We start from the raw sequence: 72,089 nt of genomic DNA on the forward strand, positions 1-72,089 counted from the left end.
CCCAAAATATTAGCCCAATTTCTGCGCGCGCTCACTTACTGTTCAGGAATTTTACTAATTGTTTGAAGGTTCTAGAGGACCTGTTAGACTCCTAATGGACAAACCATACAACATACTCCAGAGAACGGACGAGTGCCATAAGAAGAAAATAAGGTCAGCCTACAGCAATGGGCAGCTGCCTGCCCTTGGCTGGGAGGAGCCCTGGCCATGGCACCAGGGCTGCTGGGCAGCAGAAGCCTCCACAGCCCTGCAGGGAGCCTGGAGCACAGCTCTGCCTAACCATGCTCAGCCCTGGACAGATGCACATGAGTTCCCATCACAGGCTCGAGTGTGACAGTCCCAGGTGCATGCCTGTCATGCCAGCCACCAGGGAGGCTGAGGCAAGAGGAACGTTTGAGGTCAGCCTTGGCAACTTAGACCCCGAGGTAAAGGGGAAATACTTTTACAGGGGTCTCTGAGGGTGTAGCTCAGGTAGGTCACTTGCCTCACAGGCTCAAGGCCCTGGGTTCAATCCCCAGAACCCACGTACACACAAAAAGTGAACTTGGAATATTGTTTAAAATGATGGGTCAGGTACACACAAGGACTTCAATATGACCTCTCAGAGGAGCTCAATTTGAGATCAGACTGAACAAAAGACCACCTGGACCATTGACTCAGTGTCTGAAACCCTCTGTGAGCATGGGAAGCACTGCTGGCAAGACACCAGAGGGCCAAAGCACTTGTGCCCCCTGCAGGGGTGTCTCTTGTCTACCGCCAAAGACTGTTCCCCTCCTGGGGCAGCTGAGAGCAAGCTGGGCCTTGGAGCAAGGACTAGTGCTTTAGATATAGACTATGCAAGCAAGGGGCAATGTCTTTAATAAAACTAAAATTAAAAAGTCACATTGAAAAAATTTTAAAAAGAAGAAAATAAGGTCAAGTAGAGGAAGCCCATTTTCACAGGAAAAAATCCCCCAGTGAAAAGCATCAGAATAGATACCAAGAAAAATACCAACAAAAACAGTGTGCTCCCACTATGTATCTACTCAACATGCAAAAGTTAGAAAGCTAGATAATACAATCCTGGCCACAGGTAGAGCTATGCAGAAGAGCCACCTGGCAGTGCTTAGTCAAAGAAGTAAACATACACACTTTGACCTAGAAATTCCACCTGTGTGTAAACCAGGCGGTGCTTAAGCAGTTTCACAAGGGGACATGCACAGGGAAATTTATCCTCAGGTTCTTATAGAGTTGTCTGTGCTTACAGGGAGTTGATGGTTGTCAAGATGCCCACAGCTGCGAAAGTCAAAAGCTAAAAAAATAATAGATGCCAACCTGGATATATTAATAATCCCGTATCTATGATCACCTTCATAAGGTAGCTTCCCAACTTCTGTGTGGAAGTGTGTTTCTCCTTGGCCCTTACACTGTTGTGGAGACCACTAGGAGTTCAGCTTTGTGCAGGATCATCTGACCTGGACTTTTGGCAAGACCTGTACAGCCCTCACACATGCTCAGATGCTACAGGACTTTTCAGACCAGTCCAGACAACAGTAGGCATCCATTCATTGTCTGCACTCTACAGATTCCTAGATGCACGACATTCATTACCATCAAATGCAGAATTTTCATCAAAAACTAATATATATATATATATATATATATATATATATATATATATATATCATTCCAATCTGAATCAGGAAAATCAGAAATATCCCCAAATCCAAAGAGTGGATCCCCATTGTGATGCTACAAGTTGAAAATTCCACAGCTGACCTCATGGGATGGTTCACAGTCAAAAGACAGCTGCATGAAAAATATTACATGACCTTCCTGCTATGTGAAAGTGGCATGTGAAGTACACATGCATGTCTTCCTCAGACATGGGTTCATTTGCAAGACACCTTGTGCAATTGAAAATACTCCAAAAGGGGAGAAATCAGAACCATGTCTCCAAAGTATTTCAGCAGAGACCAACTCCATCTGTCTATCTATCTCTCAGTGAGTGTGTGTGCTCTTGTGTGTGTTTGTGTGTCTTTGTTTGTGTTTGTACCATCACAGCTGATACTTCATTGCCCCCATTGGAAAACTGACTCACATAATGCCATCTGCCAAACTCCTAAAAACCAAAGTTCTTGCTGACAGAATGAAACATTCCTTCCTGTTGGTTTGGATGTGTCCTTTAGGAATCACTGCTACATTTAGTATACTCAAATCATCACAGTAGATCAGGTAACAAAAACATATATATTTTAAAATAATAATATATTAATGGAAACAACAAATACAGGATAGAGTAACAACTGTGTTACTAAACAAGGTCAAGGACAATGGCAAACTATAGATTCAAACTTTGAAGAAAATAGTAATCAATGTAAATATTCCTGGGCTGCCTCAGCCCCGCCCAGGCACACAGCAACAGAATGGTTTTGCAAGCATCCTCAGGAGGGCTGGAGCCTTCTTTCCAGGACGAGAGGGAGGTTGAGGCTGGATCCTCCCATCATTCTTTTGGGAGAGGCTCCTTTTCCCCAGCACAAAGTTGGATTTTTTGTGAGGATTCTTGGCATAAAATACGTTGGCCTCTGCTGGAATCCTCAGCTCTGGGGAGAGAGGGGTGTACAAAAAGAAGGTGGCACTCAGGAGGTGCTCCCTAGGACACGCTAACACTGAGAGCCTGTGCCAGAAAAGGCCAGAGCCACACACCTGAGAGCTCTCCAATTCAGCACCAATACCAACAAAGACAGCCTCCACAGTCCTCCCTGAGGAAGAACTAGGCAGAGCACTTCAACAGACCTAATGTCTGTTCCTACCGAAGGCTTTGGACTCCAGAATATCTCAGGTCCTCTTGCATCTGCCAAAGCACACCACTAGGGTTTGCATCTGAAATCTCCCACAAAAGGCTCCTGTGCCGAAGATTCAGTCCCCACATGAGCCATCTTCATAGGTGGGTTTGGAGGGAAGCATTGGATGGTGAGTGCTCTGATGTCAACATGAAATTCTCATTCAAGATGAATACACTACTGGGGGGTGGGAGGGACTGGAAGAAAGGTTGAGCATGGTTGGAGTAAGACCTAAACAGGGTTGTGCCCTGGGCAACAGTACCTTGTTCCTGTTGGCTCCACTGAATCCTCATTCTCCAAGGAGAGGTCCTCCCTCTCCATCTTTCTCTCTCTCCCTCTCTGCCAGCCTCGTTCTCTCTCTCCCAGTCTATGCCTTTGTGGCAAGGGCTGAGGAGCTCTCCACTGCCACACACTAGAGCTTTATGGACAGCCTCAGTGCACAACCAAAGAGAAAGCTATGAAACCCAGAGAAAAAAGGCCTAGGATTCCTCCTCTGAGTTATTTTCCTCAAGTATGGCCACAGTGAGGACAGGCTGACCAGCACGGATACCACGTTAGAGCCATGCTTCTGCGTTGGTGGAGCCCGCCTCCATGTGAACCAGGCTTCTGAGAATGGAGGCCACATTCCAAATACTGCCCTACTGAGAACAATGGTTCCAAAGACCAGCAAAGGGACTGCTTCCCTCCAACATGGTGTATGGCCCAGTGGTGCCATGACCCCGAGTGGGGGAATACAACAGCCGCTTCTCCTTCCTCTGAACATGTGTTTCCTGTCGCCCTCCTCTAACCTAGAGCCTGTTCTCCATCCCTTCTGGGTTGGATGTGGAGATCTCTGCTATGAATTTCTTAGGCTACCAAGGCCCCAGACAGACTTCCTCTTCCATAGACTCTACTAACCTAACAGTAGGTTAAGATAGGAGACAAGTGATCCTAGAACTCATAGGGATGGTGGTCTTCAGGGTACATAGGCTGGGATAATGGCTGCTGTGGTGTTTGGCTCACAAAAACCAACCAACCAACCAACGAAAAAGCGCTGGCATTATTATCAGATGAGCTCTGTGGCTACGTGCTCAGGAAGCCCTCATCTGACTTTAGTTAGGGATCACAACCTGGCTATTGTGATCACTCCTTGCCTAGTGGACTCAGGTGCGTAAGACCATGGAATTTATGCAAAAACAGATGATTCAGGCTGTCTCCCAGGCTGTGTTTTCTTCCCAATTTCATCCTGTTACTGCTTGCTAGAATCCTGGCAATGCTCTGCCCAGGCAGTGGTTTTTTGGTCACACAGAAGGCTTTCAATAGTACTGCTTCAGTCCACAAAATGCCAGTTCCCTCTTTAGCCCATGCATTCCCATGTTCCTTTGAAACCACTCCTATCCCAGACCATGAAAACATACTGCTCCTGGAGAGAGGCTTTCCTCCTCACTCCTCAAAGATGTCAGCTTTGGATGCCTGTTCATGTCCAGGGGAGGGCACCTGGTGGGGAGCCGCAATATCCACCGGGGTATACCATTGGACCTCAAGACCTTCCACCAGCAGAAGTGCAGTTGGCTTTGTGCACGAACCCAACACACCTGTTGGAGTGTTCTTGGGGGTCAGAGACTACTCTTTGTTGCTAAGAGTTGACCTGAGTCCACATCCTGACCCTTGCTCTCTGCTATCTGATTGTCTCACTTACTCTGACGGCGAGAGATGATTTGGCCCAGCTCATAATCCTCTGGATTCTCCTCAGTAAGGAAGTGTAGGTCGAGGGCGCTGCGGATGACGACAGGAGCCCTATCGTGGCAGGTCACCTGGAGCAGCATGGGAGACAGGCCTTCAGGAAATGGGCCTTGAAGTGACTACTCAAGGACAGTGGGCAGGGGCATTCTGGAGGCACCTCCACTCTAAATACAAGGGCAACATCCATGACACTACTACCCGAGGCTGACCTCCTGCTCATCGTGTGGGCTCTTCCCACAGGCTACTAGCCCTATCCTTGTTCATAGGACTTCCTGGGCCTGCCATTGCTCTTTGTGGAGCTGCACTCCTCTCGGAGTGAAAGGACCCCACTACCTGCATACAGATGCAATCTCATCCCACAAGTTGGGAGGAATGGGACAATAGCCTCCAAGATCCCAGGTCTGCCCGAGGATGCAGGCGGCATTGGGAATGGCCTAGGCACAAAACCTAGAGGCTTTGGTCTGGATTGCCAGGGCCAAAAACAGACCCAGGAACATGACCACACACAGGAGAGCTGAAAGATAGCCACGAGAGCTCCTGGCCTCCAGAGGCTCAGTGCTGGCTGGGATGTAGGAGGGCACCTCATCCGGCAAGGGTGGTCATTGGGTTACCTGGACATTTAGTGTGCTTGCTCCACATCCATATCGACTCTGCAGAGAGACTCTCTCAGCTCCTTGTTCAAGGAACATGGAGAACCTCACACTGCTGTCCTCCTCCATAGACGTCAGCATCCCATACAAGGGAACCTGCAACCTAGTTCCTGTCCTATTCTCATCTGTCACCCATACCTGTCCCTGCCCTTCTGGACTGCATGCTGCCACCTGACACACAGACTCCCTCAGACATGGCAGTGGACAAGCTGCTGCACTCGCTCATCTCAGCTCCAGCCCTTCACACTGACCTCTCCCTTCTTGATTCCCATCTATCCTCCTGATCATCCAGAAGCTCCAAATTCAAGAGGGCATGAGTAGTCCATGGTATTGGACCAGTGTCTGCTCCCCACCCAGGTGTAAGCACCACGGGACACCCCTGCTCCCAGGCTTACCAGAACACTCTTGGCCATCTCTGGACTTTGTGTTTCTAAGTGGACACGAATTAAGCAGGTGTCTCCCACCTGCTTGTGGGAAAGCGGCCTGGAGGACTTGCAGGTTGATTCTGAGAACTGTGGGGGATGGAACATCAGCAAACCCAGAAACAGAAAGCCACCCGAGACTGTCAGTTGGCTCTATGGGCTTCCAGCAAATATGTCCAGGTGCGGAGGCTTCTTATTTCCTCAGGTCGGAGTGGAATGGCAGCACATGCACAGCTTGAATAAGGTAGGTGTTTACCTCCTTTCCCTTGACCTGGGGGCGTTTCCTCACCATGAAATATTGTATTCCCAGATTCATGGACAGACACACGAGTGAGTGGTCAGAGACCTTGATTTCTGCAGAGCGAAGTGGAGAGAATTGTTAGGTGGCACTCAAGGATTATACCACAAAACACCCACAACCCCTGAGAGTCTCCGCCAGGCCCATCACACTTTGGTATTTTGGGGCCAAGGCCCACTTTCTCTTGGCTGTCAGTTATCCTGAGCCCACTGTGGATCATGTCTCCCCACTGTCTGATTGTCCTACTTACTCTCATCCTCAGACATCATATACAGCAGCTCAAAGTTGTCCACATCCTCATGCTGCAACGAATTTTGGTCCAAGGCCCTGCGGATGAGGCTTGTCACTGTCTCCTGAAAGGTCACCTGGATCAGGGTGGGACAAATGTCATCAGAGAATGGCTTTTAGAAGAGCTACCCAGAAGACTGTGGTCAAACATTCAGGAGAAATCTCAGCTACATATACAAGGGCACAATCTTGTTATCCTGCTCCCTGAGTGTGTCCTCCATATACCACCTGGGTTCTTGCAATGTGCTACTAGAACAATCCTGGTACAAATATCTGCCTGTACCTGCCATCTCCCCTCCCCCTGGGGAGCCACATTCCACTCATGTCAAAGGACCAAACTGCCTATGCACAGACACACTCTCATCTCACTGAGATGAGAGCAATGGGCCAGGGATCTGCGCACCAAGTGTGATCTGGGATGCAGGCTGCCTTTGTGGGTGGAAGAGGCAGATGCACTGAAAATTTGGGTCCTGACTGCCACGACACAAAACAGACTCAGATACAAGAGTGTGCACTTGAGTGCTTCATGATAGCGTTGAGAGGCCCTGGCCTCTGGAAGCTCGGTGCGGGTCTGGTTGTAATGATGTACTTGACTCAGCACTGGCAGTCACTGAACATGTCTCCTCTGCAGCTGGACACCTGCAGCATTAGCGTGTCTACTGCACATCCATAGAAATTCTGCCAAGAACCCCTTTAGCTCCGTATTTACATACATGCAAAGCCTAACATTCCGAAGCTTTGGCATGACCCCCCAGGTGATCCCGACCCCAAATTCCTACACCTAGTCATGCTAAGGAGGTTCTCTTCCCTGCCACCAGGAACACATCCCCTCCTACACATGTGACAAGTCACTGCCACCTCCTCTGCTCCAACTTCACTCATTGAGAATACCAAGTTCTAGGCACTGCAGCCTGCACCCTGGACATATCTCTGCCTTCATCTGTCCACAGCACTTCCGTCTGCACTTCTGGCCTGCAAAACCCACAATACACAGGCCCACTCACCACTGAAGCTGGGCATGCTGATGCTCTCCCTCCTCAGGTCAAGCCCTTAAGACGGACCTCTCTCTTCTTTATTTCCCACCATAGCCCTGGGGTTGGCTGTGTCTCCTGCCTTCCACTGTGTGGACACCCAGGAGGCAGCCCTGCTGTCGGGCTTACCGGGATGCGCTTTGTCTCCCTCAGGCTCTGTCCCTCTAGGAGGACGTGAACAACGCTGCTGTCTTCCACCTGCTCGCTGGAGTGAAGCAGTGAGGAGCTGCTACTCACAGCTGCTGGGGTCCTGGATGCCACTGCCACAGAAGGTTCCAAGAACTGTGGGGGATGACAACATCAGCAAAGCCCAGCAACTGCACCCCACCCAGCCTGGCAGTTGGCTCTGTGGGCATTCTACAACATCCATCCAGAACCTGAGGTTCTTGTCCCCTTGGAGGATGTGGAGTGGCACCAGGAGTAAAGACTGAAGAAGGTGGCTGTTTTGGGAACAAGAGATCCAGCACCTGCTGGGTGGGGATGAAATCCCAGGAGATTAACCCCATGTTGCTGCTGAAATGTAGGTTCCTCCCACAAATGACAGGCAGGAGCTCATTCCTAAGCTGGTCCTGCCTGTAAGGTTCAAGGCTCTGAACACTGAAGGGCTCCTCCGTGTTCTGATCATTTTCACCCTGGGTTGGGACCAAGAATGGTGGGTTCAAAATGGAAATGGTGACAAACAGAAAAATGACTTGTGCCAATACACTAGAGTCAAAGCACAATGGGACAGTTCCCATCAGTACAAACACACACACACACACACACACACACACACACACACACACACACACAGAGTCAGAATAGGAGTCCTGGGCCATTCATCAGGGATCAGACTAGAGGGCCTGCTGGGCTCACCTGCCCTGTGCTACTCACTGTTACTCTTGAGCTCCTCTGCGACAATCGCCAGAGGCTCTGGCGTCTAAGATGAAGCCTCACCCAGTGTATCCACAAAAGGGCTAGTTGGCCCCCCTGAGATTCCTGGGAGCCTGAGGCTCGGCATTGTCTGCAACCACAGGAGAACATCCTTCTCCCTCCAGTGGCTCCAACCAAGTGAGCTCGGATGGCTTGGTCAGTGAAGTGGGTGCCTGGATACCAGGGTTCCATGTTCTGTTTGATCCATTGTCAAGGCAATGATGTCATTTCCTGTGCCCATACCTGAGCCTCTTTTCACATAAGACCACTTTCAACAGCCCTATGGGCTGCCGATTTCTCCTCCATGCCTACCCATCTCAGGTGCGAAGGTGTTCACCAACAACTACCCAAACATCCCCACCAGCATCTGCCCTGCTTGGTGCCACTAGAGTTCCAGCTTGGAGCCTTCAAAAATGCATTCACAACCAGTCGTTCCCTCTCAGCAGCTTTTGGACCCTGGTCCCATCATTGTGCAACTCATGGTGTGCCCAGTCTTTTCTGGAAAGTAGGGTAGCATCTAATCTCTAGGGTTTATTGTGTCTATTGGCCCATAACACCCTCTGTTCTCTCTGAAACCAGAGATGGGACTCACAGGTGGCTAAAGCACAAATGTAGAGATGGGATAATCACAAGAAAGGGAGAGACAAAGAATGCACCCTAACTCCATCAGGCCTGTGTCCCACACAGGGACATGGCCAATGTCCGTCCCATCGTGGCTGCAGTTCCCTCTCTACACCATGGCAAGTTGGAGGGGACTGAGATGCAGAGGCTGCTCCCCTCTGCCATACAACTTCCCAAGGCTTCTCCTAAGATTTCAAAAGGGCCAAGTGTGTCTAGTGTTGGGGTCTCACAGAGACTCCGAGGTACCACAGCATCCTGCTGCCCAGAACCGGTTCACCCCTCACCTCAAGGGGGCTCAGCCTCTGGATTCATGGGAATTGAAGTGGGTACAGGTGATGGGATATCACCTCCAAGACTGAGTTATGCCAAGTCCATGACCCCTGTCTGCATCCCTGTCTCCAGCACCACTCCCCCCTCTCTCTTTCCTCCTCAGAGCAAACAAATCCATTTAGCAAGTGTGTCCTGTGATAAAGACATGACGGTCACCCATCCTCTCATTACAAAAACACTGAGGCTCAGCCAACATGGATCCTACAGGGAACACAGGCATAAACTCAGACTCCGATCCTCCCAGCCGAGCCTCAGTGGAGCCTGGACTCCCAGCCTCCTGAGTCAAGGAAACAGAGGTTCCTAGCCGAGCCACCTTGGATGCAGCCGCACACAAACTGAACTCATCAATGCCCCTTGCTCTCAGTTGTGAGTAAGAGGGGAAGTGGTGTTTCACAACCCTGGACATCAAGTGCAGTCTCCAGGCTTTGGGGTGTGCCCTGGCCTCTGTCTATCTGCCCAGGCTCTCCAACCCACACTGGCCTCTTACCCAACCTCCTCCTAGGGCCAAACTCAATCCTGCCTCTCAATTTCTGCTGCCTTCCCCAACACACTGCTCCCCAAAATGAGCAGGGCTGGCTCTAGGTTATCATGCTGGTGCCAGCAGCAATGCCACCCCACTGACATAATTCTGAGTCCCAACCTAGGCACTCCAGCTGTCTTTGCCACACCTGGCCTGTTTGGGCTCTGGCTCTTGCTCTTTTCTTTCATGTGCATGTGTTTTGAGGTTTTGAGTTTCTCCCACTGCAGAACTGCAGCTGTGGCAGGGTAGAGCTCATGAGGGTGACATTCTGAGCCACATCCAATCCCATCAGGACTGTTCACTGGGGTGACTGCTGGAACACAGTGATGAGTGAACACATGGGAGGTGGTTGGACCCACCTTGCCTCTGAGTGGCTTCCTTTCAGGACAGGAATGTAGGCATGGGAGCCCCTGGCGTGGGATGCTTTGCACAAGGCGTGACCATGGGCTCTCTTTCCTGGCAAAAATGGCTCCACTCAGCATGGAGAGCACTGTCATTCCTGGTGGCTAACAACAGCCCTGGACCCCAGAAAGGAACCCACACTCAAGATTAACGTCTGAGTGTGCGTGTCCTCGAGGAAATGAGGTCTCCTGATCCCAGGTGCAAAGGGGTAAGTCCTCTAACTCCAGGGGCCATGAAGGGACATCTGAGTTTCCCTTGTCCTTCTTTCCCTCTCTAACTAACCACAGTTAGGACCCTGGCCTCATTCCCCAGTGAGGATCATTAGGCTCCATAAAGGACAGTCTCTAAGATGCTCAGTGGACCAACACCCTCTGCACAACCCATAACCCTATTCACCCAAGAGGCAAGAGGATTTCTATTCAGGAAAACCAGGAAAGGGAGAGCCTTTCTCAAGGACACAAGGACATTAGTGAGTGAGGGATTGATTAATGGATGGAGAACTATTTCCAACACCAACTTCCAGGAGCATATATGGCCCCCTGGAGAATTCTGCAGTGTGTTGGTGATTAAGGAGAACGTGTGAATTCAGGGGTCACTAGGTCCTCTCAGCCATAAGGAGGGAAACTGCCATAAAGGAACTAGGACAAGGGTGCGAGGAATGCTCACTGGTGGGAGATCGGAAGGAAGGAAAGTGTACTCATTAGAAAAGTGTCGCCTGAAAATTCTTAGCCAGCCAAAAGTCGTGCGAACTTGTGTGGGAAAAGAGTCTTTGCACAGTGATGAAGCTAAGAGCTCACATGATGGAACACAGCATCAACTGGGACCAAATCCAATATCTGATATTCTTGTAGGAAGAGGAGAGTCTGGACCCAGATACCAGGGAGACTGGGGGATACCGGATATGTGAGGTTGGAGCCAGGGCGGGATGCCCATATGGGAACCACAGATCGTGGGCAGCAATAGGAGAGTGGGCAAGGGCTGGGAGAGTTGGGGAGACAGTCCCCTTGAAACCTGGGAGGGGTTATGGCACTGGGACAGCCCAACACCTACTGTGTTGAGCCTCTGGAGCTCAACGGAAGACACTTCCTCTGTTGTCGGCCACCCAGTTAACAGAGTTTGGTTGCAGCAGCCTAGGACCCAGCTGAAGGTCTGAGCATGTTGGCCATGCAGGTTGGATCTGGACCACAGACACCCTCATCAGAGATTGTAGGGTCTCAGCCCTGAGGCAAGACAGGCACTAAGTCAGGCCAGGTGGGGAAACGGATAGGCACACACTCTGGGGGCTGGTGCCTGTGTTACTGGGAGCACTTCTGATCGCAATTCCCTGATCTGCTGCCAACACAGGCTACAGAGGAGCGTACAGAAACACAGACCACGGATCTGCCCCACTCAGTGGGCCCAGGCCAACACCACACCCAGCAGCCTCGTGCCATACCCAATGAGTCTCGAAGCGGCCCCCTCTTCCCATCCTGAGAGCTCTTCCCTTCCTCATGTGCCAATAGCTCCCTACTGTCACTGGCAATATCTACTCTGTGAGATGTCAACATCCGTGGGTACTGTTCTCTCATCCCAGGACAGTGTGGTCCCACACACCCTGGTGAAATGGGCCACCTGGAGGCTGGACCTGGAGGTTGTTGAGGCTGAATGGCAGCGGTGGTCCTCTGGCACTTAATATTATTTAAGTTAAAAAAAAAACAAAAACAAAAACAAAAAACGGGTCTTGGTGCTCAAAAATGTTTGATTTGCATATTCTCATCCCCTAACCCCAATATTTTCATTATTTCCTCACATATGAAATCTTACTAGCATAAAGGTAATTTCGTATTAAACAAAGTGGATTGAAATAACATTGGTAAAAATAATCAATCACCATACTTTCAATTTTTGTTCTGCTTTCCTATTAGAAACCACTTGGATACAAGAGAACAGAGGACAGACTCATGGAAATGCTTGAAATGACAAGAAGCTCCCACTCAAGCTCAGCATTCAGTCCTGGACAGGGTAAGACCAGGCCACTTTGACATCTGTGCCAAAGAGTCTACCAACAGAATCCTCTGACTGATCCCTGACTGAGCCATAGGAACTGGCTAGAAAAGCCTTCACATCCTCAATACATTCTTCACGTCAGAATACTTGACAACCATTGATATCCATCTCTCGTTAACTTGCTCCCCAGCCAACCATTCTTCAACAAATTCAAAGGAGTAACTCATGCAAGCACACAGAAAGGGGTGTTCACTACACACATCCATGTGCGAAAAAGACAACTGGTATTTCTTGTTTGGGCTATTTCAAATGAAATCCCTTCTGCATGACCTCCACAAACCAAAGGAAAATATTTGTGAAATTCCCACGTAGAAGACAAGATACACTTGCCAAGGAGGCAGTGGCAAGAATTTTGACACTCCAAATGTAGAGTGTGTGTTTAGGAAGCAGTCACAGTTTCCAAGAGAGAGTCTCATGAAATCAATTAGGAAGATCCATGCTCTAGCCCTACCATGCAAGTGATGTGACTTGAAAGAGTCACTTAGTCTTAGTAACCATCATCACTAACAACTAAGTCAATGAATAAAGGTCCTCAGGTGCCAAGCTACAAAATGTGGGATGAGCATGGATGAGGATGGGTGGGAGAAGTCTCCAACTCTAACACAATTAGGGAAGGATGTGCTGACCTCAAGTGGCTGGGGGGCTGGGATCCTGCCACAGAGGGGGATTCCAAACCTCACATCCCCTGACCCAGGCCAGAAGACCAGGTAGAGTCCAAGGACCCTGGGGTGGCCCAATGGCAATAAAGGTCAAAAGGAACTAGGGATCTGCCTGGTCCCTCAATCCCCTACTCTGAGCAGGGCTGCATGACGAGGCCAGAGGCCATCCACAGCAATCTGCCTTTACAGGAAAACAGGGACTGCAGGCTGCCTCTGGCTCACTGAATCAGGGTGGTGTTTTCATAAAGCAAGACCACTTCCTCACATTTGACCAGCAGCTCATGTGTTGACAGCACAATGACTGACTTGACTCAGGCCCTGATGAATGAAATAGAAAATTCATAGCAAACCCATCTTTAGCTCTTCCACATCATCAGGGGCTCTGATTCAATTCCGTCCAGAAAGGTGTCTGAAATGATTTCTAAACATGCTGGGGACTCACCTCTGTGTGGAACTTTTCAGGAAAAAGGGGATCAAATCTCATGAAGCAACTCTTCTCTCTTCTAGCCCATGGGCAATGCAAGGAACCTGCATGATACCAGAGGCTCACTTCTCTCTTCTCATGTCTTCTGGAAAGGATTCGTTAATGCTTCCTGCAAGGTGAAGCAGAAGCCTGCATCCCCAGCTGCACAGAAGTGTTTTAGGGCAGTGTCTCCCTTAAAACCCAAAAATAAAAAAAAACAGGTCATTCAACAGGCACATGGATTCGAGTACATGTTCAATGATCCCTCCTCCCTGGAGCCTTCCACATGCCCATCTTCCACATTCACAGAGCAATGCTTGGCCATTCTCAAGACCAGGAGACCATGATGCTCCTCACCAGGAAGTCAATAAGGAACATGAAGAGAGCAGCATGGATTGCAGAAGGTGGCACATCAAGGATCTTCAGCTCTGCTGCTAGAACACAAGAGCTTAACTTCAGTATTGACTTTTTGCCAACTACCAAGTACGATAGCAGTGTCAAGCCCAATATGCAGATATGCAAGTAGTAGGTGACACCCCGCATCCATTCACAAAAGTGGGCAACATCTGCATCAGAACAAGGAAGTATCTTACCCTTACTCATAAAAATCATCAGAAACAAAATAAAATGGATGCAAGACTTCTCATTTCACTATTAGGTAGCTGTTGGAATTCCCTATTAAATAATACCTCCTCCAAAATAAAAAGTATCTCAGACATGTGTCAACTATTCAATGGATGACATTTTAAAAACTATGGACTTTACTTAATATTTATGTATGCTATATCCCTGCCTAAGGCTCTATGAGAAAGGAGCACATAGAATTGGATCTTTGAAAATCTCACATTTGCTGATAAATATTACTGCTGATCTCAGGCATGGCGAAGTGAAAAGTGGGACTTTGGATATTCCAAGAATGCTATGTTGTGGGATTGGTGTCCCTGATTCATACATAGCATATGGTTTCTATGAAATCCAGTGAGGGAGCAGGAGTAACGAAGCTGATTGCACAGATGACCTCAGGGAATACTGACAGATAGGCCAAATGAAAAATATGCTCCAGCTAACCATTGGTATTTGGGCTTCTGATCCCAGTCCTGTTTTTAAAAAAGGTGCAGACAGGCAGTGTTCATTAAAAACTGTCTACCATGTAAAAGTGGGTAATTTAAATGGCATCTAGTTACACATCTGATAGAATGGTCTGGCAACATATGAATTTCATTCTAACAACAACAACAACAACAAAACATAGAAAATGAGACATAAAGATAAAACCTTGTCTTCACCAGGATGCCTAAAAATAGGTTTTATTTGGCTCATGCCAATAAATATCTTTCAATAGAATTTCTGATTTCTGAATGAATCCATTCAACTTCATACTGCACAGATCACAAGGTTTTCTTTACAGAATATTCTCTTCTTCTTCTTAAAGCCTCACATAGAAAATGTCTCACAGGACATAGGAGGGGAATGACCCAAAGGATGAGAGAATGGCTGGAACCGTTCACAAATGTTCCCATGTAGCCTAAAGTTTGAAGGCATCTAATTGTACTCTAAAACAATTATGAACCTATTCGATCCATTATTAATAAATATCACCACTTTACCACTTGAACCAAATCACAGAAAATTGGAAACAGATGATCATTGGCTTTGATACCTTTACTTCTGTTTCATTACTCAGAGTCGATCAACTCTATACTTCAAGTGACACAGATTTATTACAGAATGCCTAAGATCCTAAGGATCTATTTTAGCTCAGCCCATGGTATTGCTTCATTATTTTATTATTTTGTAAGTAATAAAATATAACTTCATGTTGGATGATATATTCAAGCCATGAATATATCATCCAACATTGTTCTTCCCAAAATATTAGCCCAATTTCTGCGCGCGCTCACTTACTGTTCAGGAATTTTACTAATTGTTTGAAGGTTCTAGAGGACCTGTTAGACTCCTAATGGACAAACCATACAACATACTCCAGAGAACGGACGAGTGCCATAAGAAGAAAATAAGGTCAGCCTACAGCAATGGGCAGCTGCCTGCCCTCGGCTGGGAGGAGCCCTGGCCATGGCACCAGGGCTGCTGGGCAGCAGAAGCCTCCACAGCCCTGCAGGGAGCCTGGAGCACAGCTCTGCCTAACCATGCTCAGCCCTGGACAGATGCACATGAGTTCCCATCACAGGCTCGAGTGTGACAGTCCCAGGTGCATGCCTGTCATGCCAGCCACCAGGGAGGCTGAGGCAAGAGGAACGTTTGAGGTCAGCCTTGGCAACTTAGACCCCGAGGCAAAGGGGAAATACTTTTACAGGGGTCTCTGAGGGTGTAGCTCAGGTAGGTCACTTGCCTCACAGGCTCAAGGCCCTGGGTTCAATCCCCAGAACCCACGTACACACAAAAAGTGAACTTGGAATATTGTTTAAAATGATGGGTCAGGTACACACAAGGACTTCAATATGACCTCTCAGAGGAGCTCAATTTGAGATCAGACTGAACAAAAGACCACCTGGACCATTGACTCAGTGTCTGAAACCCTCTGTGAGCATGGGAAGCACTGCTGGCAAGACACCAGAGGGCCAAAGCACTTGTGCCCCCTGCAGGGGCGTCTCTTGTCTACCGCCAAAGACTGTTCCCCTCCTGGGGCAGCTGAGAGCAAGCTGGGCCTTGGAGCAAGGACTAGTGCTTTAGATATAGACTATGCAAGCAAGGGGCAATGTCTTTAATAAAACTAAAATTAAAAAGTCACATTGAAAAAATTTTAAAAAGAAGAAAATAAGGTCAAGTAGAGGAAGCCCATTTTCACAGGAAAAAATCCCCCAGTGAAAAGCATCAGAATAGATACCAAGAAAAATACCAACAAAAACAGTGTGCTCCCACTATGTATCTACTCAACATGCAAAAGTTAGAAAGCTAGATAATACAATCCTGGCCACAGGTAGAGCTATGCAGAAGAGCCACCTGGCAGTGCTTAGTCAAAGAAGTAAACATGCACACTTTGACCTAGAAATTCCACCTGTGTGTAAACCAGGCGGTGCTTAAGCAGTTTCACAAGGGGACATGCACAGGGAAATTTATCCTCAGGTTCTTATAGAGTTGTCTGTGCTTACAGGGAGTTGATGGTTGTCAAGATGCCCACAGCTGCGAAAGTCAAAAGCTAAAAAAATAATAGATGCCAACCTGGATATATTAATAATCCCGTATCTATGATCACCTTCATAAGGTAGCTTCCCAACTTCTGTGTGGAAGTGTGTTTCTCCTTGGCCCTTACACTGTTGTGGAGACCACTAGGAGTTCAGCTTTGTGCAGGATCATCTGACCTGGACTTTTGGCAAGACCTGTACAGCCCTCACACATGCTCAGATGCTACAGGACTTTTCAGACCAGTCCAGACAACAGTAGGCATCCATTCATTGTCTGCACTCTACAGATTCCTAGATGCACGACATTCATTACCATCAAATGCAGAATTTTCATCAAAAACTAATATATATATATATATATATATATATACATATATATATATATATATATATATATATATATATATATATATATATATATATATATATATATATATATATCATTCCAATCTGAATCAGGAAAATCAGAAATATCCCCAAATCCAAAGAGTGGATCCCCATTGTGATGCTACAAGTTGAAAATTCCACAGCTGACCTCATGGGATGGTTCACAGTCAAAAGACAGCTGCATGAAAAATATTACATGACCTTCCTGCTATGTGAAAAGTGGCATGTGAAGTACACATGCATGTCTTCCTCAGACATGGGTTCATTTGCAAGACACCTTGTGCAATTGAAAATACTCCAAAAGGGGAGAAATCAGAACCATGTCTCCAAAGTATTTCAGCAGAGACCAACTCCATCTGTCTATCTATCTCTCAGTGAGTGTGTGTGCTCTTGTGTGTGTTTGTGTGTCTTTGTTTGTGTTTGTACCATCACAGCTGATACTTCATTGCCCCCATTGGAAAACTGACTCAGATAATGCCATCTGCCAAACTCCTAAAAACCAAAGTTCTTGCTGACAGAATGAAACATTCCTTCCTGTTGGTTTGGATGTGTCCTTTAGGAATCACTGCTACATTTAGTATACTCAAATCATCACAGTAGATCAGGTAACAAAAACATATATATTTTAAAATAATAATAATATATTAATGGAAACAACAAATACAGGATAGAGTAACAACTGTGTTACTAAACAAGGTCAAGGACAATGGCAAACTATAGATTCAAACTTTGAAGAAAATAGTAATCAATGTAAATATTCCTGGGCTGCCTCAGCCCCGCCCAGGCACACAGCAACAGAATGGTTTTGCAAGCATCCTCAGGAGGGCAGGAGCCTTCTTTGCAGGACGAGAGGGAGGTTGAGGCTCGATCCACCCATCATTCTTTTGGGAGAGGCTCCTTTTCCTCAGCACAAAGTTGGATTTTTTGTGAGGATTCTTGGCATAAAATACGTTGGCCTCTGCTGGAATCCTCAGCTCTGGGGAGAGAGGGGTGTACAAAAAGAAGGTGGCACTCAGGAGGTGCTCCCTAGGACACGCCAACATCTGAGAGCCTGTGCCAGAAAAGGCCAGAGCCACACACCTGAGAGCTCTCCAATTCAGCACCAATACCAACAAAGACAGCCTCCACAGTCCTCCCTGAGGAAGAACTAGGCAGAGCACTTCAACAGACCTAATGTCTGTTCCTACCGAAGGCTTTGGACTCCAGAATATCTCAGGTCCTCTTGCATCTGCCAAAGCACACCACTAGGGTTTGCATCTGAAATCTCCCACAAAAGGCTCCTGTGCCGAAGATTCAGTCCCCACATGAGCCATCTTCATAGGTGGGTTTGGAGGGAAGCATTGGATGGTGAGTGCTCTGATGTCAACATGAAATTCTCATTCAAGATGAATACACTACTGGGGGGTGGGAGGGACTGGAAGAAAGGTTGAGCATGGTTGGAGTAAGACCTAAACAGGGTTGTGCCCTGGGCAACAGTACCTTGTTCCTGTTGGCTCCACTGAATCCTCATTCTCCAAGGAGAGGTCCTCCCTCTCCATCTTTCTCTCTCTCCCTCTCTGCCAGCCTCGTTCTCTCTCTCCCAGTCTATGCCTTTGTGGCAAGGGCTGAGGAGCTCTCCACTGCCACACACTAGAGCTTTATGGACAGCCTCAGTGCACAACCAAAGAGAAAGCTATGAAACCCAGAGAAAAAAGGCCTAGGATTCCTCCTCTGAGTTATTTTCCTCAAGTATGGCCACAGTGAGGACAGGCTGACCAGCACGGATACCACGTTAGAGCCATGCTTCTGCGTTGGTGGAGCCCGCCTCCATGTGAACCAGGCTTCTGAGAATGGAGGCCACATTCCAAATACTGCCCTACTGAGAACAATGGTTCCAAAGACCAGCAAAGGGACTGCTTCCCTCCAACATGGTGTATGGCCCAGTGGTGCCATGACCCCGAGTGGGGGAATACAACAGCCGCTTCTCCTTCCTCTGAACATGTGTTTCCTGTCGCCCTCCTCTAACCTAGAGCCTGTTCTCCATCCCTTCTGGGTTGGATGTGGAGATCTCTGCTATGAATTTCTTAGGCTACCAAGGCCCCAGACAGACTTCCTCTTCCATAGACTCTACTAACCTAACAGTAGGTTAAGATAGGAGACAAGTGATCCTAGAACTCATAGGGATGGTGGTCTTCAGGGTACATAGGCTGGGATAATGGCTGCTGTGGTGTTTGGCTCACAAAAACCAACCAACCAACCAACGAAAAAGCGCTGGCATTATTATCAGATGAGCTCTGTGGCTACGTGCTCAGGAAGCCCTCATCTGACTTTAGTTAGGGATCACAACCTGGCTATTGTGATCACTCCTTGCCTAGTGGACTCAGGTGCGTAAGACCATGGAATTTATGCAAAAACAGATGATTCAGGCTGTCTCCCAGGCTGTGTTTTCTTCCCAATTTCATCCTGTTTCTGCTTGCTAGAATCCTGGCAATGCTCTGCCCAGGCAGTGGTTTTTTGGTCACACAGAAGGCTTTCAATAGTACTGCTTCAGTCCACAAAATGCCAGTTCCCTCTTTAGCCCATGCATTCCCATGTTCCTTTGAAACCACTCCTATCCCAGACCATGAAAACATACTGCTCCTGGAGAGAGGCTTTCCTCCTCACTCCTCAAAGATGTCAGCTTTGGATGCCTGTTCATGTCCAGGGGAGGGCACCTGGTGGGGAGCCGCAATATCCACCGGGGTATACCATTGGACCTCAAGACCTTCCACCAGCAGAAGTGCAGTTGGCTTTGTGCACGAACCCAACACACCTGTTGGAGTGTTCTTGGGGGTCAGAGACTACTCTTTGTTGCTAAGAGTTGACCTGAGTCCACATCCTGACCCTTGCTCTCTGCTATCTGATTGTCTCACTTACTCTGACGGCGAGAGATGATTTGGCCCAGCTCATAATCCTCTGGATTCTCCTCAGTAAGGAAGTGTAGGTCGAGGGCGCTGCGGATGACGACAGGAGCCCTATCGTGGCAGGTCACCTGGAGCAGCATGGGAGACAGGCCTTCAGGAAATGGGCCTTGAAGTGACTACTCAAGGACAGTGGGCAGGGGCATTCTGGAGGCACCTCCACTCTAAATACAAGGGCAACATCCATGACCCTACTACCCGAGGCTGACCTCCTGCTCATCGTGTGGGCTCTTCCCACAGGCTACTAGCCCAATCCTTGTACATAGGACTTCCTGGGCCTGCCATTGCTCTTTGTGGAGCTGCACTCCTCTCGGAGTGAAAGGACCCCACTACCTGCATACAGATGCAATCTCATCCCACAAGTTGGGAGGAATGGGACAATAGCCTCCAAGATCCCAGGTCTGCCCGAGGATGCAGGCGGCATTGGGAATGGCCTAGGCACAAAACCTAGAGGCTTTGGTCTGGATTGCCAGGGCCAAAAACAGACCCAGGAACATGACCACACACAGGAGAGCTGAAAGATAGCCACGAGAGCTCCTGGCCTCCAGAGGCTCAGTGCTGGCTGGGATGTAGGAGGGCACCTCATCCGGCAAGGGTGGTCATTGGGTTACCTGGACATTTAGTGTGCTTGCTCCACATCCATATCGACTCTGCAGAGAGACTCTCTCAGCTCCTTGTTCAAGGAACATGGAGAACCTCACACTGCTGTCCTCCTCCATAGACGTCAGCATCCCATACAAGGGAACCTGCAACCTAGTTCCTGTCCTATTCTCATCTGTCACCCATACCTGTCCCTGCCCTTCTGGACTGCATGCTGCCACCTGACACACAGACTCCCTCAGACATGGCAGTGGACAAGCTGCTGCACTCGCTCATCTCAGCTCCAGCCCTTCACACTGACCTCTCCCTTCTTGATTCCCATCTATCCTCCTGATCACCCAGAAGCTCCAAATTCAAGAGGGCATGAGTAGTCCATGGTATTGGACCAGTGTCTGCTCCCCACCCAGGTGTAAGCACCACGGGACACCCCTGCTCCCAGGCTTACCAGAACACTCTTAGCCATCTCTGGACTTTGTGTTTCTAAGTGGACACGAATTAAGCAGGTGTCTCCCACCTGCTTGTGGGAAAGCGGCCTGGAGGACTTGCAGGTTGATTCTGAGAACTGTGGGGGATGGAACATCAGCAAACCCAGAAACAGAAAGCCACCCCAGACTGTCAGTTGGCTCTATGGGCTTCCAGCAAATATGTCCAGGTGCTGAGGCTTCTTATTTCCTCAGGTCGGAGTGGAATGGCAGCACATGCACAGCTTGAATAAGGTAGGTGTTTACCTCCTTTCCCTTGACCTGGGGGCGTTTCCTCACCATGAAATATTGTATTCCCAGATTCATGGACAGACACACGAGTGAGTGGTCAGAGACCTTGATTTCTGCAGAGCGAAGTGGAGAGAATTGTTAGGTGGCACTCAAGGATTATACCACAAAACACCCACAACCCCTGAGAGTCTCCGCCAGGCCCATCACACTTTGGTATTTTGGGGCCAAGGCCCACTTTCTCTTGGCTGTCAGTTATCCTGAGCCCACTGTGGATCATGTCTCCCCACTGTCTGATTGTCCTACTTACTCTCATCCTCAGACATCATATACAGCAGCTCAAAGTTGTCCACATCCTCATGCTGCAACGAATTTTGGTCCAAGGCCCTGCGGATGAGGCTTGTCACCGTCTCCTGAAAGGTCACCTGGATCAGGGTGGGACAAATGTCATCAGAGAATGGCTTTTAGAAGAGCTACCCAGAAGACTGTGGTCAAACATTCAGGAGAAATCTCAGCTACATATACAAGGGCACAATCTTGTTATCCTGCTACCTGAGTGTGTCCTCCATATACCACCTGGGTTCTTGCAATGTGCTACTAGAACAATCCTGGTACAAATATCTGCCTGTACCTGCCATCTCCCCTCCCCCTGGGGAGCCACATTCCACTCATGTCAAAGGACCAAACTGCCTATGCACAGACACACTCTCATCTCACTGAGATGAGAGCAATGGGCCAGGGATCTGCGCACCAAGTGTGATCTGGGATGCAGGCTGCCTTTGTGGGTGCAAGAGTCAGATGCACTGAAAATTTGGGTCCTGACTGCCACGACACAAAACAGACTCAGATACAAGAGTGTGCACTTGAGTGCTTCATGATAGCTTTGAGAGGCCCTGGCCTCTGGAAGCTCGGTGAGGGTCTGGTTGTAATGATGTACTTGACTCAGCACTGGCAGTCACTGAACATGTCTCCTCTGCAGCTGGACACCTGCAGCATTAGCGTGTCTACTGCACATCCATAGAAATTCTGCCAAGAACCCCTTTAGCTCCGTATTTACATACATGCAAAGCCTAACATTCCGAAGCTTTGGCATGACCCCCCAGGTGATCCCGACCCCAAATTCCTACACCTAGTCATGCTAAGGAGGTTCTCTTCCCTGCCACCAGGAACACATCCCCTCCTACACATGTGACAAGTCACTGCCACCTCCTCTGCTCCAACTTCACTCATTGAGAATACCAAGCTCTAGGCACTGCAGCCTGCACCCTGGACATATCTCTGCCTTCATCTGTCCACAGCACTTCCGTCTGCACTTCTGGCCTGCAAAACCCACAATACACAGGCCCACTCACCACTGAAGCTGGGCATGCTGATGCTCTCCCTCCTCAGGTCAAGCCCTTAAGACGGACCTCTCTCTTCTTTATTTCCCACCATAGCCCTGGGGTTGGCTGTGTCTCCTGCCTTCCACTGTGTGGACACCCAGGAGGCAGCCCTGCTGTCGGGCTTACCGGGATGCGCTTTGTCTCCCTCAGGCTCTGTCCCTCTAGGAGGACGTGAACAACGCGGCTGTCTTCCACCTGCTCGCTGGAGTGAAGCAGTGAGGAGCTGCTACTCACAGCTGCTGGGGTCCTGGATGCCACTGCCACAGAAGGTTCCAAGAACTGTGGGGGATGACAACATCAGCAAAGCCCAGCAACTGCACCCCACCCAGCCTGGCAGTTGGCTCTGTGGGCATTCTACAACATCCATCCAGAACCTGAGGTTCTTGTCCCCTTGGAGGATGTGGAGTGGCACCAGGAGTAAAGACTGAAGAAGGTGGCTGTTTTGGGAACAAGAGATCCAGCACCTGCTGGGTGGGGATGAAATCCCAGGAGATTAACCCCATGTTGCTGCTGAAATGTAGGTTCCTCCCACAAATGACAGGCAGGAGCTCATTCCTAAGCTGGTCCTGCCTGTAAGGTTCAAGGCTCTGAACCCTGAAGGGCTCCTCCGTGTTCTGATCATTTTCACCCTGGGTTGGGACCAAGAATGGTGGGTTCAAAATGGAAATGGTGACAAACAGAAAAATGACTTGTGCCAATACACTAGAGTCAAAGCACAATGGGACAGTTCCCATCAGTACAAACACACACACACACACACACACACACACACACAAACACACACACACACACAGAGTCAGAATAGGAGTCCTGGGCCATTCATCAGGGATCAGACTAGAGGGCCTGCTGGGCTCACCTGCCCTGTGCTACTCACTGTTACTCTTGAGCTCCTCTGCGACAATCGCCAGAGGCTCTGGCGTCTAAGATGAAGCCTCACCCAGTGTATCCACAAAAGGGCTAGTTGGCCCCCCTGAGATTCCTGGGAGCCTGAGGCTCGGCATTGTCTGCAACCACAGGAGAACATCCTTCTCCCTCCAGTGGCTCCAACCAAGTGAGCTCGGATGGCTTGGTCAGTGAAGTGGGTGCCTGGATACCAGGGTTCCATGTTCTGTTTGATCCATTGTCAAGGCAATGATGTCATTTCCTGTGCCCATACCTGAGCCTCTTTTCACATAAGACCACTTTCAACAGCCCTATGGGCTGCCGATTTCTCCTCCATGCCTACCCATCTCAGGTGCGCAGGTGTTCACCAACAACTACTCAAACATCCCCACCAGCATCTGCCCTGCTTGGTGCCACTAGAGTTCCAGCTTGGAGCCTTCAAAAATGCATTCACAACCAGTCCTTCCCTCTCAGCAGCTTTTGGACCCTGGTCCCATCATTGTGCAACTCATGGTGTGCCCAGTCTTTTCTGGAAAGTAGGGTAGCATCTAATCTCTAGGGTTTATTGTGTCTATTGGCCCATAACACCCTCTGTTCTCTCTGAAACCAGAGATGGGACTCACAGGTGGCTAAAGCACAAATGTAGAGATGGGATAATCACAAGAAAGGGAGAGACAAAGAATGCACCCTAACTCAATCAGGCCTGTGTCCCACACAGGGACATGGCCAATGTCCATCCCATCGTGGCTGCAGTTCCCTCTCTACACCATGGCAAGTTGGAGGGGACTGAGATGCAGAGGCTGCTCCCCTCTGCCATACAACTTCCCAAGGCTTCTCCTAAGATTTCAAAAGGGCCAAGTGTGTCTAGTGTTGGGGTCTCACAGAGACTCCGAGGTACCACAGCATCCTGCTGCCCAGAACCGGTTCACCCCTCACCTCAAGGGGGCTCAGCCTCTGGATTCATGGGAATTGAAGTGGGTACAGGTGATGGGATATCACCTCCAAGACTGAGTTATGCCAAGTCCATGACCCCTGTCTGCATCCCTGTCTCCAGCACCACTCCCCCCTCTCTCTTTCCTCCTCAGAGCAAACAAATCCATTTAGCAAGTGTGTCCTGTGATAAAGACATGACGGTCACCCATCCTCTCATTACAAAAACACTGAGGCTCAGCCAACATGGATCCTACAGGGAACACAGGCATAAACTCAGACTCCGATCCTCCCAGCCGAGCCTCAGTGGAGCCTGGACTCCCAGCCTCCTGAGTCAAGGAAACAGAGGTTCCTAGCCGAGCCACCTTGGATGCAGCCGCACACAAACTGAACTCATCAATGCCCCTTGCTCTCAGTTGTGAGTAAGAGGGGAAGTGGTGTTTCACAACCCTGGACATCAAGTGCAGTCTCCAGGCTTTGGGGTGTGCCCTGGCCTCTGTCTATCTGCCCAGGCTCTCCAACCCACACTGGCCTCTTACCCAACCTCCTCCTAGGGCCAAACTCAATCCTGCCTCTCAATTTCTGCTGCCTTCCCCAACACACTGCTCCCCAAAATGAGCAGGGCTGGCTCTCGGTTATCATGCTGGTGCCAGCAGCAATGCCACCCCACTGACATAATTCTGAGTCCCAACCTAGGCACTCCAGCTGTCTTTGCCACTCCTGGCCTGTTTGGGCTCTGGCTCTTGCTCTTTTCTTTCATGTGCATGTGTTTTGAGGTTTTGAGTTTCTCCCACTGCAGAACTGCAGCTGTGGCAGGGTAGAGCTCATGAGGGTGACATTCTGAGCCACATCCAATCCCATCAGGACTGTTCACTGGGGTGACTGCTGGAACACAGTGATGAGTGAACACATGGGAGGTGGTTGGACCCACCTTGCCTCTGAGTGGCTTCCTTTCAGGACAGGAATGTAGGCATGGGAGCCCCTGGCGTGGGATGCTTTGCACAAGGCGTGACCATGGGCTCTCTTTCCTGGCAAAAATGGCTCCACTCAGCATGGAGAGCACTGTCATTCCTGGTGGCTAACAACAGCCCTGGACCCCAGAAAGGAACCCACACTCAAGATTAACGTCTGAGTGTGCGTGTCCTCGAGGAAATGAGGTCTCCTGATCCCAGGTGCAAAGGGGTAAGTCCTCTAACTCCAGGGGCCATGAAGGGACATCTGAGTTTCCCTCGTCCTTCTTTCCCTCTCTAACTAACCACAGTTAGGACCCTGGCCTCATTCCCCAGTGAGGATCATTAGGCTCCATAAAGGACAGTCTCTAAGATGCTCAGTGGACCAACACCCTCTGCACAACCCATAACCCTATTCACCCAAGAGGCAAGAGGATTTCTATTCAGGAAAACCAGGAAAGGGAGAGCCTTTCTCAAGGACACAAAGACATTAGTGAGTGAGGGAGTGATTAATGGATGGAGAACTATTTCCAACACCAACTTCCAGGAGCATATATGGCCCCCTGGAGAATTCTGCAGTGTGTTGGTGATTAAGGAGAACGTGTGAATTCAGGGGTCACTAGGTCCTCTCAGCCATAAGGAGGGAAACTGCCATAAAGGAACTAGGACAAGGGTGCGAGGAATGCTCACTGGTGGGAGATCGGAAGGAAGGAAAGTGTACTCATTAGAAAAGTGTCGCCTGAAAATTCTTAGCCAGCCAAAAGTCGTGCGAACTTGTGTGGGAAAAGAGTCTTTGCACAGTGATGAAGCTAAGAGCTCACATGATGGAACACAGCATCAACTGGGACCAAATCCAATATCTGATATTCTTGTAGGAAGAGGAGAGTCTGGACCCAGATACCAGGGAGACTGGGGGATACCGGATATGTGAGGTTGGAGCCAGGGCGGGATGCCCATATGGGAACCACAGATCGTGGGCAGCAATAGGAGAGTGGGCAAGGGCTGGGAGAGTTGGGGAGACAGTCCCCTTGAAACCTGGGAGGGGTTATGGCACTGGGACAGCCCAACACCTACTGTGTTGAGCCTCTGGAGCTCAACGGAAGACACTTCCTCTGTTGTCGGCCACCCAGTTAACAGAGTTTGGTTGCAGCAGCCTAGGACCCAGCTGAAGGTCTGAGCATGTTGGCCATGCAGGTTGGATCTGGACCACAGACACCCTCATCAGAGATTGTAGGGTCTCAGCCCTGAGGCAAGACAGGCACTAAGTCAGGCCAGGTGGGGAAACGGATAGGCACACACTCTGGGGGCTGGTGCCTGTGTTACTGGGAGCACTTCTGATCGCAATTCCCTGATCTGCTGCCAACACAGGCTACAGAGGAGGGTACAGAAACACAGACCACGGATCTGCCCCACTCAGTGGGCCCGGGCCAACACCACACCCAGCAGCCTCGTGCCATACCCAATGAGTCTCGAAGCGGCCCCCTCTTCCCATCCTGAGAGCTCTTCCCTTCCTCATGTGCCAATAGCTCCCTACTGTCACTGGCAATATCTACTCTGTGAGATGTCAGCATCCGTGGGTACTGTTCTCTCATCCCAGGACAGTGTGGTCCCACACACCCTGGTGAAATGGGCCACCTGGAGGCTGGACCTGGAGGTTGTTGAGGCTGAATGGCAGCGGTGGTCCTCTGGCACTTAATATTATTTAAGTTAAAAAAAAAAAAAAACAAAAACAATAAACGGGTCTTGGTGCTCAAAAATGTTTGATTTGCATATTCTCATCCCCTAACCCCAATATTTTCATTATTTCCTCACATATGAAGTCTTACTAGCATAAAGGTAATTTCGTATTAAACAAAGTGGATTGAAATAACATTGGTAAAAATAATCAATCACCATACTTTCAATTTTTGTTCTGCTTTCCTATTTGAAACCACTTGGATACAAGAGAACAGAGGACAGACTCATGGAAATGCTTGAAATGACAAGAAGCTCCCACTCAAGCTCAGCATTCAGTCCTGGACAGGGTAAGACCAGGCCACTTTGACATCTGTGCCAAAGAGTCTACCAGACAGAATCCTCTGACTGATCCCTGACTGAGCCATAGGAACTGGCTAGAAAAGCCTTCACATCCTCAATACATTCTTCACGTCAGAATACTTGACAACCATTGATATCCATCTCTCGTTAACTTGCTCCCCAGCCAACCATTCTTCAACAAATTCAAAGGAGTAACTCATGCAAGCACACAGAAAGGGGTGTTCACTACACACATCCATGTGCGAAAAAGACAACTGGTATTTCTTGTTTGGGCTATTTCAAATGAAATCCCTTCTGCATGACCTCCACAAACCAAAGGAAAATATTTGTGAAATTCCCACGTAGAAGACAAGATACACTTGCCAAGGAGGCAGTGGCAAGAATTTTGACACTCCAAATGTAGAGTGTGTGTTTAGGAAGCAGTCACAGTTTCCATGAGAGAGTCCCATGAAATCAATTAGGAAGATCCATGCTCTAGCCCTACCATGCAAGTGATGTGACTTGAAAGAGTCACTTAGTCTTAGTAACCATCATCACTAACAACTAAGTCAATGAATAAAGGTCCTCAGGTGCCAAGCTACAAAATGTGGGATGAGCATGGATGAGGATGGGTGGGAGAAGTCTCCAACTCTAACACAATTAGGGAAGGATGTGCTGACCTCAAGTGGCTGGGGGGCTGGGATCCTGCCACAGAGGGGGATTCCAAACCTCACATCCCCTGACCCAGGCCAGAAGACCAGGTAGAGTCCAAGGACCCTGGGGTGGCCCAATGGCAATAAAGGTCAAAAGGAACTAGGGATCTGCCTGGTCCCTCAATCCCCTACTCTGAGCAGGGCTGCATGACGAGGCCAGAGGCCATCCACAGCAATCTGCCTTTACAGGAAAACAGGGACTGCAGGCTGCCTCTGGCTCACTGAATCAGGGTGGTGTTTTCATAAAGCAAGACCACTTCCTCACATTTGACCAGCAGCTCATGTGTTGACAGCACAATGACTGACTTGACTCAGGCCCTGATGAATGAAATAGAAAATTCATAGCAAACCCATCTTTAGCTCTTCCACATCATCAGGGGCTCTGATTCAATTCCGTCCAGAAAGGTGTCTGAAATGATTTCTAAACATGCTGGGGACTCACCTCTCTGTGGAACTTTTCAGGAAAAAGGGGATCAAATCTCATGAAGCATCTCTTCTCTCTTCTAGCCCATGGGCAATGCAAGGAACCTGCATGATACCAGAGGCTCACTTCTCTCTTCTCATGTCTTCTGGAAAGGATTCGTTAATGCTTCCTGCAAGGTGAAGCAGAAGCCTGCATCCCCAGCTGCACAGAAGTGTTTTAGGGCAGTGTCTCCCTTAAAACCCAAAAATAAAAAAACAGGTCATTCAACAGGCACATGGATTCGAGTACATGTTCAATGATCCCTCCTCCCTGGAGCCTTCCACATGCCCATCTTCCACATTCACAGAGCAATGCTTGGCCATTCTCAAGACCAGGAGACCATGATGCTCATCACCAGGAAGTCAATAAGGAACATGAAGAGAGCAGCATGGATTGCAGAAGGTGGCACATCAAGGATCTTCAGCTCTGCTGCTAGAACACAAGAGCTTAACTTCAGTATTGACTTTTTGCCAACTACCAAGTACGATAGCAGTGTCAAGCCCAATATGCAGATATGCAAGTAGTAGGTGACACCCCGCATCCATTCACAAAAGTGGGCAACATCTGCATCAGAACAAGGAAGTATCTTACCCTTACTCATAAAAATCATCAGAAACAAAATAAAATGGATGCAAGACTTCTCATTTCACTATTAGGTAGCTGTTGGAATTCCCTATTAAATAATACCTCCTCCAAAATAAAAAGTATCTCAGACATGTGTCTACTATTCAATGGATGACATTTTAAAAACTATGGACTTTACTTAATATTTATGTATGCTATATCCCTGCCTAAGGCTCTATGAGAAAGGAGCACATAGAATTGGATCTTTGAAAATCTCACATTTGCTGATAAATATTACTGCTGATCTCAGGCATGGCGAAGTGAAAAGTGGGACTTTGGATATTCCAAGAATGCTATGTTGTGGGATTGGTGTCCCTGATTCATACATAGCCTATGGTTTCTATGAAATCCAGTGAGGGAGCAGGAGTAACGAAGCTGATTGCACAGATGACCTCAGGGAATACTGACAGATAGGCCAAATGAAAAATATGCTCCAGCTAACCATTGGTATTTGGGCTTCTGATCCCAGTCCTGTTTTTAAAAAAGGTGCAGACAGGCAGTGTTCATTAAAAACTGTCTACCATGTAAAAGTGGGTAATTTAAATGGCATCTAGTTACACATCTGATAGAATGGTCTGGCAACATATGAATTTCATTCTAACAACAACAACAACAACAAAACATAGAAAATGAGACATAAAGATAAAACCTTGTCTTCACCAGGATGCCTAAAAATAGGTTTTATTTGGCTCATGCCAATAAATATCTTTCAATAGAATTTCTGATTTCTGAATGAATCCATTCAACTTCATACTGCACAGATCACAAGGTTTTCTTTACAGAATATTCTCTTCTTCTTCTTAAAGCCTCACATAGAAAATGTCTCACAGGACATAGGAGGGGAATGACCCAAAGGATGAGAGAATGGCTGGAACCGTTCTCAAATGTGCCCATGTAGCCTAAAGTTTGAAGGCATCTAATTGTACTCTAAAACAATTATGAACCTATTCGATCCATTATTAATAAATATCACCACTTTACCACTTGAACCAAATCACAGAAAATTGGAAACAGATGATCATTGGCTTTGATACCTTTACTTCTGTTTCATTACTCAGAGTCGATCAACTCTATACTTCAAGTGACACAGATTTATTACAGAATGCCTAAGATCCTAAGGATCTATTTTAGCTCAGCCCATGGTATTGCTTCATTATTTTATTATTTTGTAAGTAATAAAATATAACTTCATGTTGGATGATATATTCAAGCCATGAATATATCATCCAACATTGTTCTTCCCAAAATATTAGCCCAATTTCTGCGCGTGCTCACTTACTGTTCAGGAATTTTACTAATTGTTTGAAGGTTCTAGAGGACCTGTTAGACTCCTAATGGACAAACCATACAACATACTCCAGAGAACGGACGAGTGCCATAAGAAGAAAATAAGGTCAGCCTACAGCAATGGGCAGCTGCCTGCCCTCGGCTGGGAGGAGCCCTGGCCATGGCACCAGGGCTGCTGGGCAGCAGAAGCCTCCACAGCCCTGCAGGGAGCCTGGAGCACAGCTCTGCCTAACCATGCTCAGCCCTGGACAGATGCACATGAGTTCCCATCACAGGCTCGAGTGTGACAGTCCCAGGTGCATGCCTGTCATGCCAGCCACCAGGGAGGCTGAGGCAAGAGGAACGTTTGAGGTCAGCCTTGGCAACTTAGACCCCGAGGCAAAGGGGAAATACTTTTACAGGGGTCTCTGAGGGTGTAGCTCAGGTAGGTCACTTGCCTCACAGGCTCAAGGCCCTGGGTTCAATCCCCAGAACCCACGTACACACAAAAAGTGAACTTGGAATATTGTTTAAAATGAGGGATCAGGTACACACAAGGACTTCAATATGACCTCTCAGAGGAGCTCAATTTGAGATCAGACTGAACAAAAGACCACCTGGACCATTGACTCAGTGTCTGCAACCCTCTGTGAGCATGGGAAGCACTGCTGGCAAGACACCAGAGGGCCAAAGCACTTGTGCCCCCTGCAGGGGTGTCTCTTGTCTACCGCCAAAGACTGTTCCCCTCCTGGGGCAGCTGAGAGCAAGCTGGGCCTTGGAGCAAGGACTAGTGCTTTAGATATAGACTATGCAAGCAAGGGGCAATGTCTTTAATAAAACTAAAATTAAAAAGTCACATTGAAAAAATTTTAAAAAGAAGAAAATAAGGTCAAGTAGAGGAAGCCCATTTTCACAGGAAAAAATCCCCCAGTGAAAAGCATCAGAATAGATACCAAGAAAAATACCAACAAAAACAGTGTGCTCCCACTATGTATCTACTCAACCTGCAAAAGTTAGAAAGCTAGATAATACAATCCTGGCCACAGGTAGAGCTATGCAGAAGAGCCACCTGGCAGTGCTTAGTCAAAGAAGTAAACATGCACACTTTGACCTAGAAATTCCACCTGTGTGTAAACCAGGCGGTGCTTAAGCAGTTTCACAAGGGGACATGCACAGGGAAATTTATCCTCAGGTTCTTATAGAGTTGTCTGTGCTTACAGGGAGTTGATGGTTGTCAAGATGCCCACAGCTGCGAAAGTCAAAAGCTAAAAAAATAATAGATGCCAACCTGGATATATTAATAATCCCGTATCTATGATCACCTTCATAAGGTAGCTTCCCAACTTCTGTGTGGAAGTGTGTTTCTCCTTGGCCCTTACACTGTTGTGGAGACCACTAGGAGTTCAGCTTTGTGCAGGATCATCTGACCTGGACTTTTGGCAAGACCTGTACAGCCCTCACACATGCTCAGATGCTACAGGACTTTTCAGACCAGTCCAGACAACAGTAGGCATCCATTCATTGTCTGCACTCTACAGATTCCTAGATGCACGACATTCATTACCATCAAATGCAGAATTTTCATCAAAAACTAATATATATATATATCATTCCAATCTGAATCAAGAAAATCGGAAATATCCCCAAATCCAAAGAGTGGATCCCCATTGTGATGCTACAAGTTGAAAATTCCACAGCTGACCTCATGGGATGGTTCACAGTCAAAAGACAGCTGCATGAAAAATATTACATGACCTTCCTGCTATGTGAAAAGTGGCATGTGAAGTACACATGCATGTCTTCCTCAGACATGGGTTCATTTGCAAGACACCTTGTGCAATTGAAAATACTCCAAAAGGGGAGAAATCAGAACCATGTCTCCAAAGTATTTCAGCAGAGACCAACTCCATCTGTCTATCTATCTCTCAGTGAGTGTGTGTGCTCTTGTGTGTGTTTGTGTGTCTTTGTTTGTGTTTGTACCATCACAGCTGATACTTCATTGCCCCCATTGGAAAACTGACTCAGATAATGCCATCTGCCAAACTCCTAAAAACCAAAGTTCTTGCTGATAGAATGAAACATTCCTTCCTGTTGGTTTGGATGTGTCCTTTAGGAATCACTGCTACATTTAGTATACTCAAATCATCACAGTAGATCAGGTAACAAAAACATATATATTTTAAAATAATAATAATATATTAATGGAAACAACAAATACAGGATAGAGTAACAACTGTGTTACTAAACAAGGTCAAGGACAATGGCAAACTATAGATTCAAACTTTGAAGAAAATAGTAATCAATGTAAATATTCCTGGGCTGCCTCAGCCCCGCCCAGGCACACAGCAACAGAATGGTTTTGCAAGCATCCTCAGGAGGGCAGGAGCCTTCTTTGCAGGACGAGAGGGAGGTTGAGGCTCGATCCACCCATCATTCTTTTGGGAGAGGCTCCTTTTCCTCAGCACAAAGTTGGATTTTTTGTGAGGATTCTTGGCATAAAATACGTTGGCCTCTGCTGGAATCCTCAGCTCTGGGGAGAGAGGGGTGTACAAAAAGAAGGTGGCACTCAGGAGGTGCTCCCTAGGACACGCCAACATCTGAGAGCCTGTGCCAGAAAAGGCCAGAGCCACACACCTGAGAGCTCTCCAATTCAGCAAAAATACCAACAAAGACAGCCTCCACAGTCCTCCCTGAGGAAGAACTAGGCAGAGCACTTCAACAGACCTAATGTCTGTTCCTACCGAAGGCTTTGGACTCCAGAATATCTCAGGTCCTCTTGCATCTGCCAAAGCACACCACTAGGGTTTGCATCTGAAATCTCCCACAAAAGGCTCCTGTGCCGAAGATTCAGTCCCCACATGAGCCATCTTCATAGGTGGGTTTGGAGGGAAGCATTGGATGGTGAGTGCTCTGATGTCAACATGAAATTCTCATTCAAGATGAATACACTACTGGGGGGTGGGAGGGACTGGAAGAAAGGTTGAGCATGGTTGGAGTAAGACCTAAACAGGGTTGTGCCCTGGGCAACAGTACCTTGTTCCTGTTGGCTCCACTGAATCCTCATTCTCCAAGGAGAGGTCCTCCCTCTCCATCTTTCTCTCTCTCCCTCTCTGCCAGCCTCGTTCTCTCTCTCCCAGTCTATGCCTTTGTGGCAAGGGCTGAGGAGCTCTCCACTGCCACACACTAGAGCTTTATGGACAGCCTCAGTGCACAACCAAAGAGAAAGCTATGAAACCCAGAGAAAAAAGGCCTAGGATTCCTCCTCTGAGTTATTTTCCTCAAGTATGGCCACAGTGAGGACAGGCTGACCAGCGCGGATACCACGTTAGAGCCATGCTTCTGCATTGGTGGAGCCCGCCTCCATGTGAACCAGGCTTCTGAGAATGGAGGCCACATTCCAAATACTGCCCTACTGAGAACAATGGTTCCAAAGACCAGCAAAGGGACTGCTTCCCTCCAACATGGTGTATGGCCCAGTGGTGCGATGACCCTGAGTGGGGGAATACAACAGCCGCTTCTCCTTCCTCTGAACATGTGTTTCCTGTCGCCCTCCTCTAACCTAGAGCCTGTTCTCCATCCCTTCTGGGTTGGATGTGGAGATCTCTGCTATGAATTTCTTAGGCTACCAAGGCTTCAGACAGACTTCCTCTTCCATAGACTCTACTAACCTAACAGTAGGTTAAGATAGGAGACAAGTGATCCTAGAACTCATAGGGATGGTGGTCTTCAGGGTACATAGGCTGGGATAATGGCTGCTGTGGTGTTTGGCTCACAAAAACCAACCAACCAACCAACGAAAAAGCGCTGGCATTATTATCAGATGAGCTCTGTGGCTACGTGCTCAGGAAGCCCTCATCTGACTTTAGTTAGGGATCACAACCTGGCTATTGTGATCACTCCTTGCCTAGTGGACTCAGGTGCGTAAGACCATGGAATTTATGCAAAAACAGATGATTCAGGCTGTCTCCCAGGCTGTGTTTTCTTCCCAATTTCATCCTGTTACTGCTTGCTAGAATCCTGGCAATGCTCTGCCCAGGCAGTGGTTTTTTGGTCACACAGAAGGCTTTCAATAGTACTGCTTCAGTCCACAAAATGCCAGTTCCCTCTTTAGCCCATGCATTCCCATGTTCCTTTGAAACCACTCCTATCCCAGACCATGAAAACATACTGCTCCTGGAGAGAGGCTTTCCTCCTCACTCCTCAAAGATGTCAGCTTTGGATGCCTGTTCATGTCCAGGGGAGGGCACCTGGTGGGGAGCCGCAATATCCACCGGGGTATACCATTGGACCTCAAGACCTTCCACCAGCAGAAGTGCAGTTGGCTTTGTGCACGAACCCAACACACCTGTTGGAGTGTTCTTGGGGGTCAGAGACTACTCTTTGTTGCTAAGAGTTGACCTGAGTCCACATCCTGACCCTTGCTCTCTGCTATCTGATTGTCTCACTTACTCTGACGGCGAGAGATGATTTGGCCCAGCTCATAATCCTCTGGATTCTCCTCAGTAAGGAAGTGTAGGTCGAGGGCGCTGCGGATGACGACAGGAGCCCTATCGTGGCAGGTCACCTGGAGAAGCATGGGAGACAGGCCTTCAGGAAATGGGCCTTGAAGTGACTACTCAAGGACAGTGGGCAGGGGCATTCTGGAGGCACCTCCACTCTAAATACAAGGGCAACATCCATGACCCTACTACCCGAGGCTGACCTCCTGCTCATCGTGTGGGCTCTTCCCACAGGCTACTAGCCCAATCCTTGTACATAGGACTTCCTGGGCCTGCCATTGCTCTTTGTGGAGCTGCACTCCTCTCGGAGTGAAAGGACCCCACTACCTGCATACAGATGCAATCTCATCCCACAAGTTGGGAGGAATGGGACAATAGCCTCCAAGATCCCAGGTCTGCCCGAGGATGCAGGCGGCATTGGGAATGGCCTAGGCACAAAACCTAGAGGCTTTGGTCTGGATTGCCAGGGCCAAAAACAGACCCAGGAACATGACCACACACAGGAGAGCTGAAAGATAGCCACGAGAGCTCCTGGCCTCCAGAGGCTCAGTGCTGGCTGGGATGTAGGAGGGCACCTCATCCGGCAAGGGTGGTCATTGGGTTACCTGGACATTTAGTGTGCTTGCTCCACATCCATATCGACTCTGCAGAGAGACTCTCTCAGCTCCTTGTTCAAGGAACATGGAGAACCTCACACTGCTGTCCTCCTCCATAGACGTCAGCATCCCATACATGGGAACCTGCAACCTACTTCCTGTCCTATTCTCATCTGTCACCCATACCTGTCCCTGCCCTTCTGGACTGCATGCTGCCACCTGACACACAGACTCCCTCAGACATGGCAGTGGACAAGCTGCTGCACTCGCTCATCTCAGCTCCAGCCCTTCACACTGACCTCTCCCTTCTTGATTCCCATCTATCCTCCTGATCATCCAGAAGCTCCAAATTCAAGAGGGCATGAGTAGTCCATGGTATTGGACCAGTGTCTGCTCCCCACCCAGGTGTAAGCACCACGGGACACCCCTGCTCCCAGGCTTACCAGAACACTCTTGGCCATCTCTGGACTTTGTGTTTCTAAGTGGACACGAATTAAGCAGGTGTCTCCCACCTGCTTGTGGGAAAGCGGCCTGGAGGACTTGCAGGTTGATTCTGAGAACTGTGGGGGATGGAACATCAGCAAACCCAGAAACAGAAAGCCACCCCAGACTGTCAGTTGGCTCTATGGGCTTCCAGCAAATATGTCCAGGTGCTGAGGCTTCTTATTTCCTCAGGTCGGAGTGGAATGGCAGCACATGCACAGCTTGAATAAGGTAGGTGTTTACCTCCTTTCCCTTGACCTGGGGGCGTTTCCTCACGATGAAAGATTGTATTCCCAGATTCATGGACAGACACACGAGTGAGTGGTCAGAGACCTTGATTTCTGCAGAGCGAAGTGGAGAGAATTGTTAGGTGGCACTCAAGGATTATACCACAAAACACCCACAACCCCTGTGAGTCTCCCCCAGGCCCATCACACTTTGGTATTTTGGGGCCAAGGCCCTCTTTCTCTTGGCTGTCAGTTATCCTGAGCCCACTGTGGATCATGTCTCCCCACTGTCTGATTGTCCTACTTACTCTCATCCTCAGACATCATATACAGCAGCTCAAAGTTGTCCACATCCTCATGCTGCAACAAATTTTGGTCCAAGGCCCTGCGGATGAGGCTTGTCACCGTCTCCTGAAAGGTCACCTGGATCAGGGTGGGACAAATGTCATCAGAGAATGGCTTTTAGAAGAGCTACCCAGAAGACTGTGGTCAAACATTCAGGAGAAATCTCAGCTACATATACAAGGGCACAATCTTGTTATCCTGCTACCTGAGTGTGTCCTCCATATACCACCTGGGTTCTTGCAATGTGCTACTAGAACAATCCTGGTACAAATATCTGCCTGTACCTGCCATCTCCCCTCCCCCTGGGGAGCCACATTCCACTCATGTCAAAGGACCAAACTGCCTATGCACAGACACACTCTCATCTCACTGAGATGAGAGCAATGGGCCAGGGATCTGTGCACCAAGTGTGATCTGGGATGCAGGCTGCCTTTGTGGGTGGAAGAGGCAGATGCACTGAAAACTTGGGTCCTGACTGCCACGACACAAAACAGACTCAGATACAAGAGTGTGCACTTGAGTGCTTCATGATAGCTTTGAGAGGCCCTGGCCTCTGGAAGCTCGGTTCGGGTCTGGTTGTAATGATGTACTTGACTCAGCACTGGCAGTCACTGAACATGTCTCCTCTGCAGCTGGACACCTGCAGCATTAGCGTGTCTACTGCACATCCATAGAAATTCTGCCAAGAACCCCTTTAGCTCCGTATTTACATACATGCAAAGCCTAACATTCCGAAGCTTTGGCATGACCCCCCAGGTGATCCTGACCCCAAATTCCTACACCTAGTCATGCTAAGGAGGTTCTCTTCCCTGCCACCAGGAACACATCCCCTCCTACACATGTGACAAGTCACTGCCACCTCCTCTGCTCCAACTTCACTCATTGAGAATACCAAGTTCTAGGCACTGCAGCCTGCACCCTGGACATATCTCTGCCTTCATCTGTCCACAGCACTTCCGTCTGCACTTCTGGCCTGCAAAACCCACAATACACAGGCCCACTCACCACTGAAGCTGGGCATGCTGATGCTCTCCCTCCTCAGGTCAAGCCCTTAAGACGGACCTCTCTCTTCTTTATTTCCCACCATAGCCTGGGGTTGGCTGTGTCTCCTGCCTTCCACTGTGTGGACACCCAGGAGGCAGCCCTGCTGTCGGGCTTACCGGGATGCGCTTTGTCTCCCTCAGGCTCTGTCCCTCTAGGAGGACGTGAACAACGCGGCTGTCTTCCACCTGCTCGCTGGAGTGAAGCAGTGAGGAGCTGCTACTCACAGCTGCTGGGGTCCTGGATGCCACTGCCACAGAAGGTTCCAAGAACTGTGGGGGATGACAACATCAGCAAAGCCCAGCAACTGCACCCCACCCAGCCTGGCAGTTGGCTCTGTGGGCATTCTACAACATCCATCCAGAACCTGAGGTTCTTGTCCCCTTGGAGGATGTGGAGTGGCACCAGGAGTAAAGACTGAAGAAGGTGGCTGTTTTGGGAACAAGAGATCCAGCACCTGCTGGGTGGGGATGAAATCCCAGGAGATTAACCCCATGTTGCTGCTGAAATGTAGGTTCCTCCCACAAATGACAGGCAGGAGCTCATTCCTAAGCTGGTCCTGCCTGTAAGGTTCAAGGCTCTGAACCCTGAAGGGCTCCTCCGTGTTCTGATCATTTTCACCCTGGGTTGGGACCAAGAATGGTGGGTTCAAAATGGAAATGGTGACAAACAGAAAAATGACTTGTGCCAATACACTAGAGTCAAAGCACAATGGGACAGTTCCCATCAGTACAAACACACACACACACACACACACACACACACACACACACACACAGAGTCAGAATAGGAGTCCTGGGCCATTCATCAGGGATCAGACTAGAGGGCCTGCTGGGCTCACCTGCCCTGTGCTACTCACTGTTACTCTTGAGCTCCTCTGCGACAATCGCCAGAGGCTCTGGCGTCTAAGATGAAGCCTCACCCAGTGTATCCACAAAAGGGCTAGTTGGCCCCCCTGAGATTCCTGGGAGCCTGAGGCTCGGCATTGTCTGCAACCACAGGAGAACATCCTTCTCCCTCCAGTGGCTCCAACCAAGTGAGCTCGGATGGCTTGGTCAGTGAAGTGGGTGCCTGGATACCAGGGTTCCATGTTCTGTTTGATCCATTGTCAAGGCAATGATGTCATTTCCTGTGCCCATACCTGAGCCTCTTTTCACATAAGACCACTTTCAACAGCCCTATGGGCTGCCGATTTCTCCTCCATGCCTACCCATCTCAGGTGCGCAGGTGTTCACCAACAACTACCCAAACATCCCCACCAGCATCTGCCCTGCTTGGTGCCACTAGAGTTCCAGCTTGGAGCCTTCAAAAATGCATTCACAACCAGTCCTTCCCTCTCAGCAGCTTTTGGACCCTGGTCCCATCATTGTGCAACTCATGGTGTGCCCAGACTTTTCTGGAAAGTAGGGTAGCATCTAATCTCTAGGGTTTATTGTGTCTATTGGCCCATAACACCCTCTGTTCTCTCTGAAACCAGAGATGGGACTCACAGGTGGCTAAAGCACAAATGTAGAGATGGGATAATCACAAGAAAGGGAGAGACAAAGAATGCACCCTAACTCAATCAGGCCTGTGTCCCACACAGGGACATGGCCAATGTCCGTCCCATCGTGGCTGCAGTTCCCTCTCTACACCATGGCAAGTTGGAGGGGACTGAGATGCAGAGGCTGCTCCCCTCTGCCATACAACTTCCCAAGGCTTCTCCTAAGATTTCAAAAGGGCCAAGTGTGTCTAGTGTTGGGGTCTCACAGAGACTCCGAGGTACCACAGCATCCTGCTGCCCAGAACCGGTTCACCCCTCACCTCAAGGGGGCTCAGCCTCTGGATTCATGGGAATTGAAGTGGGTACAGGTGATGGGATATCACCTCCAAGACTGAGTTATGCCAAGTCCATGACCCCTGTCTGCATCCCTGTCTCCAGCACCACTCCCCCCTCTCTCTTTCCTCCTCAGAGCAAACAAATCCATTTAGCAAGTGTGTCCTGTGATAAAGACATGACGGTCACCCATCCTCTCATTACAAAAACACTGAGGCTCAGCCAACATGGATCCTACAGGGAACACAGGCATAAACTCAGACTCCGATCCTCCCAGCCGAGCCTCAGTGGAGCCTGGACTCCCAGCCTCCTGAGTCAAGGAAACAGAGGTTCCTAGCCGAGCCACCTTGGATGCAGCCGCACACAAACTGAACTCATCAATGCCCCTTGCTCTCAGTTGTGAGTAAGAGGGGAAGTGGTGTTTCACAACCCTGGACATCAAGTGCAGTCTCCAGGCTTTGGGGTGTGCCCTGGCCTCTGTCTATCTGCCCAGGCTCTCCAACCCACACTGGCCTCTTACCCAACCTCCTCCTAGGGCCAAACTCAATCCTGCCTCTCAATTTCTGCTGCCTTCCCCAACACACTGCTCCCCAAAATGAGCAGGGCTGGCTCTCGGTTATCATGCTGGTGCCAGCAGCAATGCCACCCCACTGACATAATTCTGAGTCCCAACCTAGGCACTCCAGCTGTCTTTGCCACTCCTGGCCTGTTTGGGCTCTGGCTCTTGCTCTTTTCTTTCATGTGCATGTGTTTTGAGGTTTTGAGTTTCTCCCACTGCAGAACTGCAGCTGTGGCAGGGTAGAGCTCATGAGGGTGACATTCTGAGCCACATCCAATCCCATCAGGACTGTTCACTGGGGTGACTGCTGGAACACAGTGATGAGTGAACACATGGGAGGTGGTTGGACCCACCTTGCCTCTTAGTGGCTTCCTTTCAGGACAGGAATGTAGGCATGGGAGCCCCTGGCGTGGGATGCTTTGCACAAGGCGTGACCATGGGCTCTCTTTCCTGGCAAAAATGGCTCCACTCAGCATGGAGAGCACTGTCATTCCTGGTGGCTAACAACAGCCCTGGACCCCAGAAAGGAACCCACACTCAAGATTAACGTCTGAGTGTGCGTGTCCTCGAGGAAATGAGGTCTCCTGATCCCAGGTGCAAAGGGGTAAGTCCTCTAACTCCAGGGGCCATGAAGGGACATCTGAGTTTCCCTCGTCCTTCTTTCCCTCTCTAACTAACCACAGTTAGGACCCTGGCCTCATTCCCCAGTGAGGATCATTAGGCTCCATAAAGGACAGTCTCTAAGATGCTCAGTGGACCAACACCCTCTGCACAACCCATAACCCTATTCACCCAAGAGGCAAGAGGATTTCTATTCAGGAAAACCAGGAAAGGGAGAGCCTTTCTCAAGGACACAAGGACATTAGTGAGTGAGGGAGTGATTAATGGATGGAGAACTATTTCCAACACCAACTTCCAGGAGCATATATGGCCCCCTGGAGAATTCTGCAGTGTGTTGGTGATTAAGGAGAACGTGTGAATTCAGGGGTCACTAGGTCCTCTCAGCCATAAGGAGGGAAACTGCCATAAAGGAACTAGGACAAGGGTGCGAGGAATGCTCACTGGTGGGAGATCGGAAGGAAGGAAAGTGTACTCATTAGAAAAGTGTCGCCTGAAAATTCTTAGCCAGCCAAAAGTCGTGCGAACTTGTGTGGGAAAAGAGTCTTTGCACAGTGATGAAGCTAAGAGCTCACATGATGGAACACAGCATCAACTGGGACCAAATCCAATATCTGATATTCTTGTAGGAAGAGGAGAGTCTGGACCCAGATACCAGGGAGACTGGGGGATACCGGATATGTGAGGTTGGAGCCAGGGCGGGATGCCCATATGGGAACCACAGATCGTGGGCAGCAATAGGAGAGTGGGCAAGGGCTGGGAGAGTTGGGGAGACAGTCCCCTTGAAACCTGGGAGGGGTTATGGCACTGGGACAGCCCAACACCTACTGTGTTGAGCCTCTGGAGCTCAACGGAAGACACTTCCTCTGTTGTCGGCCACCCAGTTAACAGACTTTGGTTGCAGCAGCCTAGGACCCAGCTGAAGGTCTGAGCATGTTGGCCATGCAGGTTGGATCTGGACCACAGACACCCTCATCAGAGATTGTAGGGTCTCAGCCCTGAGGCAAGACAGGCACTAAGTCAGGCCAGGTGGTGAAACGGATAGGCACACACTCTGGGGGCTGGTGCCTGTGTTACTGGGAGCACTTCTGATCGCAATTCCCTGATCTGCTGCCAACACAGGCTACAGAGGAGGGTACAGAAACACAGACCACGGATCTGCCCCACTCAGTGGGCCCAGGCCAACACCACACCCAGCAGCCTCGTGCCATACCCAATGAGTCTCGAAGCGGCCCCCTCTTCCCATCCTGAGAGCTCTTCCCTTCCTCATGTGCCAATAGCTCCCTACTGTCACTGGCAATATCTACTCTGTGAGATGTCAACATCCGTGGGTACTGTTCTCTCATCCCAGGACAGTGTGGTCCCACACACCCTGGTGAAATGGGCCACCTGGAGGCTGGACCTGGAGGTTGTTGAGGCTGAATGGCAGCGGTGGTCCTCTGGCACTTAATATTATTTAAGTTAAAAAAAAAAAAAAAAAACGGGTCTTGGTGCTCAAAAATGTTTGATTTGCATATTCTCATCCCCTAACCCCAATATTTTCATTATTTCCTCACATATGAAATCTTACTAGCATAAAGGTAATTTCGTATTAAACAAAGTGGATTGAAATAACATTGGTAAAAATAATCAATCACCATACTTTCAATTTTTGTTCTGCTTTCCTATTAGAAACCACTTGGATACAAGAGAACAGAGGACAGACTCATGGAAATGCTTGAAATGACAAGAAGCTCCCACTCAAGCTCAGCATTCAGTCCTGGACAGGGTAAGACCAGGCCACTTTGACATCTGTGCCAAAGAGTCTACCAGACAGAATCCTCTGACTGATCCCTGACTGAGCCATAGGAACTGGCTAGAAAAGCCTTCACATCCTCAATACATTCTTCACGTCAGAATACTTGACAACCATTGATATCCATCTCTCGTTAACTTGCTCCCCAGCCAACCATTCTTCAACAAATTCAAAGGAGTAACTCATGCAAGCACACAGAAAGGGGTGTTCACTACACACATCCATGTGCGAAAAAGACAACTGGTATTTCTTGTTTGGGCTATTTCAAATGAAATCCCTTCTGCATGACCTCCACAAACCAAAGGAAAATATTTGTGAAATTCCCACGTAGAAGACAAGATACACTTGCCAAGGAGGCAGTGGCAAGAATTTTGACACTCCAAATGTAGAGTGTGTGTTTAGGAAGCAGTCACAGTTTCCATGAGAGAGTCCCATGAAATCAATTAGGAAGATCCATGCTCTAGCCCTACCATGCAAGTGATGTGACTTGAAAGAGTCACTTAGTCTTAGTAACCATCATCACTAACAACTAAGTCAATGAATAAAGGTCCTCAGGTGCCAAGCTACAAAATGTGGGATGAGCATGGATGAGGATGGGTGGGAGAAGTCTCCAACTCTAACACAATTAGGGAAGGATGTGCTGACCTCAAGTGGCTGGGGGGCTGGGATCCTGCCACAGAGGGGGATTCCAAACCTCACATCCCCTGACCCAGGCCAGAAGACCAGGTAGAGTCCAAGGACCCTGGGGTGGCCCAATGGCAATAAAGGTCAAAAGGAACTAGGGATCTGCCTGGTCCCTCAATCCCCTACTCTGAGCAGGGCTGCATGACGAGGCCAGAGGCCATCCACAGCAATCTGCCTTTACAGGAAAACAGGGACTGCAGGCTGCCTCTGGCTCACTGAATCAGGGTGGTGTTTTCATAAAGCAAGACCACTTCCTCACATTTGACCAGCAGCTCATGTGTTGACAGCACAATGACTGACTTGACTCAGGCCCTGATGAATGAAATAGAAAATTCATAGCAAACCCATCTTTAGCTCTTCCACATCATCAGGGGCTCTGATTCAATTCCGTCCAGAAAGGTGTCTGAAATGATTTCTAAACATGCTGGGGACTCACCTCTGTGTGGAACTTTTCAGGAAAAAGGGGATCAAATCTCATGAAGCAACTCTTCTCTCTTCTAGCCCATGGGCAATGCAAGGAACCTGCATGATACCAGAGGCTCACTTCTCTCTTCTCATGTCTTCTGGAAAGGATTCGTTAATGCTTCCTGCAAGGTGAAGCAGAAGCCTGCATCCCCAGCTGCACAGAAGTGTTTTAGGGCAGTGTCTCCCTTAAAACCCAAAAATAAAAAAACAGGTCATTCAACAGGCACATGGATTCGAGTACATGTTCAATGATCCCTCCTCCCTGGAGCCTTCCACATGCCCATCTTCCACATTCACAGAGCAATGCTTGGCCATTCTCAAGGCCAGGAGACCATGATGCTCATCACCAGGAAGTCAATAAGGAACATGAAGAGAGCAGCATGGATTGCAGAAGGTGGCACATCAAGGATCTTCAGCTCTGCTGCTAGAACACAAGAGCTTAACTTCAGTATTGACTTTTTGCCAACTACCAAGTACGATAGCAGTGTCAAGCCCAATATGCAGATATGCAAGTAGTAGGTGACACCCCGCATCCATTCACAAAAGTGGGCAACATCTGCATCAGAACAAGGAAGTATCTTACCCTTACTCATAAAAATCATCAGAAACAAAATAAAATGGATGCAAGACTTCTCATTTCACTATTAGGTAGCTGTTGGAATTCCCTATTAAATAATACCTCCTCCAAAATAAAAAGTATCTCAGACATGTGTCAACTATTCAATGGATGACATTTTAAAAACTATGGACTTTACTTAATATTTATGTATGCTATATCCCTGCCTAAGGCTCTATGAGAAAGGAGCACATAGAATTGGATCTTTGAAAATCTCACATTTGCTGATAAATATTACTGCTGATCTCAGGCATGGCGAAGTGAAAAGTGGGACTTTGGATATTCCAAGAATGCTATGTTGTGGGATTGGTGTCCCTGATTCATACATAGCATATGGTTTCTATGAAATCCAGTGAGGGAGCAGGAGTAACGAAGCTGATTGCACAGATGACCTCAGGGAATACTGACAGATAGGCCAAATGAAAAATATGCTCCAGCTAACCATTGGTATTTGGGCTTCTGATCCCAGTCCTGTTTTTAAAAAAGGTGCAGACAGGCAGTGTTCATTAAAAACTGTCTACCATGTAAAAGTGGGTAATTTAAATGGCATCTAGTTACACATCTGATAGAATGGTCTGGCAACATATGAATTTCATTCTAACAACAACAACAACAACAAAACATAGAAAATGAGACATAAAGATAAAACCTTGTCTTCACCAGGATGCCTAAAAATAGGTTTTATTTGGCTCATGCCAATAAATATCTTTCAATAGAATTTCTGATTTCTGAATGAATCCATTCAACTTCATACTGCACAGATCACAAGGTTTTCTTTACAGAATATTCTCTTCTTCTTCTTAAAGCCTCTAATAGAAAATGTCTCACAGGACATAGGAGGGGAATGACCCAAAGGATGAGAGAATGGCTGGAACCGTTCTCAAATGTGCCCATGTAGCCTAAAGTTTGAAGGCATCTCATTGTACTCTAAAACAATTATGAACCTATTCGATCCATTATTAATAAATATCACCACTTTACCACTTGAACCAAATCACAGAAAATTGGAAACAGATGATCATTGGCTTTGATACCTTTACTTCTGTTTCATTACTCAGAGTCGATCAACTCTATACTTCAAGTGACACAGATTTATTACAGAATGCCTAAGATCCTAAGGATCTATTTTAGCTCAGCCCATGGTATTGCTTCATTATTTTATTATTTTGTAAGTAATAAAATATAACTTCATGTTGGATGATATATTCAAGCCATGAATATATCATCCAACATTGTTCTTCCCAAAATATTAGCCCAATTTCTGCGCGCGCTCACTTACTGTTCAGGAATTTTACTAATTGTTTGAAGGTTCTAGAGGACCTGTTAGACTCCTAATGGACAAACCATACAACATACTCCAGAGAACGGACGAGTGCCATAAGAAGAAAATAAGGTCAGCCTACAGCAATGGGCAGCTGCCTGCCCTCGGCTGGGAGGAGCCCTGGCCATGGCACCAGGGCTGCTGGGCAGCAGAAGCCTCCACAGCCCTGCAGGGAGCCTGGAGCACAGCTCTGCCTAACCATGCTCAGCCCTGGACAGATGCACATGAGTTCCCATCACAGGCTCGAGTGTGACAGTCCCAGGTTCATGCCTGTCATGCCAGCCACCAGGGAGGCTGAGGCAAGAGGAACGTTTGAGGTCAGCCTTGGCAACTTAGACCCCGAGGCAAAGGGGAAATACTTTTACAGGGGTCTCTGAGGGTGTAGCTCAGGTAGGTCACTTGCCTCACAGGCTCAAGGCCCTGGGTTCAATCCCCAGAACCCACGTACACACAAAAAGTGAACTTGGAATATTGTTTAAAATGATGGGTCAGGTACACACAAGGACTTCAATATGACCTCTCAGAGGAGCTCAATTTGAGATCAGACTGAACAAAAGACCACCTGGACCATTGACTCAGTGTCTGAAACCCTCTGTGAGCATGAGAAGCACTGCTGGCAAGACACCAGAGGGCCAAAGCACTTGTGCCCCCTGCAGGGGCGTCTCTTGTCTACCGCCAAAGACTGTTCCCCTCCTGGGGCAGCTGAGAGCAAGCTGGGCCTTGGAGCAAGGACTAGTGCTTTAGATATAGACTATGCAAGCAAGGGGCAATGTCTTTAATAAAACTAAAATTAAAAAGTCACATTGAAAAAATTTTAAAAAGAAGAAAATAAGGTCAAGTAGAGGAAGCCCATTTTCACAGGAAAAAATCCCCCAGTGAAAAGCATCAGAATAGATACCAAGAAAAATACCAACAAAAACAGTGTGCTCCCACTATGTATCTACTCAACCTGCAAAAGTTAGAAAGCTAGATAATACAATCCTGGCCACAGGTAGAGCTATGCAGAAGAGCCACCTGGCAGTGCTTAGTCAAAGAAGTAAACATGCACACTTTGACCTAGAAATTCCACCTGTGTGTAAACCAGGCGGTGCTTAAGCAGTTTCACAAGGGGACTTGCACAGGGAAATTTATCCTCAGGTTCTTATAGAGTTGTCTGTGCTTACAGGGAGTTGATGGTTGTCAAGATGCCCACAGCTGCGAAAGTCAAAATCTAAAAAAATAATAGATGCCAACCTGGATATATTAATAATCCCGTATCTATGATCACCTTCATAAGGTAGCTTCCCAACTTCTGTGTGGAAGTGAGTTTCTCCTTGGCCCTTACACTGTTGTGGAGACCACTAGGCGTTCAGCTTTGTGCAGGATCATCTGACCTGGACTTTTGGCAAGACCTGTACAGCCCTCACACATGCTCAGTTGCTACAGGACTTTTCAGACCAGTCCAGACAACAGTAGGCATCCATTCATTGTCTGCACTCTACAGATTCCTAGATGCACGACATTCATTACCATCAAATGCAGAATTTTCATCAAAAACTAATATATATATCATTCCAATCTGAATCAAGAAAATCGGAAATATCCCCAAATCCAAAGAGTGGATCCCCATTGTGATGCTACAAGTTGAAAATTCCACAGCTGACCTCATGGGATGGTTCACAGTCAAAAGACAGCTGCATGAAAAATATTACATGACCTTCCTGCTATGTGAAAAGTGGCATGTGAAGTACACATGCATGTCTTCCTCAGACATGGGTTCATTTGCAAGACACCTTGTGCAATTGAAAATACTCCAAAAGGGGAGAAATCAGAACCATGTCTCCAAAGTATTTCAGCAGAGACCAACTCCATCTGTCTATCTATCTCTCAGTGAGTGTGTGTGCTCTTGTGTGTGTTTGTGTGTCTTTGTTTGTGTTTGTACCATCACAGCTGATACTTCATTGCCCCCATTGGAAAACTGACTCAGATAATGCCATCTGCCAAACTCCTAAAAACCAAAGTTCTTGCTGATAGAATGAAACATTCCTTCCTGTTGGTTTGGATGTGTCCTTTAGGAATCACTGCTACATTTAGTATACTCAAATCATCACAGTAGATCAGGTAACAAAAACATATATATTTTAAAATAATAATAATATATTAATGGAAACAACAAATACAGGATAGAGTAACAACTGTGTTACTAAACAAGGTCAAGGACAATGGCAAACTATAGATTCAAACTTTGAAGAAAATAGTAATCAATGTAAATATTCCTGGGCTGCCTCAGCCCCGCCCAGGCACACAGCAACAGAATGGTTTTGCAAGCATCCTCAGGAGGGCAGGAGCCTTCTTTGCAGGACGAGAGGGAGGTTGAGGCTCGATCCACCCATCATTCTTTTGGGAGAGGCTCCTTTTCCTCAGCACAAAGTTGGATTTTTTGTGAGGATTCTTGGCATAAAATACGTTGGCCTCTGCTGGAATCCTCAGCTCTGGGGAGAGAGGGGTGTACAAAAAGAAGGTGGCACTCAGGAGGTGCTCCCTAGGACACGCCAACATCTGAGAGCCTGTGCCAGAAAAGGCCAGAGCCACACACCTGAGAGCTCTCCAATTCAGCACCAATACCAACAAAGACAGCCTCCACAGTCCTCCCTGAGGAAGAACTAGGCAGAGCACTTCAACAGACCTAATGTCTGTTCCTACCGAAGGCTTTGGACTCCAGAATATCTCAGGTCCTCTTGCATCTGCCAAAGCACACCACTAGGGTTTGCATCTGAAATCTCCCACAAAAGGCTCCTGTGCCGAAGATTCAGTCCCCACATGAGCCATCTTCATAGGTGGGTTTGGAGGGAAGCATTGGATGGTGAGTGCTCTGATGTCAACATGAAATTCTCATTCAAGATGAATACACTACTGGGGGGTGGGAGGGACTGGAAGAAAGGTTGAGCATGGTTGGAGTAAGACCTAAACAGGGTTGTGCCCTGGGCAACAGTACCTTGTTCCTGTTGGCTCCACTGAATCCTCATTCTCCAAGGAGAGGTCCTCCCTCTCCATCTTTCTCTCTCTCCCTCTCTGCCAGCCTCGTTCTCTCTCTCCCAGTCTATGCCTTTGTGGCAAGGGCTGAGGAGCTCTCCACTGCCACACACTAGAGCTTTATGGACAGCCTCAGTGCACAACCAAAGAGAAAGCTATGAAACCCAGAGAAAAAAGGCCTAGGATTCCTCCTCTGAGTTATTTTCCTCAAGTATGGCCACAGTGAGGACAGGCTGACCAGCACGGATACCACGTTAGAGCCATGCTTCTGCGTTGGTGGAGCCCGCCTCCATGTGAACCAGGCTTCTGAGAATGGAGGCCACATTCCAAATACTGCCCTACTGAGAACAATGGTTCCAAAGACCAGCAAAGGGACTGCTTCCCTCCAACATGGTGTATGGCCCAGTGGTGCCATGACCCCGAGTGGGGGAATACAACAGCCGCTTCTCCTTCCTCTGAACATGTGTTTCCTGTCGCCCTCCTCTAACCTAGAGCCTGTTCTCCATCCCTTCTGGGTTGGATGTGGAGATCTCTGCTATGAATTTCTTAGGCTACCAAGGCCCCAGACAGACTTCCTCTTCCATAGACTCTACTAACCTAACAGTAGGTTAAGATAGGAGACAAGTGATCCTAGAACTCATAGGGATGGTGGTCTTCAGGGTACATAGGCTGGGATAATGGCTGCTGTGGTGTTTGGCTCACAAAAACCAACCAACCAACCAACGAAAAAGCGCTGGCATTATTATCAGATGAGCTCTGTGGCTACGTGCTCAGGAAGCCCTCATCTGACTTTAGTTAGGGATCACAACCTGGCTATTGTGATCACTCCTTGCCTAGTGGACTCAGGTGCGTAAGACCATGGAATTTATGCAAAAACAGATGATTCAGGCTGTCTCCCAGGCTGTGTTTTCTTCCCAATTTCATCCTGTTACTGCTTGCTAGAATCCTGGCAATGCTCTGCCCAGGCAGTGGTTTTTTGGTCACACAGAAGGCTTTCAATAGTACTGCTTCAGTCCACAAAATGCCAGTTCCCTCTTTAGCCCATGCATTCCCATGTTCCTTTGAAACCACTCCTATCCCAGACCATGAAAACATACTGCTCCTGGAGAGAGGCTTTCCTCCTCACTCCTCAAAGATGTCAGCTTTGGATGCCTGTTCATGTCCAGGGGAGGGCACCTGGTGGGGAGCCGCAATATCCACCGGGGTATACCATTGGACCTCAAGACCTTCCACCAGCAGAAGTGCAGTTGGCTTTGTGCACGAACCCAACACACCTGTTGGAGTGTTCTTGGGGGTCAGAGACTACTCTTTGTTGCTAAGAGTTGACCTGAGTCCACATCCTGACCCTTGCTCTCTGCTATCTGATTGTCTCACTTACTCTGACGGCGAGAGATGATTTGGCCCAGCTCATAATCCTCTGGAGTCTCCTCAGTAAGGAAGTGTAGGTCGAGGGCGCTGCGGATGACGACAGGAGCCCTATCGTGGCAGGTCACCTGGAGCAGCATGGGAGACAGGCCTTCAGGAAATGGGCCTTGAAGTGACTACTCAAGGACAGTGGGCAGGGGCATTCTGGAGGCACCTCCACTCTAAATACAAGGGCAACATCCATGACCCTACTACCCGAGGCTGACCTCCTGCTCATCGTGTGGGCTCTTCCCACAGGCTACTAGCCCAATCCTTGTACATAGGACTTCCTGGGCCTGCCATTGCTCTTTGTGGAGCTGCACTCCTCTCGGAGTGAAAGGACCCCACTACCTGCATACAGATGCAATCTCATCCCACAAGTTGGGAGGAATGGGACAATAGCCTCCAAGATCCCAGGTCTGCCCGAGGATGCAGGCGGCATTGGGAATGGCCTAGGCACAAAACCTAGAGGCTTTGGTCTGGATTGCCAGGGCCAAAAACAGACCCAGGAACATGACCACACACAGGAGAGCTGAAAGATAGCCACGAGAGCTCCTGGCCTCCAGAGGCTCAGTGCTGGCTGGGATGTAGGAGGGCACCTCATCCGGCAAGGGTGGTCATTGGGTTACCTGGACATTTAGTGTGCTTGCTCCACATCCATATCGACTCTGCAGAGAGACTCTCTCAGCTCCTTGTTCAAGGAACATGGAGAACCTCACACTGCTGTCCTCCTCCATAGACGTCAGCATCCCATACAAGGGAACCTGCAACCTACTTCCTGTCCTATTCTCATCTGTCACCCATACCTGTCCCTGCCCTTCTGGACTGCATGCTGCCACCTGACACACAGACTCCCTCAGACATGGCAGTGGACAAGCTGCTGCACTCGCTCATCTCAGCTCCAGCCCTTCACACTGACCTCTCCCTTCTTGATTCCCATCTATCCTCCTGATCATCCAGAAGCTCCAAATTCAAGAGGGCATGAGTAGTCCATGGTATTGGACCAGTGTCTGCTCCCCACCCAGGTGTAAGCACCACGGGACACCCCTGCTCCCAGGCTTACCAGAACACTCTTGGCCATCTCTGGACTTTGTGTTTCTAAGTGGACACGAATTAAGCAGGTGTCTCCCACCTGCTTGTGGGAAAGCGGCCTGGAGGACTTGCAGGTTGATTCTGAGAACTGTGGGGGATGGAACATCAGCAAACCCAGAAACAGAAAGCCACCCGAGACTGTCAGTTGGCTCTATGGGCTTCCAGCAAATATGTCCAGGTGCTGAGGCTTCTTATTTCCTCAGGTCGGAGTGGAATGGCAGCACATGCACAGCTTGAATAAGGTAGGTGTTTACCTCCTTTCCCTTGACCTGGGGGCGTTTCCTCACCATGAAATATTGTATTCCCAGATTCATGGACAGACACACGAGTGAGTGGTCAGAGACCTTGATTTCTGCAGAGCGAAGTGGAGAGAATTGTTAGGTGGCACTCAAGGATTATACCACAAAACACCCACAACCCCTGAGAGTCTCCGCCAGGCCCATCACACTTTGGTATTTTGGGGCCAAGGCCCACTTTCTCTTGGCTGTCAGTTATCCTGAGCCCACTGTGGATCATATCTCCCCACTGTCTGATTGTCCTACTTACTCTCATCCTCAGACATCATATACAGCAGCTCAAAGTTGTCCACATCCCCATGCTGCAACGAATTTTGGTCCAAGGCCCTGTGGATGAGGCTTGTCACCATCTCCTGAAAGGTCACCTGGATCAGGGTGGGACAAATGTCATCAGAGAATGGCTTTTAGAAGAGCTACCCAGAAGACTGTGGTCAAACATTCAGGAGAAATTTCAGCTACATATACAAGGGCACAATCTTGTTATCCTGCTACCTGAGTGTGTCCTCCATATACCACCTGGGTTCTTGCAATGTGCTACTAGAACAATCCTGGTACAAATATCTGCCTGTACCTGCCATCTCCCCTCCCCCTGGGGAGCCACATTCCACTCATGTCAAAGGACCAAACTGCCTATGCACAGACACACTCTCATCTCACTGAGATGAGAGCAATGGGCCAGGGATCTGCGCACCAAGTGTGATCTGGGATGCAGGCTGCCTTTGTGGGTGGAAGAGGCAGATGCACTGAAAATTTGGGTCCTGACTGCCTCGACACAAAACAGACTCAGATACAAGAGTGTGCACTTGAGTGCTTCATGATAGCTTTGAGAGGCCCTGGCCTCTGGAAGCTCGGTGCGGGTCTGGTTGTAATGATGTACTTGACTCAGCACTGGCAGTCACTGAACATGTCTCCTCTGCAGCTGGACACCTGCAGCATTAGCGTGTCTACTGCACATCCATAGAAATTCTGCCAAGAACCCCTTTAGCTCCGTATTTACATACATGCAAAGCCTAACATTCCGAAGCTTTGGCATGACCCCCCAGGTGATCCCGACCCCACATTCCTACACCTAGTCATGCTAAGGAGGTTCTCTTCCCTGCCACCAGGAACACATCCCCTCCTACACATGTGACAAGTCACTGCCACCTCCTCTGCTCCAACTTCACTCATTGAGAATACCAAGTTCTAGGCACTGCAGCCTGCACCCTGGACATATCTCTGCCTTCATCTGTCCACAGCACTTCCGTCTGCACTTCCGGCCTGCAAAACCCACAATACACAGGCCCACTCACCACTGAAGCTGGGCATGCTGATGCTCTCCCTCCTCAGGTCAAGCCCTTAAGACGGACCTTTCTCTTCTTTGTTTCCCACCATAGCCCTGGGGTTGGCTGTGTCTCCTGCCTTCCACTGTGTGGACACCCAGGAGGCAGCCCTGCTGTCGGGCTTACCGGGATGCGCTTTGTCTCCCTCAGGCTCTGTCCCTCTAGGAGGACGTGAACAATGCGGCTGTCTTCCACCTGCTCGCTGGAGTGAAGCAGTGAGGAGCTGCTACTCACAGCTGCTGGGGTCCTGGATGCCACTGCCACAGAAGGTTCCAAGAACTGTGGGGGATGACAACATCAGCAAAGCCCAGCAACTGCACCCCACCCAGCCTGGCAGTTGGCTCTGTGGGCTTTCTACAACATCCATCCAGAACCTGAGGTTCTTGTCCCCTTGGAGGATGTGGAGTGGCACCAGGAGTAAAGACTGAAGAAGGTGGCTGTTTTGGGAACAAGAGATCCAGCACCTGCTGGGTGGGGATGAAATCCCAGGAGATTAACCCCATGTTGCTGCTGAAATGTAGGTTCCTCCCACAAATGACAGGAAGGAGCTCATTCCTAAGCTGGTCCTGCCTGTAAGGTTCAAGGCTCTGAACCCTGAAGGGCTCCTCCGTGTTCTGATCATTTTCACCCTGGGTTGGGACCAAGAATGGTGGGTTCAAAATGGAAATGGTGACAAACAGAAAAATGACTTGTGCCAATACACTAGAGTCAAAGCACAATGGGACAGTTCCCATCAGTACAAACACACACACACACACACACACACACACACACACACACACAGAGTCAGAATAGGAGTCCTGGGCCATTCATCAGGGATCAGACTAGAGGGCCTGCTGGGCTCACCTGCCCTGTGCTACTCACTGTTACTCTTGAGCTCCTCTGCGACAATCGCCAGAGGCTCTGGAGTCTAAGATGAAGCCTCACCCAGTGTATCCACAAAAGGGCTAGTTGGCCCCCCTGAGATTCCTGGGAGCCTGAGGCTCGGCATTGTCTGCAACCACAGGAGAACATCCTTCTCCCTCCAGTGGCTCCAACCAAGTGAGCTCGGATGGCTTGGTCAGTGAAGTGGGTGCCTGGATACCAGGGTTCCATGTTCTGTTTGATCCATTGTCAAGGCAATGATGTCATTTCCTGTGCCCATACCTGAGCCTCTTTTCACATAAGACCACTTTCAACAGCCCTATGGGCTGCCGATTTCTCCTCCATGCCTACCCATCTCAGGTGCGCAGGTGTTCACCAACAACTACCCAAACATCCCCACCAGCATCTGCCCTGCTTGGTGCCACTAGAGTTCCAGCTTGGAGCCTTCAAAAATGCATTCACAACCAGTCCTTCCCTCTCAGCAGCTTTTGGACCCTGGTCCCATCATTGTGCAACTCATGGTGTGCCCAGTCTTTTCTGGAAAGTAGGGTAGCATCTAATCTCTAGGGTTTATTGTGTCTATTGGCCCATAACACCCTCTGTTCTCTCTGAAACCAGAGATGGGACTCACAGGTGGCTAAAGCACAAATGTAGAGATGGGATAATCACAAGAAAGGGAGAGACAAAGAATGCACCCTAACTCAATCAGGCCTGTGTCCCACACAGGGACATGGCCAATGTCCGTCCCATCGTGGCTGCAGTTCCCTCTCTACACCATGGCAAGTTGGAGGGGACTGAGATGCAGAGGCTGCTCCCCTCTGCCATACAACTTCCCAAGGCTTCTCCTAAGATTTCAAAAGGGCCAAGTGTGTCTAGTGTTGGGGTCTCACAGAGACTCCGAGGTACCACAGCATCCTGCTGCCCAGAACCGGTTCACCCCTCACCTCAAGGGGGCTCAGCCTCTGGATTCATGGGAATTGAAGTGGGTACAGGTGATGGGATATCACCTCCAAGACTGAGTTATGCCAAGTCCATGACCCCTGTCTGCATCCCTGTCTCCAGCACCACTCCCCCCTCTCTCTTTGCTCCTCAGAGCAAACAAATCCATTTAGCAAGTGTGTCCTGTGATAAAGACATGACGGTCACCCATCCTCTCATTACAAAAACACTGAGGCTCAGCCAACATGGATCCTACAGGGAACACAGGCATAAACTCAGACTCCGATCCTCCCAGCCGAGCCTCAGTGGAGCCTGGACTCCCAGCCTCCTGAGTCAAGGAAACAGAGGTTCCTAGCCGAGCCACCTTGGATGCAGCCGCACACAAACTGAACTCATCAATGCCCCTTGCTCTCAGTTGTGAGTAAGAGGGGAAGTGGTGTTTCACAACCCTGGACATCAAGTGCAGTCTCCAGGCGTTGGGGTGTGCCCTGGCCTCTGTCTATCTGCCCAGGCTCTCCAACCCACACTGGCCTCTTACCCAACCTCCTCCTAGGGCCAAACTCAATCCTGCCTCTCAATTTCTGCTGCCTTCCCCAACACACTGCTCCCCAAAATGAGCAGGGCTGGCTCTCGGTTATCATGCTGGTGCCAGCAGCAATGCCACCCCACTGACATAATTCTGAGTCCCAACCTAGGCACTCCAGCTGTCTTTGCCACACCTGGCCTGTTTGGGCTCTGGCTCTTGCTCTTTTCTTTCATGTGCATGTGTTTTGAGGTTTTGAGTTTCTCCCACTGCAGAACTGCAGCTGTGGCAGGGTAGAGCTCATGAGGGTGACATTCTGAGCCACATCCAATCCCATCAGGACTGTTCACTGGGGTGACTGCTGGAACACAGTGATGAGTGAACACATGGGAGGTGGTTGGACCCACCTTGCCTCTGAGTGGCTTCCTTTCAGGACAGGAATGTAGGCATGGGAGCCCCTGGCGTGGGATGCTTTGCACAAGGCGTGACCATGGGCTCTCTTTCCTGGCAAAAATGGCTCCACTCAGCATGGAGAGCACTGTCATTCCTGGTGGCTAACAACAGCCCTGGACCCCAGAAAGGAACCCACACTCAAGATTAACGTCTGAGTGTGCGTGTCCTCGAGGAAATGAGGTCTCCTGATCCCAGGTGCAAAGGGGTAAGTCCTCTAACTCCAGGGGCCATGAAGGGACATCTGAGTTTCCCTCGTCCTTCTTTCCCTCTCTAACTAACCACAGTTAGGACCCTGGCCTCATTCCCCAGTGAGGATCATTAGGCTCCATAAAGGACAGTCTCTAAGATGCTCAGTGGACCAACACCCTCTGCACAACCCATAACCCTATTCACCCAAGAGGCAAGAGGATTTCTATTCAGGAAAACCAGGAAAGGGAGAGCCTTTCTCAAGGACACAAGGACATTAGTGAGTGAGGGAGTGATTAATGGATGGAGAACTATTTCCAACACCAACTTCCAGGAGCATATATGGCCCCCTGGAGAATTCTGCAGTGTGTTGGTGATTAAGGAGAACGTGTGAATTCAGGGGTCACTAGGTCCTCTCAGCCATAAGGAGGGAAACTGCCATAAAGGAACTAGGACAAGGGTGCGAGGAATGCTCACTGGTGGGAGATCGGAAGGAAGGAAAGTGTACTCATTAGAAAAGTGTCGCCTGAAAATTCTTAGCCAGCCAAAAGTCGTGCGAACTTGTGTGGGAAAAGAGTCTTTGCACAGTGATGAAGCTAAGAGCTCACATGATGGAACACAGCATCAACTGGGACCAAATCCAATATCTGATATTCTTGTAGGAAGAGGAGAGTCTGGACCCAGATACCAGGGAGACTGGGGGATACCGGATATGTGAGGTTGGAGCCAGGGCGGGATGCCCATATGGGAACCACAGATCGTGGGCAGCAATAGGAGAGTGGGCAAGGGCTGGGAGAGTTGGGGAGACAGTCCCCTTGAAACCTGGGAGGGGTTATGGCACTGGGACAGCCCAACACCTACTGTGTTGAGCCTCTGGAGCTCAACGGAAGACACTTCCTCTGTTGTCGGCCACCCAGTTAACAGAGTTTGGTTGCAGCAGCCTAGGACCCAGCTGAAGGTCTGAGCATGTTGGCCATGCAGGTTGGATCTGGACCACAGACACCCTCATCAGAGATTGTAGGGTCTCAGCCCTGAGGCAAGACAGGCACTAAGTCAGGCCAGGTGGGGAAACGGATAGGCACACACTCTGGGGGCTGGTGCCTGTGTTACTGGGAGCACTTCTGATCGCAATTCCCTGATCTGCTGCCAACACAGGCTACAGAGGAGGGTACAGAAACACAGACCACGGATCTGCCCCACTCAGTGGGCCCAGGCCAACACCACACCCAGCAGCCTCGTGCCATACCCAATGAGTCTCGAAGCGGCCCCCTCTTGCCATCCTGAGAGCTCTTCCCTTCCTCATGTGCCAATAGCTCCCTACTGTCACTGGCAATATCTACTCTGTGAGATGTCAACATCCGTGGGTACTGTTCTCTCATCCCAGGACAGTGTGGTCCCACACACCCTGGTGAAATGGGCCACCTGGAGGCTGGACCTGGAGGTTGTTGAGGCTGAATGGCAGTGGTGGTCCTCTGGCACTTAATATTATTTAAGTTAAAAAAAAAAAAAACAAAAACAAAAAACGGGTCTTGGTGCTCAAAAATGTTTGATTTGCATATTCTCATCCCCTAACCCCAATATTTTCATTATTTCCTCACATATGAAGTCTTACTAGCATAAAGGTAATTTCGTATTAAACAAAGTGGATTGAAATAACATTGGTAAAAATAATCAATCACCATACTTTCAATTTTTGTTCTGCTTTCCTATTTGAAACCACTTGGATACAAGAGAACAGAGGACAGACTCATGGAAATGCTTGAAATGACAAGAAGCTCCCACTCAAGCTCAGCATTCAGTCCTGGACAGGGTAAGACCAGGCCACTTTGACATCTGTGCCAAAGAGTCTACCAGACAGAATCCTCTGACTGATCCCTGACTGAGCCATAGGAACTGGCTAGAAAAGCCTTCACATCCTCAATACATTCTTCACGTCAGAATACTTGACAACCATTGATATCCATCTCTCGTTAACTTGCTCCCCAGCCAACCATTCTTCAACAAATTCAAAGGAGTAACTCATGCAAGCACACAGAAAGGGGTGTTCACTACACACATCCATGTGCGAAAAAGACAACTGGTATTTCTTGTTTGGGCTATTTCAAATGAAATCCCTTCTGCATGACCTCCACAAACCAAAGGAAGTATTTTGAAATTCCCACGTAGAAGACAAGATACACTTGCCAAGGAGGCAGTGGCAAGAATTTTGACACTCCAAATGTAGAGTGTGTGTTTAGGAAGCAGTCACAGTTTCCATGAGAGAGTCCCATGAAATCAATTAGGAAGATCCATGCTCTAGCCCTACCATGCAAGTGATGTGACTTGAAAGAGTCACTTAGTCTTAGTAACCATCATCACTAACAACTAAGTCAATGAATAAAGGTCCTCAGGTGCCAAGCTACAAAATGTGGGATGAGCATGGATGAGGACGGGTGGGAGAAGTCTCCAACTCTAACACAATTAGGGAAGGATGTGCTGACCTCAAGTGGCTGGGGGGCTGGGATCCTGCCACAGAGGGGGATTCCAAACCTCACATCCCCTGACCCAGGCCAGAAGACCAGGTAGAGTCCAAGGACCCTGGGGTGGCCCAATGGCAATAAAGGTCAAAAGGAACTAGGGATCTGCCTGGTCCCTCAATCCCTACTCTGAGCAGGGCTGCATGACGAGGCCAGAGGCCATCCACAGCAATCTGCCTTTACAGGAAAATAGGGACTGCAGGCTGCCTCTGGCTCACTGAATCAGGGTGGTGTTTTCATAAAGCAAGACCACTTCCTCACATTTGACCAGCAGCTCATGTGTTGACAGCACAATGACTGACTTGACTCAGGCCCTGATGAATGAAATAGAAAATTCATAGCAAACCCATCTTTAGCTCTTCCACATCATCAGGGGCTCTGATTCAATTCCGTCCAGAAAGGTGTCTGAAATGATTTCTAAACATGCTGGGGACTCACCTCTGTGTGGAACTTTTCAGGAAAAAGGGGATCAAATCTCATGAAGCAACTCTTCTCTCTTCTAGCCCATGGGCAATGCAAGGGACCTGCATGATACCAGAGGCTCACTTCTCTCTTCTCATGTCTTCTGGAAAGGATTCGTTAATGCTTCCTGCAAGGTGAAGCAGAAGCCTGCATCCCCAGCTGCACAGAAGTGTTTTAGGGCAGTGTCTCCCTTAAAACCCAAAAATAAAAAAACAGGTCATTCAACAGGCACATGGATTCGAGTACATGTTCAATGATCCCTCCTCCCTGGAGCCTTCCACATGCCCATCTTCCACATTCACAGAGCAATGCTTGGCCATTCTCAAGACCAGGAGACCATGATGCTCCTCACCAGGAAGTCAATAAGGAACATGAAGAGAGCAGCATGGATTGCAGAAGGTGGCACATCAAGGATCTTCAGCTCTGCTGCTAGAACACAAGAGCTTAACTTCAGTATTGACTTTTTGCCAACTACCAAGTACGATAGCAGTGTCAAGCCCAATATGCAGATATGCAAGTAGTAGGTGACACCCCGCATCCATTCACAAAAGTGGGCAACATCTGCATCAGAACAAGGAAGTATCTTACCCTTACTCATAAAAATCATCAGAAACAAAATAAAATGGATGCAAGACTTCTCATTTCACTATTAGGTAGCTGTTGGAATTCCCTATTAAATAATACCTCCTCCAAAATAAAAAGTATCTCAGACATGTGTCAACTATTCAATGGATGACATTTTAAAAACTATGGACTTTACTTAATATTTATGTATGCTATATCCCTGCCTAAGGCTCTATGAGAAAGGAGCACATAGAATTGGATCTTTGAAAATCTCACATTTGCTGATAAATATTACTGCTGATCTCAGGCATGGCGAAGTGAAAAGTGGGACTTTGGATATTCCAAGAATGCTATGTTGTGGGATTGGTGTCCCTGATTCATACATAGCATATGGTTTCTATGAAATCCAGTGAGGGAGCAGGAGTAACGAAGCTGATTGCACAGATGACCTCAGGGAATACTGACAGATAGGCCAAATGAAAAATATGCTCCAGCTAACCATTGGTATTTGGGCTTCTGATCCCAGTCCTGTTTTTAAAAAAGGTGCAGACAGGCAGTGTTCATTAAAAACTGTCTACCATGTAAAAGTGGGTAATTTAAATGGCATCTAGTTACACATCTGATAGAATGGTCTGGCAACATATGAATTTCATTCTAACAACAACAACAACAACAAAACATAGAAAATGAGACATAAAGATAAAACCTTGTCTTCACCAGGATGCCTAAAAATAGGTTTTATTTGGCTCATGCAAATAAATATCTTTCAATAGAATTTCTGATTTCTGAATGAATCCATTCAACTTCATACTGCACAGATCACAAGGTTTTCTTTACAGAATATTCTCTTCTTCTTCTTAAAGCCTCACATAGAAAATGTCTCACAGGACATAGGAGGGGAATGACCCAAAGGATGAGAGAATGGCTGGAACCGTTCTCAAATGTGCCCATGTATCCTAAAGTTTGAAGGCATCTAATTGTACTCTAAAACAATTATGAACCTATTCGATCCATTATTAATAAATATCACCACTTTACCACTTGAACCAAATCACAGAAAATTGGAAACAGATGATCATTGGCTTTGATACCTTTACTTCTGTTTCATTACTCAGAGTCGATCAACTCTATACTTCAAGTGACACAGATTTATTACAGAATGCCTAAGATCCTAAGGATCTATTTTAGCTCAGCCCATGGTATTGCTTCATTATTTTATTATTTTGTAAGTAATAAAATATAACTTCATGTTGGATGATATATTCAAGCCATGAATATATCATCCAACATTGTTCTTCCCAAAATATTAGCCCAATTTCTGCGCGCGCTCACTTACTGTTCAGGAATTTTACTAATTGTTTGAAGGTTCTAGAGGACCTGTTAGACTCCTAATGGACAAACCATACAACATACTCCAGAGAACAGACGAGTGGCATAAGAAGAAAATAAGGTCAGCCTACAGCAATGGGCAGCTGCCTGCCCTCGGCTGGGAGGAGCCCTGGCCATGGCACCAGGGCTGCTGGGCAGCAGAAGCCTCCACAGCCCTGCAGGGAGCCTGGAGCACAGCTCTGCCTAACCATGCTCAGCCCTGGACAGATGCACATGAGTTCCCATCACAGGCTCGAGTGTGACAGTCCCAGGTGCATGCCTGTCATGCCAGCCACCAGGGAGGCTGAGGCAAGAGGAACGTTTGAGGTCAGCCTTGGCAACTTAGACCCCGAGGCAAAGGGGAAATACTTTTACAGGGGTCTCTGAGGGTGTAGCTCAGGTAGGTCACTTGCCTCACAGGCTCAAGGCCCTGGGTTCAATCCCCAGAACCCACGTACACACAAAAAGTGAACTTGGAATATTGTTTAGAATGATGGATCAGGTACACACAAGGACTTCAATATGACCTCTCAGAGGAGCTCAATTTGAGATCAGACTGAACAAAAGACCACCTGGACCATTGACTCAGTGTCTGAAACCCTCTGTGAGCATGGGAAGCACTGCTGGCAAGACACCAGAGGGCCAAAGCACTTGTGCCCCCTGCAGGGGCGTCTCTTGTCTACCGCCAAAGACTGTTCCCCTCCTGGGGCAGCTGAGAGCAAGCTGGGCCTTGGAGCAAGGACTAGTGCTTTAGATATAGACTATGCAAGCAAGGGGCAATGTCTTTAATAAAACTAAAATTAAAAAGTCACATTGAAAAAATTTTAAAAAGAAGAAAATAAGGTCAAGTAGAGGAAGCCCATTTTCACAGGAAAAAATCCCCCAGTGAAAAGCATCAGAATAGATACCAAGAAAAATACCAACAAAAACAGTGTGCTCCCACTATGTATCTACTCAACCTGCAAAAGTTAGAAAGCTAGATAATACAATCCTGGCCACAGGTAGAGCTATGCAGAAGAGCCACCTGGCAGTGCTTAGTCAAAGAAGTAAACATGCACACTTTGACCTAGAAATTCCACCTGTGTGTAAACCAGGCGGTGCTTAAGCAGTTTCACAAGGGGACATGCACAGGGAAATTTATCCTCAGGTTCTTATAGAGTTGTCTGTGCTTACAGGGAGTTGATGGTTGTCAAGATGCCCACAGCTGCGAAAGTCAAAAGCTAAAAAAATAATAGATGCCAACCTGGATATATTAATAATCCTGTATCTATGATCACCTTCATAAGGTAGCTTCCCAAATTCTGTGTGGAAGTGTGTTTCTCCTTGGCCCTTACACTGTTGTGGAGACCACTAGGAGTTCAGCTTTGTGCAGGATCATCTGACCTGGACTTTTGGCAAGACCTGTACAGCCCTCACACATGCTCAGATGCTACAGGACTTTTCAGACCAGTCCAGAAAACAGTAGGCATCCATTCATTGTCTGCACTCTACAGATTCCTAGATGCACGACATTCATTACCATCAAATGCAGAATTTTCATCAAAAACTAATATATATATATATATCATTCCAATCTGAATCAAGAAAATCGGAAATATCCCCAAATCCAAAGAGTGGATCCCCATTGTGATGCTACAAGTTGAAAATTCCACAGCTGACCTCATGGGATGGTTCACAGTCAAAAGACAGCTGCATGAAAAATATTACATGACCTTCCTGCTATGTGAAAAGTGGCATGTGAAGTACACATGCATGTCTTCCTCAGACATGGGTTCATTTGCAAGACACCTTGTGCAATTGAAAACACTCCAAAAGGGGAGAAATCAGAACCATGTCTCCAAAGTATTTCAGCAGAGACCAACTCCATCTGTCTATCTATCTCTCAGTGAGTGTGTGTGCTCTTGTGTGTGTTTGTTTGTCTTTGTTTGTGTTTGTACCATCACAGCTGATACTTCATTGCCCCCATTGGAAAACTGACTCAGATAATGCCATCTGCCAAACTCCTAAAAACCAAAGTTCTTGCTGATAGAATGAAACATTCCTTCCTGTTGGTTTGGATGTGTCCTTTAGGAATCACTGCTACATTTAGTATACTCAAATCATCACAGTAGATCAGGTAACAAAAACATATATATTTTAAAATAATAATAATATATTAATGGAAACAACAAATACAGGATAGAGTAACAACTGTGTTACTAAACAAGGTCAAGGACAATGGCAAACTATAGATTCAAACTTTGAAGAAAATAGTAATCAATGTAAATATTCCTGGGCTGCCTCAGCCCCGCCCAGGCACACAGCAACAGAATGGTTTTGCAAGCATCCTCAGGAGGGCAGGAGCCTTCTTTGCAGGACGAGAGAGAGGTTGAGGCTCGATCCACCCATCATTCTTTTGGGAGAGGCTCCTTTTCCTCAGCACAAAGTTGGATTTTTTGTGAGGATTCTTGGCATAAAATACGTTGGCCTCTGCTGGAATCTTCAGCTCTGGGGAGAGAGGGGTGTACAAAAAGAAGGTGGCACTCAGGAGGTGCTCCCTAGGACACGCCAACATCTGAGAGCCTGTGCCAGAAAAGGCCAGAGCCACACACCTGAGAGCTCTCCAATTCAGCACCAATACCAACAAAGACAGCCTCCACAGTCCTCCCTGAGGAAGAACTAGGCAGAGCACTTCAACAGACCTAATGTCTGTTCCTACCGAAGGCTTTGGACTCCAGAATATCTCAGGTCCTCTTGCATCTGCCAAAGCACACCACTAGGGTTTGCATCTGAAATCTCCCACAAAAGGCTCCTGTGCCGAAGATTCAGTCCCCACATGAGCCATCTTCATAGGTGGGTTTGGAGGGAAGCATTGGATGGTGAGTGCTCTGATGTCAACATGAAATTCTCATTCAAGATGAATACACTACTGGGGGGTGGGAGGGACTGGAAGAAAGGTTGAGCATGGTTGGAGTAAGACCTAAACAGGGTTGTGCCCTGGGCAACAGTACCTTGTTCCTGTTGGCTCCACTGAATCCTCATTCTCCAAGGAGAGGTCCTCCCTCTCCATCTTTCTCTCTCTCCCTCTCTGCCAGCCTCGTTCTCTCTCTCCCAGTCTATGCCTTTGTGGCAAGGGCTGAGGAGCTCTCCACTGCCACACACTAGAGCTTTATGGACAGCCTCAGTGCACAACCAAAGAGAAAGCTATGAAACCCAGAGAAAAAAGGCCTAGGATTCCTCCTCTGAGTTATTTTCCTCAAGTATGGCCACAGTGAGGACAGGCTGACCAGCACGGATACCACGTTAGAGCCATGCTTCTGCATTGGTGGAGCCCGCCTCCATGTGAACCAGGCTTCTGAGAATGGAGGCCACATTCCAAATACTGCCCTACTGAGAACAATGGTTCCAAAGACCAGCAAAGGGACTGCTTCCCTCCAACATGGTGTATGGCCCAGTGGTGCCATGACCCCGAGTGGGGGAATACAACAGCCGCTTCTCCTTCCTCTGAACATGTGTTTCCTGTCGCCCTCCTCTAACCTAGAGCCTGTTCTCCATCCCTTCTGGGTTGGATGTGGAGATCTCTGCTATGAATTTCTTAGGCTACCAAGGCCCCAGACAGACTTCCTCTTCCATAGACTCTACTAACCTAACAGTAGGTTAAGATAGGAGACAAGTGATCCTAGAACTCATAGGGATGGTGGTCTTCAGGGTACATAGGCTGGGATAATGGCTGCTGTGGTGTTTGGCTCACAAAAACCAACCAACCAACCAACGAAAAAGCGCTGGCATTATTATCAGATGAGCTCTGTGGCTACGTGCTCAGGAAGCCCTCATCTGACTTTAGTTAGGGATCACAACCTGGCTATTGTGATCACTCCTTGCCTAGTGGACTCAGGTGCGTAAGACCATGGAATTTATGCAAAAACAGATGATTCAGGCTGTCTCCCAGGCTGTGTTTTCTTCCCAATTTCATCCTGTTACTGCTTGCTAGAATCCTGGCAATGCTCTGCCCAGGCAGTGGTTTTTTGGTCACACAGAAGGCTTTCAATAGTACTGCTTCAGTCCACAAAATGCCAGTTCCCTCTTTAGCCCATGCATTCCCATGTTCCTTTGAAACCACTCCTATCCCAGACCATGAAAACATACTGCTCCTGGAGAGAGGCTTTCCTCCTCACTCCTCAAAGATGTCAGCTTTGGATGCCTGTTCATGTCCAGGGGAGGGCACCTGGTGGGGAGCCGCAATATCCACCGGGGTATACCATTGGACCTCAAGACCTTCCACCAGCAGAAGTGCAGTTGGCTTTGTGCACGAACCCAACACACCTGTTGGAGTGTTCTTGGGGGTCAGAGACTACTCTTTGTTGCTAAGAGTTGACCTGAGTCCACATCCTGACCCTTGCTCTCTGCTATCTGATTGTCTCACTTACTCTGACGGCGAGAGATGATTTGGCCCAGCTCATAATCCTCTGGATTCTCCTCAGTAAGGAAGTGTAGGTCGAGGGCGCTGCGGATGACGACAGGAGCCCTATCGTGGCAGGTCACCTGGAGCAGCATGGGAGACAGGCCTTCAGGAAATGGGCCTTGAAGTGACTACTCAAGGACAGTGGGCAGGGGCATTCTGGAGGCACCTCCACTCTAAATACAAGGGCAACATCCATGACCCTACTACCCGAGGCTGACCTCCTGCTCATCGTGTGGGCTCTTCCCACAGGCTACTAGCCCAATCCTTGTACATAGGACTTCCTGGGCCTGCCATTGCTCTTTGTGGAGCTGCACTCCTCTCGGAGTGAAAGGACCCCACTACCTGCATACAGATGCAATCTCATCCCACAAGTTGGGAGGAATGGGACAATAGCCTCCAAGATCCCAGGTCTGCCCGAGGATGCAGGCGGCATTGGGAATGGCCTAGGCACAAAACCTAGAGGCTTTGGTCTGGATTGCCAGGGCCAAAAACAGACCCAGGAACATGACCACACACAGGAGAGCTGAAAGATAGCCACGAGAGCTCCTGGCCTCCAGAGGCTCAGTGCTGGCTGGGATGTAGGAGGGCACCTCATCCGGCAAGGGTGGTCATTGGGTTACCTGGACATTTAGTGTGCTTGCTCCACATCCATATCGACTCTGCAGAGAGACTCTCTCAGCTCCTTGTTCAAGGAACATGGAGAACCTCACACTGCTGTCCTCCTCCATAGACGTCAGCATCCCATACAAGGGAACCTGCAACCTAGTTCCTGTCCTATTCTCATCTGTCACCCATACCTGTCCCTGCCCTTCTGGACTGCATGCTGCCACCTGACACACAGACTCCCTCAGACATGGCAGTGGACAAGCTGCTGCACTCGCTCATCTCAGCTCCAGCCCTTCACACTGACCTCTCCCTTCTTGATTCCCATCTATCCTCCTGATCATCCAGAAGCTCCAAATTCAAGAGGGCATGAGTAGTCCATGGTATTGGACCAGTGTCTGCTCCCCACCCAGGTGTAAGCACCACGGGACACCCCTGCTCCCAGGCTTACCAGAACACTCTTGGCCATCTCTGGACTTTGTGTTTCTAAGTGGACACGAATTAAGCAGGTGTCTCCCACCTGCTTGTGGGAAAGCGGCCTGGAGGACTTGCAGGTTGATTCTGAGAACTGTGGGGGATGGAACATCAGCAAACCCAGAAACAGAAAGCCACCCGAGACTGTCAGTTGGCTCTATGGGCTTCCAGCAAATATGTCCAGGTGCTGAGGCTTCTTATTTCCTCAGGTCGGAGTGGAATGGCAGCACATGCACAGCTTGAATAAGGTAGGTGTTTACCTCCTTTCCCTTGACCTGGGGGCGTTTCCTCACCATGAAATATTGTATTCCCAGATTCATGGACAGACACACGAGTGAGTGGTCAGAGACCTTGATTTCTGCAGAGCGAAGTGGAGAGAATTGTTAGGTGGCACTCAAGGATTATACCACAAAACACCCACAACCCCTGAGAGTCTCCGCCAGGCCCATCACACTTTGGTATTTTGGGGCCAAGGCCCACTTTCTCTTGGCTGTCAGTTATCCTGAGCCCACTGTGGATCATATCTCCCCACTGTCTGATTGTCCTAATTACTCTCATCCTCAGACATCATATACAGCAGCTCAAAGTTGTCCACATCCCCATGCTGCAACGAATTTTGGTCCAAGGCCCTGCAGATGAGGCTTGTCACCGTCTCCTGAAAGGTCACCTGGATCAGGGTGGGACAAATGTCATCAGAGAATGGCTTTTAGAAGAGCTACCCAGAAGACTGTGGTCAAACATTCAGGAGAAATTTCAGCTACATATACAAGGGCACAATCTTGTTATCCTGCTACCTGAGTGTGTCCTCCATATACCACCTGGGTTCTTGCAATGTGCTACTAGAACAATCCTGGTACAAATATCTGCCTGTACCTGCCATCTCCCCTCCCCCTGGGGAGCCACATTCCACTCATGTCAAAGGACCAAACTGCCTATGCACAGACACACTCTCATCTCACTGAGATGAGAGCAATGGGCCAGGGATCTGCGCACCAAGTGTGATCTGGGATGCAGGCTGCCTTTGTGGGTGATAGAGGCAGATGCACTGAAAATTTGGGTCCTGACTGCCACGACACAAAACAGACTCAGATACAAGAGTGTGCACTTGAGTGCTTCATGATAGCTTTGAGAGGCCCTGGCCTCTGGAAGCTCGGTGCGGGTCTGGTTGTCATGATGTACTTGACTCAGCACTGGCAGTCACTGAACATGTCTCCTCTGCAGCTGGACACCTGCAGCATTAGCGTGTCTACTGCACATCCATAGAAATTCTGCCAAGAACCCCTTTAGCTCCGTATTTACATACATGCAAAGCCTAACATTCCGAAGCTTTGGCATGACCCCCCAGGTGATCCCGACCCCACATTCCTACACCTAGTCATGCTAAGGAGGTTCTCTTCCCTGCCACCAGGAACACATCCCCTCCTACACATGTGACAAGTCACTGCCACCTCCTCTGCTCCAACTTCACTCATTGAGAATACCAAGTTCTAGGCACTGCAGCCTGCACCCTGGACATATCTCTGCCTTCATCTGTCCACAGCACTTCCGTCTGCACTTCCGGCCTGCAAAACCCACAATACACAGGCCCACTCACCACTGAAGCTGGGCATGCTGATGCTCTCCCTCCTCAGGTCAAGCCCTTAAGACGGACCTTTCTCTTCTTTGTTTCCCACCATAGCCCTGGGGTTGGCTGTGTCTCCTGCCTTCCACTGTGTGGACACCCAGGAGGCAGCCCTGCTGTCGGGCTTACCGGGATGCGCTTTGTCTCCCTCAGGCTCTGTCCCTCTAGGAGGACGTGAACAATGCGGCTGTCTTCCACCTGCTCGCTGGAGTGAAGCAGTGAGGAGCTGCTACTCACAGCTGCTGGGGTCCTGGATGCCACTGCCACAGAAGGTTCCAAGAACTGTGGGGGATGACAACATCAGCAAAGCCCAGCAACTGCACCCCACCCAGCCTGGCAGTTGGCTCTGTGGGCATTCTACAACATCCATCCAGAACCTGAGGTTCTTGTCCCCTTGGAGGATGTGGAGTGGCACCAGGAGTAAAGACTGAAGAAGGTGGCTGTTTTGGGAACAAGAGATCCAGCACCTGCTGGGTGGGGATGAAATCCCAGGAGATTAACCCCATGTTGCTGCTGAAATGTAGGTTCCTCCCACAAATGACAGGCAGGAGCTCATTCCTAAGCTGGTCCTGCCTGTAAGGTTCAAGGCTCTGAACCCTGAAGGGCTCCTCCGTGTTCTGATCATTTTCACCCTGGGTTGGGACCAAGAATGGTGGGTTCAAAATGGAAATGGTGACAAACAGAAAAATGACTTGTGCCAATACACTAGAGTCAAAGCACAATGGGACAGTTCCCATCAGTACAAACACACACACACACACACACACACACACACACACACACACAGAGTCAGAATAGGAGTCCTGGGCCATTCATCAGGGATCAGACTAGAGGGCCTGCTGGGCTCACCTGCCCTGTGCTACTCACTGTTACTCTTGAGCTCCTCTGCGACAATCGCCAGAGGCTCTGGCGTCTAAGATGAAGCCTCACCCAGTGTATCCACAAAAGGGCTAGTTGGCCCCCCTGAGATTCCTGGGAGCCTGAGGCTCGGCATTGTCTGCAACCACAGGAGAACATCCTTCTCCCTCCAGTGGCTCCAACCAAGTGAGCTCGGATGGCTTGGTCAGTGAAGTGGGTGCCTGGATACCAGGGTTCCATGTTCTGTTTGATCCATTGTCAAGGCAATGATGTCATTTCCTGTGCCCATACCTGAGCCTCTTTTCACATAAGACCACTTTCAACAGCCCTATGGGCTGCCGATTTCTCCTCCATGCCTACCCATCTCAGGTGCGCAGGTGTTCACCAACAACTACCCAAACATCCCCACCAGCATCTGCCCTGCTTGGTGCCACTAGAGTTCCAGCTTGGAGCCTTCAAAAATGCATTCACAACCAGTCCTTCCCTCTCAGCAGCTTTTGGACCCTGGTCCCATCATTGTGCAACTCATGGTGTGCCCAGTCTTTTCTGGAAAGTAGGGTAGCATCTAATCTCTAGGGTTTATTGTGTCTATTGGCCCATAACACCCTCTGTTCTCTCTGAAACCAGAGATGGGACTCACAGGTGGCTAAAGCACAAATGTAGAGATGGGATAATCACAAGAAAGGGAGAGACAAAGAATGCACCCTAACTCAATCAGGCCTGTGTCCCACACAGGGACATGGCCAATGTCCGTCCCATCGTGGCTGCAGTTCCCTCTCTACACCATGGCAAGTTGGAGGGGACTGAGATGCAGAGGCTGCTCCCCTCTGCCATACAACTTCCCAAGGCTTCTCCTAAGATTTCAAAAGGGCCAAGTGTGTCTAGTGTTGGGGTCTCACAGAGACTCCGAGGTACCACAGCATCCTGCTGCCCAGAACCGGTTCACCCCTCACCTCAAGGGGGCTCAGCCTCTGGATTCATGGGAATTGAAGTGGGTACAGGTGATGGGATATCACCTCCAAGACTGAGTTATGCCAAGTCCATGACCCCTGTCTGCATCCCTGTCTCCAGCACCACTCCCCCCTCTCTCTTTCCTCCTCAGAGCAAACAAATCCATTTAGCAAGTGTGTCCTGTGATAAAGACATGACGGTCACCCATCCTCTCATTACAAAAACACTGAGGCTCAGCCAACATGGATCCTACAGGGAACACAGGCATAAACTCAGACTCCGATCCTCCCAGCCGAGCCTCAGTGGAGCCTGGACTCCCAGCCTCCTGAGTCAAGGAAACAGAGGTTCCTAGCCGAGCCACCTTGGATGCAGCCGCACACAAACTGAACTCATCAATGCCCCTTGCTCTCAGTTGTGAGTAAGAGGGGAAGTGGTGTTTCACAACCCTGGACATCAAGTGCAGTCTCCAGGCTTTGGGGTGTGCCCTGGCCTCTGTCGATCTGCCCAGGCTCTCCAACCCACACTGGCCTCTTACCCAACCTCCTCCTAGGGCCAAACTCAATCCTGCCTCTCAATTTCTGCTGCCTTCCCCAACACACTGCTCCCCAAAATGAGCAGGGCTGGCTCTCGGTTATCATGCTGGTGCCAGCAGCAATGCCACCCCACTGACATAATTCTGAGTCCCAACCTAGGCACTCCAGCTGTCTTTGCCACACCTGGCCTGTTTGGGCTCTGGCTCTTGCTCTTTTCTTTCATGTGCATGTGTTTTGAGGTTTTGAGTTTCTCCCACTGCAGAACTGCAGCTGTGGCAGGGTAGAGCTCATGAGGGTGACATTCTGAGCCACATCCAATCCCATCAGGACTGTTCACTGGGGTGACTGCTGGAACACAGTGATGAGTGAACACATGGGAGGTGGTTGGACCCACCTTGCCTCTGAGTGGCTTCCTTTCAGGACAGGAATGTAGGCATGGGAGCCCCTGGCGTGGGATGCTTTGCACAAGGCGTGACCATGGGCTCTCTTTCCTGGCAAAAATGGCTCCACTCAGCATGGAGAGCACTGTCATTCCTGGTGGCTAACAACAGCCCTGGACCCCAGAAAGGAACCCACACTCAAGATTAACGTCTGAGTGTGCGTGTCCTCGAGGAAATGAGGTCTCCTGATCCCAGGTGCAAAGGGGTAAGTCCTCTAACTCCAGGGGCCATGAAGGGACATCTGAGTTTCCCTCGTCCTTCTTTCCCTCTCTAACTAACCACAGTTAGGACCCTGGCCTCATTCCCCAGTGAGGATCATTAGGCTCCATAAAGGACAGTCTCTAAGATGCTCAGTGGACCAACACCCTCTGCACAACCCATAACCCTATTCACCCAAGAGGCAAGAGGATTTCTATTCAGGAAAACCAGGAAAGGGAGAGCCTTTCTCAAGGACACAAGGACATTAGTGAGTGAGGGAGTGATTAATGGATGGAGAACTATTTCCAACACCAACTTCCAGGAGCATATATGGCCCCCTGGAGAATTCTGCAGTGTGTTGGTGATTAAGGAGAACGTGTGAATTCAGGGGTCACTAGGTCCTCTCAGCCATAAGGAGGGAAACTGCCATAAAGGAACTAGGACAAGGGTGCGAGGAATGCTCACTGGTGGGAGATCGGAAGGAAGGAAAGTGTACTCATTAGAAAAGTGTCGCCTGAAAATTCTTAGCCAACCAAAAGCCGTGCGAACTTGTGTGGGAAAAGAGTCTTTGCACAGTGATGAAGCTAAGAGCTCACATGATGGAACACAGCATCAACTGGGACCAAATCCAATATCTGATATTCTTGTAGGAAGAGGAGAGTCTGGACCCAGATACCAGGGAGACTGGGGGATACCGGATATGTGAGGTTGGAGCCAGGGCGGGATGCCCATATGGGAACCACAGATCGTGGGCAGCAATAGGAGAGTGGGCAAGGGCTGGGAGAGTTGGGGAGACAGTCCCCTTGAAACCTGGGAGGGGTTATGGCACTGGGACAGCCCAACACCTACTGTGTTGAGCCTCTGGAGCTCAACGGAAGACACTTCCTCTGTTGTCGGCCACCCAGTTAACAGAGTTTGGTTGCAGCAGCCTAGGACCCAGCTGAAGGTCTGAGCATGTTGGCCATGCAGGTTGGATCTGGACCACAGACACCCTCATCAGAGATTGTAGGGTCTCAGCCCTGAGGCAAGACAGGCACTAAGTCAGGCCAGGTGGGGAAACGGATAGGCACACACTCTGGGGGCTGGTGCCTGTGTTACTGGGAGCACTTCTGATCGCAATTCCCTGATCTGCTGCCAACACAGGCTACAGAGGAGGGTACAGAAACACAGACCACGGATCTGCCCCACTCAGTGGGCCCAGGCCAACACCACACCCAGCAGCCTCGTGCCATACCCAATGAGTCTCGAAGCGGCCCCCTCTTCCCATCCTGAGAGCTCTTCCCTTCCTCATGTGCCAATAGCTCCCTACTGTCACTGGCAATATCTACTCTGTGAGATGTCAACATCCGTGGGTACTGTTCTCTCATCCCAGGACAGTGTGGTCCCACACACCCTGGTGAAATGGGCCACCTGGAGGCTGGACCTGGAGGTTGTTGAGGCTGAATGGCAGCGGTGGTCCTCTGGCACTTAATATTATTTAAGTTAAAAAAAAAAAAAAAAAAAAAAAAAAAAAAACAAAAAACGGGTCTTGGTGCTCAAAAATGTTTGATTTGCATATTCTCATCCCCTAACCCCAATATTTTCATTATTTCCTCACATATGAAGTCTTACTAGCATAAAGGTAATTTCGTATTAAACAAAGTGGATTGAAATAACATTGGTAAAAATAATCAATCACCATACTTTCAATTTTTGTTCTGCTTTCCTATTTGA

The sequence above is a fragment of the Urocitellus parryii genome, chromosome Y, assembly GCF_045843805.1.
Source record: "Urocitellus parryii isolate mUroPar1 chromosome Y, mUroPar1.hap1, whole genome shotgun sequence".
Taxonomy (NCBI): Eukaryota; Metazoa; Chordata; class Mammalia; order Rodentia; family Sciuridae; genus Urocitellus; species Urocitellus parryii.